This window comes from Phalangium opilio, unplaced genomic scaffold (assembly GCF_054372755.1).
Source record: "Phalangium opilio isolate 3A_F unplaced genomic scaffold, DU_Popi_V2 ptg000209l_1, whole genome shotgun sequence".
NCBI classification, from domain to species: Eukaryota; Metazoa; Arthropoda; class Arachnida; order Opiliones; family Phalangiidae; genus Phalangium; species Phalangium opilio.
In genome coordinates, this window is record NW_028324217.1 from 15,023,414 (window position 1) to 15,095,502 (window position 72,089).

Consider the following 72,089-nt stretch of genomic DNA (forward strand, 5'->3'; position numbering starts at 1 on the left):
CCCTACGTGAAAATCGTTCGTTCTATAATTGTTTCTAAATCGAATCAAGTTTACAAGTTCGTGAGTTCCAAAAACCAAACCAAGGCTTAACGAGAAGGCAAAAGAGATAGATGGTGGAAAACATAGAGTAAGATAAAATAATAAGTCCCGCCTTGGTTTCCACTATCCTCCCACCCATGAGGGGGGGAATGTTGACTATCACGTGCGCACCGGACGCCTTTTTAGGCCTTCTTATAGTAAATTCCTTGCCACAAATCGGCTTTGGTGATATTGAACGTTAACACTCGTGTTGGCAAACTAAGAATATCGTTGAGGTGAAACGAGACAATACTGTTTATACTCAAAATTGTTGTGAATATAGCTATGAGAATATGGGGTTAACAGTTAAGGCGTAGACAATTGGGCCTTTTCAACACATAAAGGTTAACACTCTCCTAAAGTTATACACTTCATTTCCTGTTGTTGTTCCAATTGACTATTTTCCATGTGTCCATGACATATCTTTATTGGTTGTAAAATGTGTTCTGCTCTACTGTATATTTGCTATGCTTGGAATACTGCTTTAATCATTCGTAAATTTAAAAAATAAAAAAAGAGAAATCATTCTACATCAAGGCTAATAAGTTTGTGCTAGTAGTCCTTCTCTTGACTCGGAGAGGTAAAATTTGGTTTTTTCCAACTTGTTGTAATTAAATATTAAAATAAAATGCCAAGTACTAAAAACCAAGAAAGTACAATTAAAACCATGTTTAGAACTGAAATGTTTAAGTTTTAATGGAAACGGGGCATTGATATAAGTATAGGCTAAAACTCACTAAGCCTCGGGATGGGATCATCGCTTCATCGGCGATGTCTGCCGCCGATGCCGTGCCGAAAGCGCTACGTATAAAATGCTCGTAAGCCTTTAATTGGCGCCCAATTTGGTGTGTAGAATTTCATTATCCCTACCTTAATCTTACATCTATCAATTGAATTCGATAAAATTTTACGTAGGAAGTTCAATCCACCTTATTCCCTTTCGCCGGAAGTTAGGCTTACCTCGGGATTCTTGGAGGGGAGTAACGGGAAGAAAATCGTTATTGTCTGCTACAAACGCCAAAAATATGTACTGTAGCAGACGACAGACGAATTTCTTCCCGTTACTCCCCTCCACGTCCAAGAATCCCGAGATAAGCCTGACTTTCGGCGAAAGGGAATAAGGTGGATTAATACATTAGCAACCGGTAATACAACACTGTTTTATGAAAATAAACTCAAACGGGTAACAAATAAGGCAAAAGCAATGGTTACAAAAATACGACTGGCATTTTGGCAACAAACATTATTTCTGCGCATGCTCATCTCTCGAGAATTTTACTACCTTTTTACCCTCGCTCTACCGGTGAAAATGTCTATTAGCAGCTCTCTCAAGTCTCAACGGCATCCGTTTTTATCTATCTCACTTAAGCGCCATTCATGAACTAGTATTTTAGTTTTCCCAACTTTCGGTTACTAAATGCACTAGCAATTTAACAAACACAATTTCACACAATAAAGAAAATATAGTTTTCTTGTATTTGCGATCCCGCCCAGGAACGCGTCTACCAATTTTGAAAGACCTTGGTTTATCAGTTTTTACGGAATTTAGATCAAAAACCACCGGGTGTACAACATGACCTCAAAAATCTCTTTGTAAATATTAAAAAACGCCTCTCTTCTAGAAATTTGATAAATAGCGGATTTTATCGTGAAGCTTAGTAGTAATACTTGCAGTTCTGTAGTAGGATGTATAATTTTAAATCTAGATAAGGTTTTATCTGAAAAGATAATTCCGTCGCTCGAGTTTAGTCACTAAAAGCTAAGAGTTAGTTGAGAATCGTGGAAGGTTAAACGTGAGCTTCGTAAAGTTTTATTTTTTGATATAGTAAAGAAGAAAAACGCTATTAAATCATGAGTGTAAGACAGCAAGGAGAAAAACCTCACCCATGGGATAAAGCTGGTATATTTTCGCGTTATATATTCTGGTATGTATGAATCATAGTTAATTACTAATTTGACTCCAAGGCTTTAAATTTCTTCTCGTTCTATTGAAGATGACCTAAGATTTACTTTCCCTGCGGAACATTCATTTTCTTTCGTTCAAAACATTTTCGAAAAATCATTTATAGTATTTACCCTAACCGAAATTGAGGATTGCATGTTGCAAATTCGAAATAAGACTAGACCAGGGAGAGATTTAATTTTAGAAGTAGGAATGGAGAACGGTTAGTATTTACTGCAGTCCGACTCATAGCCCAGCATGGAGCCCCTCCCTCCAACACGTAAAGAAAAGTTTAAATTATCTTATTGGCTCACTTAAACTACGTTTTGATGACGTTGCTGACGGGGAAGGCGAAAAATACCCGTAACTCCCTTTTACCTCTGTCGCTATAATCCGCCTCTTCTTTCATACCCCTCCGTCCCGTGGAAGGAGGTCCGTGAATTTGATTCGCGCCCAGATTACTCTGTTCTCCATTCCTACTTCTAAATTTAAATCTATCCCTGACTAGACTAAATCACAGCTTAAGTCTCATTTTTGTGTTTAATAGTCCAAAACGATCGTTTAAATTAACGTTAAAGGAGGCTAATTTAAAACTTAGAAAAAGAGACATTTAAAAGACTTCATCTGTGAGGTTATTTTTGTTTGCCTATAGGCCTAAGACTAATTTTAGTATGAATTTAAGTCCTGTGATTAAGGCTAAATTATCCTTTTCCATTTTATTTCTTCAAGAATAGATTAAGTTCTTATAATTGTTATTTCTTCAAGAATAGATTAAGTTCTTATAATTGTTATTTCTTCAAGACTAGATTAAGTTCTAATAATTGTTATTTCTTCAAGACTAGATTAAGTCCTTATAATTGTTATTTCTTCAAGACTAGATTAAGTCCTTATAATTGTTATTTCTTCAAGACTAGATTAAGTCCTTATAATAGTTATTTCTTCAAGACTAGGTCCTTATAATTGTTATTTCTACAAGACTAGATTAACTCTTTCTCATTGTTACTTCTTCAAGTGTATATTAAGTCCTTAAGAATGAACCTTGTTATAGATTGTACGTTATTTCTCAATGCTTTATTCTTTGTCCGTCGTGGTTACTCAATTTAGTACGGTTATATATAAACTTCCGACTCCTTTAGCCTACTCAGCGAGTTATAATTAATATCGTTCTCTGGCGACCGTACCGCGACTCCCCTGCCCACGCTTCTTCCTCTCCTCTTATACCAATGAGAGGCAAGGGCGAGGTCAAAGGTCAGACGCCAGCGCCTTCTATCGGTATGGGGTGCTTAAGGCGCATTCTACCGTCACACCATCTAGCAACGTGCAACTGTACCTCAAATCAGTCAGCAAATTAAAGTTTACTTGAAACTTTGTAGTTTTGTTTCTTAATTACTGCGGTGGAATCTGCTTAAATATAATACATATCTTTGTATTTAAATAATTGGCGGCGGTGTTATTAGTGCAGTGCACACTAGGATTTCTACTTAAATTTAACAATAGTATTTAATTTAGAAAATTACAAGTAACTCTTTCGGTAATAACTTTTAATTCTCTGAGGTATTTTCGAAGAATATTTTCCATTTTTGATTCATACTTCAATCATTATACAAAACAAAAGGTTATTTACATTAAAGTTGCATAAGTACAAGTATGACAGAAGTAGGCAATCATTAAGTTCAACCAAATCCACCAAAGTATAAGTTGGTCAAATAATATGCTTATTTATAGTTAATTATGGTGATTTATGTTATAAAGTATCGTGCTTAGTTTTCAGAACTATATATATTTTCAATTGCGAGTAAATTTAACTATTACTTTTAAACTAATATCGGTCCAATGTTTTGTTTCGTCATTTTTCACATGAAGACAAATTATTACTTTCCCCTCGATAACTAACCGTTTTATTATTTAATATCCGCTTTATTATAAAAATTATCTCTACTCAGCTTTCATTAACCTTTCAGGGAAACGATGTAATTCCTCGTCATATATTAACTTTGAAGAGGTTGTCTATGATTTCTAATTCAATGGCGACATGTTTTAATTACTAGCTTTATATTAATTTTGAAATTAGTATGTGTGTTTCGACTTTATATGTGCCCTTCGTTACTCGTACTTTATAAACTTTGACGGGTGTCGTTCCGAAGAACGAGTTTTTTTTACAAGATTTTATGAATACAATTGATTTTAATTATTGTGATTGTAGTAAAATCGTTTTAAGAATCGCTATTCTTAAAATCATTTGAAACATAGCTATTGTCGACGTTTGACTTCTAGCCAATCCCAGTTTCACGATTGGTTTTAACTTTAGGGCGTTTGATTCCGTATAAAAAATAAGAAAAAGCACAATTGTTTGAACCTTTGATGGAAGCCCTGCCATTGGAAGGCTGAACATTTCTCGTTACCCTAGCCGATCGAAGGTTACGTCTTAACCCTAACGATGATAATGGATTAGAAGCCAGTGTTGCAGATTGGTGTGGAATAGCCGAAAATCCATTGGATGATTGTTTGTTTGAAAACCAACAAGTACAGATTTACGTCTTTGTGCTAAAGCATAACGGTGCTGTTAGATGCCAGTGAGTACAGATTGGTATCAAAGTGGGATAAATGATATCTAATGAATGATTGAATTAGCCGATAGCTAGCCCATAAAGGATTATTGTCCCCTTAAAGGGAGGGTGAAGTAGAAAATCAGGTGATTTTTTATCGATTCTCCTACTAATTATAAGACCAGTCTGAATAGTGAAACATTCAGGAAATACTTCCGAATGATTTTAAAATTCAAATTAGGTCCAGATTTTAAGGATAATTTTGAAGAAGGTCCTCCGGCCAATCGCGTAACGCTCTGCTTTTTTATAAAAAAAATTCTCGTGGCATGTTCCGTGTTGAATGAAATTTGTCACCAGATTTGACAAAATTCGCGCGCGAAGTTTGTTAATAAAAAGGCAAGGCGTTACGCGATTGGTCGGAGGACCTTCTTCAAAATTATCCTTAAAATCTGAACCTAATTTGAATTTTAAAATCATTCGGAAGTATTTCCTGAATGTTTCACTATGCAGACTGGTCTTATAATTAGTAGGAGAATCGATAAAAAAATTACTTGATTTTCTACTTCACCCTCCCTTTAATGATTGACGCTTAAGTAGGATAGAAAATGTAATATAGTACAATTTTCCAAATTTCTGGAAATTGCGAACAAGTTTGCTTAGATTTGACAGATACACAGATCCATCCAGTGTAATACCTTTTATTGACGACATCTCAACTCGGAGGGGTTAAAAGTATGAAAGCCTATATTTGTAACAGCTAGAAAATATCAAGTTATGGACAGCTTTAATGTCATGTCATATTTTATATCTAAAATTGTCTAAACACTATCGAGTCTCTAATTTCTAAATGACAACTTTTTAATTGAATTTAAGAAGCGTTTCTATACTCTAAGCTAATTTAAAGTGTTTTGACATTACCCACATACTAGCTTGATTGAACCAAAAAAGCGAGGGAAAACGGGGGTTCGCCGGATTCTTAGGCGCGAAGCGTGTGGAGTCGTGGACTCAGAATTGAGGTTACGTCAGTTACTATTTACCTTTGCTTGTTTGTAGTATGTACTTTCTAGTTCCTGGGTAAATAAACCAAATAAAAAATAAATTTCGTAAATTTCTGAATCGAGTTCGACTTGTGTAGTTCGTCGGGCTAAAAACAAAAACTTAAATACCTATATTTTGTTTCATATGCTTTATAAAGAAACTTCATTAGCAGAAAAATGCTCAGAAAATATTGATAGACCAAACTAAGAACCCACAGGCTGACAGCTAGATCTTTCGTATGTTCAGCTCACTTAACAAATGACTGTTCTGAATATAATCCAGAAGGATTATCAGATTCACTTCTCGAGTTTAAAAATAAAACAGTTGGCAAACTTAGATAAGTAGTCTTCAAAAAGGTAACCGCCATGTTTTTAAAATAATTAATTCAAAAACACTTCATATGATGGTGGTGCTGAGGAGTCTGGCTTATTTGGCACTCTGGGACTCCGCCCCAAATACCACCTATTTAATAACAAGTTGCAGACGTCAGATTCTTAACTTTGGTAATATAGCAGCCTATTTTATAAATAGGAATTTTATACAGTAAATTCAAATACAAATTTCAAATAACTTCAAATTGGAGAGTTAAATAAATTATATTTTTTTAAAATTTTTTGAAAGACATTTTGTTAAATGAATGAAAGTTTTTTTTTTCATATAAAGCTTATCATACCCTTTAAAGGTGGACATTACCGACATTCAGACTTGGATGGAGTAAAGAACTGAACGAAGAGGATCTGTATGATTGTCCCACCACCGAAGGCTCAGAAGTCCTAGGAATAAAATTAGAAAGGTAAGAATCAGTTTCAAATATAAACTATTGAAGATTTAAAAACTGCAATGGGGACCGAAAGTGACAGTTGACAGCAATACTACTTCGAAACTCGTATTGAGCAAAATAAAAGGCGATTGTGAGAGCGGTTGGTATATTCTTGACATGCATATTGATCTCTCAATTGTCTAAGGCCGGTAAACTGGTGAGATTCAGTGGACCTAAATAACCAAGAATCGTTTGAATATTAAAGTTTCCTTAACTAATTATTCCAAATTTTCTTAACCGGTCTCAAATTACACAATTATATTTGAATATAGTTTTAATATTTACTATATATTACCTGTAGAGAATGGCGAAATGAAGTGAAAATGCAAAGAACAAAGAAAAAAGACAAAGCTAGTTTCAGATCTGCAGTTATGAGAGCTTTCGGGGCAAGTTACTTCCTGCAGTGCTTTGGTGTTTTGATTATTGTAAGTTTCATTTTGGGTAGTATGAGGTGTTTGATTTCGATCTGTGATAAATGGCCATCAGAAGCTAATATAAAAACTAAAGAAAGACGAGTGAAAAGTCAATACCAAAAATGGTTATTAATTTCAAAGACAGACAAAGCTTTTAACGCCGAATAAGATGTATATCTTATTCGGCGTTAAAAGCTTTGTCTGTCTTTGAAATTAATTACCATTTTTGGTATTGACTTTTCACTCATCTTTCTTTAGTTTTTATATTAGCTGAAACACCCTGTATTTAGGCAAGCTGTATTATTCGAAAGACAGGATTTTAGTTTAAATAGACTTCCTTCACTATCGTTTACAATCTAGTAGATGTGTTTTTAATGATCCAACCGCTGCTACCAGTTAACATCTAAAACATTTCTGCTTCTTTTCTTTAGTTAATATGTACTAGAAAACAGAAACCTTCTTACTTCATCGAAGCACTTTAAAATCCACAATCGATAAAGATGTGCTTTCACTGCTCTTTAAAAAGTTGGGAAAATGTTTGTCTCGCTTTAAGCCAATGTGTCTGTTCTTCATAAATTAACCATAAGAGATACGATAACCAGAATGCTTTTAGGATGGCAGATTAATCCCGAATAAAATGATTTCTCAGATATAAAAACCACCAAAGAAAAAATTCAGTGGAGTGCTCCCAAGTTAAAATTGTCCCTAGTATAGAAAGGCACATTTTTATCAATTTTCATTGGCACCTCTTTTTATGAAGTTTGAGTTGCATTGAGACAAAGGAGTCAAGTTAAACCTTATATACAATTGCAATAAAAACTACTATATTGTATTCAAAAAAGTGTTTGGCTGATCTGTTCCATCCTGTATAAGCTATTTTAAAAATGTAAGCTTTACAGTAGTGTAAAAGCTTTCAATTAATGTCAACAAACATTTTCGCCTTTTACGTTTTCAAGAGTATAACTAATACCCGAGGAAGTTGGCCACGTATATTACAAGGTAAAGTTGCGTGCCACGACAAATATTGTACCAAATATTTCTTCTCAATACCATATTATTCTATGACAATAGGAACTGATAGCGAATATTTTCGATACCACTTCAAACGTATCACAATGGAAAGCAATAAAATTATGTATAATCGAGGGGCTAAGCACTCTCTGTACACTTATTACGAATTACGAGTAACCATTTAAACACTTTAAAGGGTAGGAAACCTACAGATTACGCGTAATACCTTTTACTACAGTCCTTTACACCGAGTAAATTAAGTGACTGGCCCGTCGTGGGAAATGTTTAGTGATTAGGAACGAGCAAATAATGGTGGAATTCCTCAACTGTTAAAATTTTCCAACACTTTTTAAATGATATTTAAATAATTTTTAAACTTGATTGATTGCAGAATATACAATCAGTGCTTTTAGTACGACTTTTGTACTGCCAAAGACCCGAAATATTTGCGAGTTCCCTTTACGTTATGAAGTATCAATTTCTTTTCGTGTATCCAAGGGACAAAATAATACTCCCAAAGCCACGCAAAACTCCTTTCCTATAAGTTACGTTATTGTTATGAAACCCAACATGTAGCCAAAAAAAAACATTTGTTTAATATTTGAAATATACCATACCAAATAAGTCTTGTCCATTTTAAGGAATGTGGTGTTCGTGTCATGCAACCAGTCTGCCTTGGTTGGCTAATACGTTACTACAGCATTCCCAATACCATGACTGATACAGAAGGGTACTTGTCGGCTGCCGGCGTGTGTCTTTTTGGTCTAATACAGGTTTTGTTCTACCACCATATTGTATTGGCTTTAGTAATACCAGGAATGCGGGTCAGAATCGCTTCATGCACTTTAATATACAAAAAGGTAAATCATAAATAAAGCGTCTCATTAAATCTAATTAGATTTAATTTGTAGGCATTGAAATTAAGTCAAAAAGCCATGGGTAAAACAACCATTGGCCAAATGGTAAATCTGCTATCCAATGATGTCAACAGATTTGATATGGCCGTTATGTTTTTACCATTTATCGTTATTGGTCCAATACAAACTTTGGTAGTGATTGGTGTTCTGTGGCCTCATTTGGGTGTTTCGTGTCTATTTGGTCTCTTGGTATTACTAATGTTCATTCCATTTCAATCAGTTATGGGAACACTCTTTTCCAAACTAAGGCAAGTGTCAAATAAAAAAATAAAATATGACTGTTACCAGGAATGAATGGAGGGGAGTTGGAATGGCTAAGGTCAAATCATAATAGGCGTGAAATGATCTTGGAAACATCTGGCGTGGCTTATTTTATGTTAGCGACGTCATAGACTGACGAAATACGATTATTTCCCGCTAAATATTTTCATTGGCTGCCAAAAAGTGAAAATTCTTCTGCTAACTCCACACTCTAAGAAATGGAAGTGTTAAAAAAGTGTTAAAATGGTGTAAACACCGTAAGAACACCCAAAAGAGAGTTTTATTACCTTGAGTTTTTAGGGGCCAATTTAAAGTGTAAATTTGGTGTAAAATAACACTATTAAAACACCGTTTTGAAATTAAACATGTAAAATTATAGTATACTGCGGGTTTCTTAGAAAAAGTCTTTCATTTTCATTAATGTTTTAATATTAAAGTCAATCCGAACAGTAAAAAATTATTGAAAACCTTAATTTTTAAACGTTTTTTTAAAGATGATATTCATGAAAGAATATATTTTTATCCTTTAAATAAAATTAACAAGGAAATTGGTAATCCGATGGTATTGTACATTCATAAAGCACTGCTAAACGTGTTAGGTGACACTCTTAAAAGCGTTATGCGACACTCTCACAGTGGCGTCGCTAGGCCTTTTATGGGGGCTATAGCGCCCCCAGATTTCAAAGTTAGCCCCCTCAAAAGAATCTGTAAACTATACCAAAAAATTCCTCGTAGCCCCCTAAAATTCTTTAACAATATAGTATCAAAATTATAATGAAAAGTTTATTAAGTTTCATCTTTGTAGAGATGAATTTCAATATCAAACAGTAGTGGGGACTAAAAGCAAACGAAAACTAAACTTAAAAAAGACGAGTGAAATTCTTTCATCCACAATTGTCTCATAGTCAATAACTCGGTTCCGTACTCTTTATCCATAAAAGTTTGTATATCTTTAATATACGAATAATAAGATTAAGCCCCCCAAATTTCAAGCCCTAGCAACGATATTGCACTCTTGAAAGTGTTACGCGTATTGTGTGACACTAAAAAAACGAGACTAGGTTAGGTACTGGCCTCACAGTAGGGCGACTATTATTATTATTGTTACTATTGGGGAGAGGGGGGGCTCACATCCTTGTACCGATGCCAGAGGCATATTGTGCACCCACATATTCAGGCCTTGAAGAGACCTGTGGCCGCGGTGTAGCGTAGAATTCGTTCCACCGTTATGGACTATAGACGCCAGCTTGAGAGGCCAACTTGTGGGGAACATGCTTTTGTGACATGTCTTATCTTTATTTTGAGAAAAACTAGAGTAGAAAATGGTTTTTTTTTTAATATTTTAGAGTAGATTAGGTCAAACGCGTTTCTGGTGTTCGAAAAGCTCTTCGTGAAAAGAGATTGTTAAATTTAACGAGTTCGTCTGTATCTACTGCTGGGATATTATAGCCTCCAAAACCAATTTAACACCCTATGCATTTATACTAATTTAAAACTTTCTGCCTTTTCAGAAGTTATTAAGTCGGTGTTTCACGCTGGATTTTATGCAGTTTCACATTGCATGAGAGAACTACCCTTGCCTAAAGGGGTATAGCTCTGCATGTTAAAACCGTCCTCTTAAGTTCTCTCAAAGTGAAACCTTGCTATGAATATAGCGCTATTCGCGAATAAATCAAACATTCTTAAAGGTGTTATGCGACACTCTTAAAGGTGTTATGCGACACTCTTAAAGGTGTTATACGACACTCTGAAAGGTATTATACGACACTCTGAAAGGTGTTATGCGTCACTCAGAAACGTGTTATGCTACACTCTTAAAAACGTTATTTAAACTCGGAAAGGTGCTATTCTACACCTTTGAAGGAATTGCACAACACTCATATGAGAGTAAAAAATTAACTTTTAGTTCGATGTAAGAGTTAAAAAGGTGTTAAACTACACCTCTATTGCACCATTTTATTCTTATCTTTAACACCAATTGCTCAAATAAGTGTTATTAAACCCTTTCAGGGGCGTAAATGAACACCTGTAACGGTGTCAAATTTGGACCCATATAAACTACTTTTAAATCTGTTAAAGCACAGCCCATTTTTTTAGAGTGCACCCTCGATCCGCTCGGTCCCTAGTTTGAAACGACTAGACATTTACCGCCTTCAGGTGATGGCTAAGCAGACCATGTTGGAGGAGCTACACTTAAAAAAAAAATAAATAAGGCCTCGCCATATGTTTCCACCATCAAGGGAACACCGGGAGCCTCTTTAGCCATTCCAACCCCCTCCATAAATTCCTGCTGTTACTCATTTTGAGAGAGTCAAGTTTTCTAAATGAAATCCATATTTGATTTAACCAGGTCTAAAACGGCCATTCTAACGGACGAAAGGGTACGATTAATGAACGAAATCGTTGCCGGTATGAGAGTCATAAAAATGTACACTTGGGAATATGCGTTCGCTAAAATGCTAAGTTCAGCCAGAAAGTAAGAATTGAACAAAATCCCACAATTTTCAAACAGCTTTCCGTGCCAAATGTTTTGCTAAAGTTTGCAATTCAAAGTTTATTGCCTATACCAAAAACGGATTTATGGGATAAGAACGTCGGATCATAGCTTTAGCCTCTAGTACCATCCTCGCATACTTTATTGAGAAACTTCGTCTGCTTATATTTTGACTTCACCCACAAATTCGATCTCTAGAAGTAGCTTTATACAGAATTTGTGGGTGGAGTCAAAATATAAGCAGACGAAGTTTCTCAATAAAGTATGCGAGGATGGGGAGTGAATTCGCTAACTCCGACGTTCTTATCCCATAAATCCGTTTTTGCCTATACATAAATGAGGATCCACATGTGGATAATGTTGACCTCGATATTTCCAGTTTGGCGAGATTTATCGAACATCCTACAGTGCTCCGAACTAACAAAAAAATTTATGTTATAGGAAAGAAGTTGAACAAATTCGAAAGACATCCATTCTAAGAGGTTTAAACATTGCTGTTTTTTTCGGGGCTTCAAAAATCACTGTGTTTGTTTGCTTCGTGGCTTTCATCTTGCTAGGAAACACATTGACAGCGGAAGCTGTCTTCGTGAGCATAAGTTTGTACAATAATTTACGACTGGCGATGACATTTTTCTTCCCATTGGCAATCACATGTTGGGCCGAGTGCTCCATATCTCTGTCAAGAATTCAAGTTGGTTGATTAAGTGCTTCTTATAATACAATGTAGGAGAAAGATTTGAAATCAGAAAACATTATCAGAGATAATTGATACTAGATAAGTATCGGCCGTTGTAAACAAATTTCGCAAAATTTATGTAACACCATTTAACTTGAAGGTAATAAATGTTTCGCGATTTAAAGATTTACCAACGGACACTAGAAAATTAAATAATTAATGCGGTAGAAAATATTTGTTCTACAGCAGATATATTCTGATTTCAAATTGTAATAACATTATGAAGGCTGATTTATTTAAATTTCTAAAATTTTCAGGATTTTTTGGAATTGGAAGAAAAAAACGATGGATCAAGAGTAGATCATATTGATAATTATCCGGCTGATAAATGTGGTGTATGGATGAATGAAGTCTCAGCCAAATGGGATGAAGTAATAATGTCTAAGTAGATACATGCAATTAAGAATAATCAAGACCTTTTTGAAAAGGAATCCGAAGAAAGGAACTTAAAAGAAATAACAATGAGTGTCCGTCCAGGGGAGCTTTGGGCTATAGTTGGATCTGTCGGATGTGGAAAGGTAAGACCTATCTACAATACCATATAGAAAATGTCTAAATACACCGTCGCTAAGAAGTATTGTCTTGGGCTTAAAAATTCAATTCAGCTATATCGAAAAAGTTGCATATATTTAAAATGCCGTTTTATTAGTATAACTCCTAAAAACAGGTTTTAGAACTTCCTAAGCCACTCGAAGATTTTAACTCCTTAAATATTAAAGTCTCACAGTTTAATCCTGCGGGATTAAATTTTAGAGATGGGCCGATACCAGTTTTAACCGATACCGATATCATTCGATAATTGAGAAACCGATACGTACCGATACCGATATTTTACCCGATCCTTCGAATAAACCGATATTAAACCGATACCGATATATAAACCGATATCAATAAGAAAATAGATGCAATAACATAGGTTGTAGAGATGGGCCGATACCGATCCCATATCGGTATCGATATGGGATCGGTATCGGCCCATCTCTGATCAATTTAGCAATATTGCTACATTTAATTCCACACCGATTCAAAAGACCATGCTACCATGGGTCGGCCGAACTATGCGATGGTAAAATCCCACATTTTAGTCCAGATTACTAATTAGAGTCGAAAGTAGAGGCTTTTGAAAATAACTTCTGTTTTTGGGTCTACGCCATGACCATATTCCTACCCCTAAGCATAATGTTAAATAACGTTTTTTCCAGTTTGGTCAACTTTCATAATACTATCTGATATAGGGTAATATTGCCAGTAGATTTCAATAGTGCAAACGATATATCTTTAACTTTAATGGTTCACTCGCAAATAAGGGTCCTTTCCAAAATTTTGCCAAGCACGGGTGAATTTTGAAGATCAACTCTACAAAGGGGTTAACTTGGATTTTTTAGTTTTTAGAAGCTATCGATAGCCTTATACCTAGGTTTGAGTTTGAAACCACATTGTTTCGTGATATTTTGGTTCTAAGGCTCAAAAAACGTAAAAAACCAAATTTTAGTAAAATATTTTTTATTTAGCGTTTGAAATCATTATTTAGCTATAAAAATTCTTGTGCATTTTTCTAGGCATATTTTGAAAATTTTTAACTTCCCAAAATAGGTCTAGAAATTTCCGCTTAACTTTGTCGCACTTCATATAGCTTATAAAGGAAGTCATTTTATTCTTTGATGGCATCTATCACTAAGGCCCCATACCACTGATCGTATCTGGCCGCTACGTAGTCCCCATCAGAAGGTTCATCAAATGTAAGTGTATTCACGTTGGCGTCAAGATCCTCAACTATTGCAACACTACCGTTAACGGCTTCATCAAGTACATGCTATTTTACATTAAGGTTTTTATACACACAGATCTGAAATACTTTAGCGATGAAGCTGCTTTGAAGTACAAAAACTGCAAAAAAATTAGCAAATTTAGGTTTCCTCTATTCAGATTTTGGTCTAGCCACAGAATGAAATTTCTTAACTATAAATTCGTATGGTAAAAGCCTTGGCATTGGTATCCCGTGCAAAACACCGAAACTGTTCAAATATTAATGCCTTTATAATTATATGAATTGTCAGCCAAAAAACATCATTTTTAGTATTTAATTTTCCTGCATTTCCAAAGAGGATATTAAATTCCATCAACTATCTCTTGAGGTACGTCTTTCCAAGACTTGTACTGTCGCTGGCACTCGAAGCCACCATAAATTAATTCTCACATCATACAGTGAAATACAAATGTGCAGACTGTCACGTGATTCGTTTAGTACAAATTTTATGGCCGCAATAGTTGAGGATGTTGGTGTCAACGTGAATACACTCAATCCGAAATCGTAATGTTAAACTCTATGGAGCTTAACATTACGAGGTGGAAATATTTTTGCGAGTTAGACCCAAGGTTTCGCGACCAAGGGGGTACACTTTTTTCACAGCCTAACTTTACAGCACTAGCAAAGGCTGAAAAGGTATAGTATCTCATTTCTCGTAGTGTAAGGTTAACTTGGACTTTTTGTATAGGTTTCAAAAATATATTTTTAAACCACGCGCTAGCTCACGCACCAGCACGAGCTGCTTTTAATAAAAGTTTCAATTCAAATCTCGCGCTTAATTTCACCATTTTGATTCTCTAATTAAGTTCACGTGATTTTTTTAAAACTTTTTGGGCCTATTTTTTGTCTTTCTAAGCCTAAGGTTAAATGATCACAAAGAAATAGCTGGAGAATTTTTATAATTTTCACATGGTTTCAACGAATATTTAGCATAGTGTGTTTTTATACAGTGCATTGTATTATTCGTCCATTCCAATTTCCAAATGTAAGTTACGATTTAGTGAAATACTATATAATCAGTCTTAAAAAATTGGACGATTGAGTTTGACTATTTCAGAACTTATTTATTCCCAAATAACGTTTCTCCCAAAAAAGGAACAGATATTACACAAAAACGAGTTTTGCTTCGCAGTCCTTAAAAAACTGCATTTATACACAATCCGCGACACTTTTTGAAACCCACAAAGGGCCTGAAGCTAGAAATTATTATATATATTGCAATTTGAAATTAAGTTTAATCGATATGAGAAATTTGCTTTTAATTGCGTAGTTCAAACATTTGTTATGATTAGAAATTTTACAACAAAAACGGGTATAAATGCAGCGTTTCGGAACAAAGAGCTAAATCAAGGACGATTATGACTAGTTCGAATTGAAGTTTAAAACTTGTACAGGGTGTAACAACACATATATAAGAACACTTATTCTGAATGTATGATAAACGTTAGAAATACGACACTGTCACAAACCATAATGACGGATCTCCTTTTAGGAGTAGTAAAGCGAAATTTTAATTGAAATAAGTGTTCTTATTATCTGTTCGACCCTGAAAAATTAAAATGCTAAAAGCTCATTTTGTATTTTTTGGCCTTAATTATTTGACAGGGATAAGTTTTTACGGGAACAGATTCTATATAATTTCTTATGTGGAAATCTGAGCTCCCTTTATCTCGAAACGCCGCATTTACACCCGTTTTGTTGTAAAAGTTTTAATCATAACAAATAATTGAACTACGCAATTAAAAGCAAATTTCTCATATCGATTAAACTTAATTTCAAATTGCAAAACATACAATAATTTCTAGTTTCTGACCCTTTGTGGGTTTGAAAAAGTGTCGCGGATTGTGTATAAATGCAGTTTTTTAAGGACTGCGAAGCAAAACTCGTTTGTATAATTTGATGATATTTCTGTTGGGGACTATAAGTAGAGGCGAAATACGTTATGTTGCCTTAGAGATAGAAACCATCCAAGAAGAAACTGACTTCATTTATCAGGTTTATGAAGTGCAACAAAAATAAAGCGGAAATTTCTAGGCATTTTTGGGAAAGTTAAAAAAGTGCCTAGACAATTCACGAGCATTATTTATGGGCGTACGTGGATCATATTACTGTAGTTCCCTAGGAAGCTGTAATATGATCCACTTATGTTATAGGTATGGTTTCCCTCGCGCAATAGAAATGTTTTTCTTATAATTTGGTTTTTACGTTTTCTGAGCCTTAGAACCAAAATATAACGAACAAATCTGGTACCAAGTTCAAGCTTAAGTGTAGAGCTATTAATTTCTTATAAAACTAAAAGATCGAAGTTACCCCCTTAGTAGAGTTTTGCTTAAAAGTTAAATTTTGGAAAGGTCCCCTATTTGCGAGAGAACCGTTGAAGTATATCGTGAGCACTATTGAAATCTACTGGATATATTACCCTACATCTGAAAATATTACGTAATTTGAACAATTTGGAAAAATGTGATTCAACCTTATGTCTAGGGGTAGGAATATGGTCATGGCGCATGCTTAAAAACGGGAGTTATTTTCAAAAGCCTATACTTTCGATTCTAATTAATATTTTGGGCTTTCAACACCAATGTTGCAAGTTAACGTGGGTAAAATTTCATTACGATTGTCCGACTAACGGTAACATGGTCGTTCGAATCAGTGTGGAATGACCCAAGTATATAAGTGCATAAAACAGTTGGCAAAGGAACGTAGTGTCGCCCATAAGTACATTAAGCCTGAACTTTTACTTATAAACATAGCTATAATTACGTTATTGGAACAACTCATTTTCCTAAAAGTTAATATGTAAACTATTTCTCCATTGGTGAAAAAATTCTAGTCTTCTTTATTGATGTCAATTTTGGGTGAACTACCAGCTGTAAGTGGAGATATAAAAATCCGTGGAAAGGTTGCCTATTCGTCTCAAGACCCGTGGGTTTATGGAGGTACTATTCAACAAAATGTACTTTTTGGACTACCCATGGATAAAGAAAAATACGCCAGAGTTCTTCATGCATGCGCGCTTAACAGGGTATTTAAACTGTATTAATGTTAGACGTTATTGGAATTTTATGTAAATATTTTTAGGATATTGCTAATTTACCTTTTGGTGATCAAACTTTGGTCGGTGAAAGAGGAGTTTCATTAAGTGGGGGACAAAAAGCAAGAGTTAATTTGGCGAGAGCCATTTATATGGATGCAGACGTGTATTTGATGGACGATCCATTGAGCGCCGTCGATGTCTCCGTTGCGAAACACCTGTTTGACGAGTAAATATTCTGCTTCATAATAACCATATTGCTTTTTTAAAAGAGATAATAAATTAGTAAGGTCATTTCCAACGATACATTTCTTTCATTTCGCTCGTTGCACCAATAAAGACAAAAATCAATTTAAAAAGATGTGTCTTTTGCATGATTAAATACGAATCCAGGGTGCCAGTGCTGTAATTCATACAATATCCAAAATTTGGGGCAAATACTATTTTCGCCTATAATTTAAAAAATGTGAATATTTTGCAAAACATGGTGGAATTGAGGTTTTCATAACTCATCGACTATTTTGCATATCGTATTTATTTATTTACTACTACTTTGGCATTCCATTTCGTGATATAAAATATATTATTTTTTTATTAATTTTATAAGTGATGCTGGCTTTAAATATGATCATAGTTTCAGGTTTATAAATGAACTAGCTGCCACACGCGCCTTAGTTGGTATTATTTATAACTAACAAACAACAAAACCTTAATCGCAAAAGCAAAGTGAAAGGATTGAAAAAACAGTAATAAAACACTAATTAAAGTAACGAAAGGGTTTAAATTATCGTATGAAAACATATAGAATAAATAGAGGGAAAAAGAGTTGATTAATTTCCCAAATAATAAGGCAAGCGAAAAAATCAGAATAGCAAAGCAAAGTAAAACCAACAGAATGGCAATCAAAAAATCACTGCAACGTACTACAGGTTTCACCGGAGAAAAGCATGTTCTATATTTTAATTTAAAAAATGAGCTTGGTTAGTTCGACGTAATAACGTACAAACTTGAAAAAAAAGAAAGAATTAATTATAAAAGTTAGTAAGGAATGTTTTAAAAAATGAAATAATTACACGGACACTTAATATATGTTAAAATTACAAAGAACAATTGTCACACATCTTTTACTAATTTTCGACGCAATAGCGCAGAAACGTCGAAATTAACAGAAGCCACATACTATCGGGACCAAAAGTATCCAATATCTCAATCCAGATAGTAGTCTACCTCAAAGTCAAATTTTATCTAAATCCATTAAGCCGTTTAAGTGGGGTTGAGTATCAAGCATCCAAATTCACAAACTTTCACGTTTATAATAGAAAGACAAGATATATCATGGTTTATCAGACTGTGTTATTTTAGTAAAGGCTTTCTTTAAAAAAAAATAAGACAAAAATATTTTCGAAGCCTGGCGTTTAAGAATAAACTGCGAAATGAAAGGTATATTTAATAATTTCAAATGGTTACTAATTTTTAAAAGAGTTTAAGTAGATTTTCCCGTCTCTAATTTTTCATCGCACCAATCTTAAATAAATGTTTCGTTTCGTTCTAGGTGTATTAATGGAGAAATACAAACTAAAGCTCGAATACTGGTTACTCATCAAGTTCAGTTTTTAAAATCGGCCCAGAAAATCATTGTACTAAAACACGTATGAAATTTCTTTTAAAGGAACCATTTCAAGGCTAATTTGAGTAGAAATTCATGATATATTAGTGTTTCCGTTATTATGACTATATTTCATTTTTTTTCTGTCCTAATGCCTACTTGAAGTGTATCTTACACGAGAAAAATTACTAAAATATAATGGTTATTGAAGTTTAGGTGTCATTCAATGGGGTTTCAAGTAATTGGTCTGTCATGAAACCAGAAGTAAGATGGGACTAGTACTGAGCTAACCAATTTTTCACTTGGCGAAAGTGAATATTCTTGATAGCACACCAACGGTAGCCCTCTGGTAGCGGTTTCTGAATTTTCCGTCCAAAACGTGAGACGCTCGTGGCGTTAGACGGCCGAAATAGGTTCAAGCACCCGCGTCCGTGTTCCGTGGCTTTAAGTTGAGGGGAAGGGGGTAGGAACCAATTTTTTTCTCTCTAGTGTAGGCGCGATGTAAGCGGCATAAAATCCTCAAATTTCTTCACTAGTGCCAGGATCTACTACCAATGCTAGAGCTCTTAACTTCTAGTCTCATCTTACTTATGATGAAACTGATAGTATTGAAACTGATGAACCACAATTTTTCATGACATAAAACTTAAATCAAGCTATGCTGAAAACACGACGGAACCTGGGCTTTTAGGGCTTTATGTACATTATTTTGAGTCGACCACATGCAAAATCCTTGTTCTACTTTATAGTAGAGACGAGTCGGGCCCCCGATTTAACCGGGCTTTTTCGACCCGACCCGAACCCGTTTCGGGTCGGGTCGGGCAAAATTAATTTCAAAATTTTGTGGGTCGGGTCGGGTAGGGTTTTCATGTCCTAAAATTAAAATCGGGCCGGATCGGGTCGGGTTCACTTTCTATTGGGTCGGGTCCGGGTCGGGCTTTTTATAGATCAGCGGTCCAACCCGACAAATTAAGGGTGGAAAAAAATACAACTCATGTCTCACAAGTTTCGGGCGTGAAAGTGGGAGGAGGGCGCGTCGCGCTAGATGCTAAGCTCAAAAATCAAATACGGGAATACTCCGTTCCATAAAAGAGGGTAGAAAAACAGTAACAGTTGACAAAAACATTTTACAGCTTGGCAACCCTGTTAATGCACGGCCTTTCGGTTATCGGTTTCACGGCTAGGGTCCGGCTACTTTTATGATTCTTTCTCTCGTCTCGGTTGATTCGGCAAGCTTGGTTTTGAATCTTTTTGTATTGGAATCTCAAATAATTGAACGAAATGCGTTCAGTGCACAAACGACATACATTGGTTTTGTATAGCTATTAGCTTGAACGTGTAATTTGCAGCACAGGGTCAACGCTTGGACCACGTCGAACTAACCTGAATGGCACGACTCAATCCAGCCTTACTTTTGGGCCAAAAGATTTTGGAGAAAATAAATCCTTTATTGAATGAATTTTTAATGCGTCAGAGGTTTTTGGTCCGTTTCCGATCCGAGCCCGTTCGTGAATTTCGGGTCGGGACGGGTTTTTTAAATCCCATAAAAAATTTGGGTAGATTTTGGTCGTTCTCCTTTTCAAATTTAAGAAGTTCGGGCCGAGCCGGGTTTGATTATAGTTATTTTTTTCGGGTCGGGCTCATTTTCAATAGGGTTGTGTCGGGTCGAATTCATTTTCAAATTTAATAGGGTCGGGTCGGGTCGAATTCATTTTCAAATTTAATAGGGAAGGGTCGGGTCGGGCTCATTTACAAATTTAATAGGGTCGGGTCGGGTCGTGCTCATTTACAAATTTAATAGGGTCGGGCCGGGTCGGATTTTTATTTTTTATTTTATTTTCGGGTCGGGTTAAGTTTATAATTTTAAAGTTGGACTCGGGCCGGGTCGGGTCGAAAAGAAAGTCGACCCGACTCATCTCTACTTTATAGCCGAGTTGATCTGTTGAACAGAGAGTTTCTTAGTTTTGCACTCAGTTCCTCACTTCCAATGATTGATAAAATTTAGGATCTCAGCTTAGTGTCATCTGTCGGTGTATCACAAACTCCGAATTTTATACTTTAAATATTCTCTTAGGGGGAAGTAGAAGCGATTGGTAGCTACAATGAGTTGGTCTCCAAAGGTTTCGACTTATTAGAAATTGTTGACGATAAGTTGTCGAAAAAAACCACCGATATAAACTCCAGTAAACCCAGTAAAATTGACGAGCCGGTCAATGCATCTAACGAAGAAACAAGTTCTTATAGTGGATCCACCACTTCTTTAGATTCATTAGTATCAAAATCCCCTGAAGACGAAACTAATAAGGTACGATAAGAAAGAAATTTACGTAAAATTTTAATGAAAGAAAAATATAAAATAAACCTTATTATTGGATTTTATTTTACGGACTATAGTTTTGCAATACATGTGGTTTTCATTTGTTTATAGGGTGAAGCTCCCAAACAAGTTGAAGAAGAGAAAAGCGAAGGATCTGTGAAAGCGTCGACTTATTTCATTTATCTAAAAGGAGGAGGTGGAGTTTTGATGCTTTTCTTCGTGATAATTGCTAATTTGTTGACTCAACTCATTTATAGTTATAGCGATTTTTGGCTAGCATTATGGTATATTATTCTCTTTACATTTTTCATATGTCTCTTTAATTCAACGGTTCTCTAAAAGGACTAATGCCGAACAGGATAAAAACGGCACTTATTTTAATAATTCGACCACTGAAACATCTTGGGAATCAGTGTGGAACACTGCAATTGGGGATTTCACGAACACAACAACAAATATATATACGTATACTGGTTTCATGGTTGTTCTCTTCGTTCTTTCCATTTCAAGGACTCTAGCATTCTTTTTAATTTGCATGAGTTCGTCAGTTAACTTACACAATACGATGTTTAAGAGCGTTTGCAGAGCTCCCATCGCATTTTTCGATCGCAATCCAGTCGGCAAGTTAATCGTTTTATATTTCTTTAAATGAAAGTAACATGCTAGAGTTTTTAAATAGCAGCTCATTTTATATTTCTTTAAATGAAAGTATCATGCTAGAGTTTTTAAATAGCAGCTCATTTTATATTTCTTTAAATGAAAGTATCATGCTAGAGTTTTTAAATAGCAGCTCATTTTAAATTTCTTTAAATGAAAGTATCATGCTAGAGTTTTTAAAAAGCAGCTTTGTATCCACTAAAAATATTATAGAATAGAATCAAATATTGTAGATTGAAAATTGGTTCAAATTTCAAATATTAATTTTTATATGCCTTTCAAATAAATAGACCAAAATCTAGCGTGTACTTATAATTTAACAATATAAGCTCGAGATTTCTAATTCTTTTCTCGTAAAATAGGAAGGATTTTAAATAGATTTACGAAAGATTTGGGTCTAATCGACGATTTACTTCCTTTCACAATCGTTGATTTTACAGCGGTGAGTATAAGGATGCACGCAAAGGATTCTAGTTTTTGTGAGGGTTTTTTATTTTTCAGAATATCTTGACGCTTATCGGAATTTTAGTGATAGTTATCTATGTCAGCTATTTCGTGGCAATTCCAGCAGTTATTCTGCTGGTTATATTTTTCTATCTACGAAAATATTACATCGCTACGGCAAGGGATCTTAAAAGGCTCGAAGGAACAAGTGAGTTTTACAAGCTTAATAATATTCGTTGGAACTTAGTTGTATAATACCTGATACACATTTCAAGTGTATTATTAACACATCATCAACTACATCAGGGTATCAGCAGTTTCCGAAATATTATACGCCATTCCCCAAAGGGCGGCGTTAATCAAAATTGTTGTTTTAGATATAGCGGCCACTGTAGGCAGTGTTAAACTGAAGTTTTTAACAATTCTTAACTCTACAGTTTGCCTTATCATGTACAAATACATCATCTTACTCAAACCTTAACTCACAATTCCAATACTATTCAGGTTCAAACCTAACCTGACTTAATACCATTGGGGTTAAAATAACCAAATCTAGCCTGACATAAAACAATTGGCGTTCAAATAACAAAACTCGAGCTAACCTAATAATGTCGAAGTTGAAATAACCAAATCTAAACATACCTAATACTATAGATATTCAAATAACCGAACCTAATTTTATTGGGGTTGAAAAACTAAATTTAACGTGACTTAATTAGCCATACCCGACCTAATACTATTGATGTTCAAATAATCAAACCTACACCATCATAAACTTTTTCAAATCCCTGTAGTTCGGCTCTAGAGGGAACTGCTGTAACAGTACGCCGCGCTTACGAAAACTACTGTATAAGAAACTACCATAACGCGTAAACCGTGGTTTTGGGAATCCGCTATTTGTAGAACCTCTATTATAGGATCCACTCATACGGGAACCGATTATATGTTGGCTTCCCAGCTACATCACACGCCTTCAATAATAGGCCTGTAAGGAACTAATGACGTTTAAGAACTGGTTCGTAAACTATCAGATTTATAATACAAAAGTAAGGCGTTTCCCTCTCGGTCGGATGTAACCAATCCTTGAGGATGTGTTTCTGTAACATTTAATGAATTGCGACGTCCTGATCGTTCTTTTTTGAGTCGCATTGTTGTAACAGCGGTAAAACAAAATGTCACGAAAACATTACCAAACTATAAAAATACTCGATACCTTCTATGATAAGCAGTTTTAAATAAATCTTGAAGTGAAAAAACCACAGTTGATAACGTTCACTTTATCCTATTATAGCCAGAAGTCCCGTATTCAGTCACCTTTCAACTTCCCTATATGGATTAACAACCATTAGAGCTTCAGGTGTGGAACAGCAGTTCGAGAATGACTTCTGCTCTTTTCAAGACCATCATACATCACCATTTTTTACAATTCTCGGAATAGGCCGATGGTTTGCCATGAATTTAGACTTACTGACTGTAGTGTTCATTACTTGTCTAACCATATTCTTGATCACTATTGATACAGGTTTGTAAAATTTGCATTTTTGGTCGAGTTAGCGAAGGTATTTTATTAAATGAAAACCTTCTGTCCTGATATGAGCTTCGTAGAAACTTTGTCTTGCCGTAATATATATATTTTCATAGTTTTGAGTTAAATCTTTTTAAAATTAAACACGGTTTAATTGCATGATGTGCAATCGTTGCTATAACTGTTCTTTCACAGATAAGGGTTATTGGTTCATAAAGATTATAGTTTTGTTTTTCGTGAACGGGCGAAAAATTAAGAGCTACCAATGAGTCTGGTAGAGAAATGATAAAGAAATAGTCTGGGGTCTGAAAAAAAGAAGCCAGAGTAGGGAAATTGATAAATGAAGTGAAATGATACATGTAAAATTGGTGGTTGTTAACGGATTCAAGAAGTGTCGATTTCTCCCAATAGAGAAAATTTGAAAATATGATATTTGTAAATCAATTAATACCCGTTCTCGCTCCGCCACATAGTTGCATCAATTCTAACGAAATTTTCTTTAAATTATTAAATACAGGAACATCTGGCGGTAACATCGGACTATCAATTTCCTCAGCTTTGGCATTGACTGGACTTTTTCAGTATTCAGTTAATCAATCGGCGGATTTAGAAAATCAGGTTGGTGAACCTAATGTGCAATCTTTTTTAAATCTCACATGTCAGGTTTGCTAATGTTGCTATTTATTCTTAATGCTAATTCACAACAAATTTGGGTAGAATAACAAAATAGTAGAGAAATTTTGAAAGCCATCCAACACCCAAAACGTTAAGCAGTTAAAATTTCTAAAATACTTGTCTTTGCTTAGCATAATTTGAATTTGAAAACTGTAATGGTACGCGATATATTAAAATATCTTAAGGGCGCTACTACCTTCCTTCCGAGCTTTTCGGGCAAATTTTTCAAATCTAAAATCGTGCAATTTGCATTATCTTTGACACACTGGCTTTAAATCTCGATTGAAAAAGATTTAAAGTTTCGAGTTTAATTTCGCGGGAAATAAATCTACTTCGGTGGTTCAATTGGGCATATAATTCACTATAAAATGTTTATAGACTCTTGGTTTAAAAAGAAAAAAAGTTTATTAAAGAAAAAAACTTTCAAATATTAGGCAGTATTACACAAAGAGTTATATTTCTTCGCTCATACCGTGATGGGTCCTCTAGGCGGGAGGAGAGAGATATTTTTCCCGAAGTCAAGAGTTCATGAGATAGTTTGCACCCGTGACCTGAACTTCATTCAAAACAGCGATTTTTTCTCCTAGGGCTCTAAGATATTTTTTTAAAAGGAGCCCCATTTCCTATTCGTCAGGAAGTTGGTGTGCCTCCAAATATTTACCTTATATTATCATGAAAACAAAGCGTTTCTTTAGGGACTCGAGACATTATAACCGACGAACCATGGGACCTTCCAAGTAGATAGGGCATTTCCGAGGGGCGTTTTATTTTGTAAATAAATTGGTAAAAATAAGACCTTCATAGAAAAGGGCATGTACAAAATTGTAACACTTTTAAACAAAATGCAGAAATACATTCAAATTAATTAGGTTTAGAGGTTTCATTAACTTGCACAGATTAGATTACATACAGAAGTTTTATTATTAAAAGGTGAAGAAATTTTATTAAAAATCTATTAGTTATTTTCAATTTTAATAATTTTAGGGCTGAATTAACATTATTTAAGGTTAAATATTAAGATCAAAAATAATCATTTTATAAGGTTTTAAAAATTCATCAGATATTATAAACCGAGTAGGCAGTTAATGAATAATTTGCAATAATATATTTATCATAATTTTGAAGATGACTGCTGTAGAGCGTGTATTGGAATACAGCCGGCTAGCTCCTGAAGCGGATCTCGAATCCCAACCCCAAAAAAGACCTCCCTCATATTGGCCAAGAGAAGGAGAGGTAACATTCAAAAATCTGTATTTGACATACCCAGACAGTGGAGACATACCAGTCTTGAAAGGAATCAGCTGTCACATAAAAGGTGGAGAAAAAATAGGGGTTGTTGGACGAACTGGAGCCGGGAAGAGTTCAATCATTGCAGCGTTATTCAGAATGACGGAAAGCGAGGGCTTACTGTGCATTGACGGGGTAAACGTTAGAGAAATTGGACTACATGATTTGAGAAGCAAGATCTCGATCATTCCTCAGGTAACTTAAGAAAATTTCATTGCCAAATAAATGTTGAACATAACAACCACATCTGAATATTACTTAAATGTTAGATCTTTAGAGATTATACAAAAGATTTTGTAAGTCACCTAGTATGATAGTAAGATGAAAATCATTAGGTAAAGTTTGGCTGTTTTGACAGGGGATTTTTAAGTCACCTAGTAAGATGAAAATCATTGGGAAAAGTTAGGTTGTTTTGACAGGGGATTTTGTAAGTCACCTAGTATGATGGCAAGATGAAAGTCATAAGGAAAAGTTGGGCTATTTTGACAATGATCTCTTTTTATTACATTAAATTAATATAAGTTTGACAGCCCCAAAAGGAAATTATTTATTTTTCACCGAAGGCATATTCTTTTATTTCGGAGCAATGAAAGGAAGACAATTTAACTAATTATATTTTATTTTAAGGATCCGATTTTGTTTAGCGGTACAATTAGAAGCAATATTGATCCATTTAAAAAGAAATCCGATGAAGAATTGTGGGCTGTTTTAGAAGAGGTTCGAATGCTTTTCGTAATAGCTCTATAATTTTCAAATATATAATTATTGTGTTTTCTTTAGGTTCAGTTAAAACAGCCAGTAATAGAAATGCCTGAGGGTTTGGATAATAAAATTACTGAAGGCGGAAGTAACTTAAGCGTGGGGCAACGTCAGTTAATATGCCTGGCAAGAGCTCTCCTTGTAAAAAATAAAATACTAGTCCTCGATGAAGCTACAGCGAATGTTGATCATCAAACAGATGCACTAATTCAGAGCAAGATAAGGCAAAACTTTGCTAACTGCACTGTTATAACCATTGCGCATCGCCTTAATACTATCATGGATTCTGACAAAATAATGGTAAGTACTATATGATAACTTTCATATTGAATGCTATATTATGTTTTCTGGCTTCACTCCCAATAGAATTTAAAGTTTCTATTAATAAATTTAAGTTTTGCTCGAAGATTTAAAAATGCATAATCTATAAATGCACAATTACGCACAGCAGAAACTAAAAAAACCTTTTTTTAAGAAAATTATTTATTTACTGAGATAGATGAAAAATGCATGCATTTTCCCATACTTCATTATCTTAGTCTAGACTAAATTTAAATAAAGAAAAAGACAATGTTCTACTGACGACCATCAAAGTATTCAGATAAGATCTTCGCTTTATACAAGTCACAAGTGAAATAAGACTTTGCAAAAAGCGTATGGGAGAAGTTATGGCCAAAAACATTTGTATTATTACCATTTGGCCCTTGTCTGTACACGGTATAAAAAAGAGAAAAAAGAGAGAAGGAGATACAAACACTTTTTATAAAATCTGCTGAAAATGGGAAAAAGGGGGGGGGGGTAGTAAAAACCATTTTTGGTACGTTTATTTTCATGATGCATATCCTTTGCGCATGGGCGGACCTACTAGTCTTGTCTCTGTAATCCCGCTACGTCGACTGTGCGCGAGAAATTTGCGCCCCGTTATGGAACGCCGTTTCGGCCAAAATTATGTACTTGCCAGGTTGTTATATAGTACGAGGCAAGTTGTTATATAGTACGAGGCAAGTTGTTATATAGTACGAGGCAAGTTGTTATATAGTACGAGGCAAGTTGTTATATAGTACGAGGCAAGTTGTTATATAGTACGAGGCAAGTTGTTATATAGTACGAGGCAAGTTGTTATATAGTACGAGGCAAGTTGTTATATACTACGAGGCAAGTTGTTATATACTACGAGGCAAGTTGTTATATAGTACGATGCAAGTTGTTAAATAGTACGATGCAATTTGTTAAATAGTACGATGCAATTTGTATATAGTACGAGGCAAGTTGTTATATAGTACGAGGCAAGTTGTTATATAGTACGAGGCAAGTTGTTATATAGTACGAGGCAAGTTGTTATATAGTACGAGGCAAGTTGTTATAGTACGAGGCAAGTTGTTATATAGTACGAGGCAAGTTGTTATATAGTACGAGGCAAGTTGTTATATAGTACGATGCAAGTTGTTATATAGTACGATGCAAGTTGTTATATAGTACGATGCAAGTTGTTATATAGTACGATGCAAGTTGTTATATAGTACTAGGCAAGTTGTTATATAGTACTAGGCAAGTTGTTATATAGTACTAGGCAAGTTGTTATATAGTACTAGGCAAGTTGTTATATAGTACTAGGCAAGTTGTTATATAGTACTAGGCAAGTTGTTATATAGTACTAGGCAAGTTGTTATATAGTACTAGGCAAGTTGTTATATAGGTTAACGGTAATATTTAGTATAGGGCGCTGTCGGTTAGCTGTGGCATAGGGGCTAGCCCACACCCCTCTATGCATTGAAAAGGCGTTAGATAAGTGGCAATAAGTCGCAAGATGACTTGGTCCAATTAGCTAGCTGAACTTTTTTTTTATTATAGTACTAGGCAAGTTGTTATATAGTACTAGGCAAGTTGTTATATAATACTAGGCAAGTTGTTATATAGTACTAGGCAAGTTGTTATATAGTACTAGGCAAGTTGTTATATAGTACTAGGCAAGTTGTTATATAGTACTAGGCAAGTTGTTATATAGTACTAGGCAAGTTGTTATATAGTACTAGGCAAGTTGTTATATAGTACTAGGCAAGTTGTTATATAGTACTAGGCAAGTTGTTATATAGTACTAGGCAAGTTGTTATATAGTACTAGGCAAGTTGTTATATAGTACTAGGCAAGTTGTTATATAGTACTAGGCAAGTTGTTATATAGTACTTGGCAAGTTGTTATATAGTACTAGGCCAGTTGTTATATAGTACTAGGCCAGTTGTTATATAGTACTAGGCCAGTTGTTATATAGTACTAGGCAAGTTGTTATATAGTACTAGGCAAGTTGTTATATAGTACGAGGCAAGTTGTTATATAGTACGAGGCAAGTTGTTATATAGTACGAGGCAAGTTGTTATATAGTACGAGGCAAGTTGTTATATAGTACGAGGCAAGTTGTTATATAGTACGAGGCAAGTTGTTATATAGTACGAGGCAAGTTGTTATATACGTGGACTTAGATATATTTTTTCGAAAAATTGGGAGAGGTGAAGACAGTAATGGCATCACTATATATGTATATGAAAATAGCTACGGTAAGGAAAGAAATGTCATTTCCTTCGTGAGCTTGGAGGGGGCAAAAACGAGCGAAGACGGTTTTAGGCGGACGAGAAGCAGCATTATATATTGGTGAAATTTCAGGGGTATTGTACCCCCCCCCCCCATTGAGTGGTTTTCTGTTGAACTTAGTTTTATATGGAGTGGTAAAGTCTATACCGTTTGTAAAGAGGTCCAACGCCTACAGAGTGCTGTCAGAAGCCCCGGTTTGACGTCACCCATGTTCCCATAATGAAAATACGGAAACAAGCATGGCCTCCCTTTGCTAAAGGCAGACTGGTGACGTTTAACATTCGTTCTTACGCCACAACTAACAGCACTCTATATTCGTCAGTCTAAAATTCGAGCATACCTAGCACGGTAGGTGGACTTACTTTTTATATGACACTTGGTGGACGACGATAGGCACTAAATTACGTTTCGAGGAAAAGCACGAAATAGATGGCTCTGCAATTTTAGATCCACCTAAATTAAAGCACGATGGGTAATTTATACTGCTGCGCATAGCCTTCCTCTTTACCACTCCATGCAAAACCTTTTTTCCTTTAAGGGTTTATTTCGTGGAAAATTTGTGAAAAGTTAAGAAAGTAATGGCAGCTTCATAATAAAAAGCGCTACGATAATGAATGAAATGTCAAAGCTATGTATACTCCTCTTTTAGCCACTTTGAAGGGGGTTCGAGGGTTCGAAGAATATTGATACACGTGACACCAGAGAGAATTGAAACAGGGAGTGGATGCTAGAGCCAGAAATGTCGCTATAAAAACCACGTGATCAGGCCAGGGCGGTTTTCGGTTTAGTGTTACTGGAAGCTAGCTCTAGACCGGAAACTAGCCTGGCCTGTTACGCCTACTTGCTTTAAGAGTAGCTACAATCTCGATAGCACATCCATCCACTCCCTGTCTTAATTCTCTGTGGTTACACACGCCACGGAAGTTTTAAAGAACACAATAAGGCACGACCGCCTACATTTTTTATTAGCCACATCGTAGTATACGATGACGGTCTTAGTTGGACTTGGGATGCAAGAGGTGGGGGTTGGCCTGGGGGTTGGAGGTGCCGTGTTAAATTTTTTTCGAGACTTGGAATGTGGTCAGAGTTAAGCGAAGAAATGGTTATTTCAGAGTTAAACGAAGAAATGGTTAGGTGCATTGGAATGTAGTCGGAGTTAACCGATCTTGTGGGTTACGGGTAATCACATTAGCACTGTTGAGGGAGCGCGTTGGGGGAGGGCGTAATTAAGTACTGTGCACGATGTGGCTACTATTTGGCCCCGCCCTTGGGTCACTTGTCATGATAGAAAATCTTGATAGCCCTGCAAAAAATTCGGAAAACTAAAATACTACCTATCCGACATTGGAAACTGTTCCACATCGGTAAATACTTGAATATAATTAACCTAACCTAACCTTGCCTAATAGAAACTGGAAACCAACAAACTGTTGCTAGTCGGTTTATCGTTTTGTCTCCACTTAAACATGTTTATAATTATACAAAAAAATGTAAGTTACAGGTAATCAAACTCGGCACCTATGGCTCGCAATTGTAAGGCTACACCAAGAGGCGACGTCCAGATATTAAGTTTCTTTTTTTCATTAAATGTGATCATTTATAAAGACTTTTTACTCCTTATATATTACCTTTGACTTGACCAAAAGGTTTACCTTCAATATACCAATAAATATAAATAAATACAATTATTTGTTTCCACATATATCATTACCCTCAAACTCGTTACATATATATAATTTGAAAAACCCAAAAAATATTTTTTGGAGTTTAGGGAATCAAATCACGGACATGCAGATCTCAAAGCGATACCACGGAACCACTTCTCGATATTTATTCATAAAATTCCATTAAAGGTCAAAATAACAACGATTTCTTTACCTGCATGTTGTTTGTATATATTTTTGGATTTGTGGAAGTGGTTTACCTTCAATCCTACAAATATTATAAGCGTGAAAATATGTAAGTTAGTATGATTTAGGGTTGTTAATTTTCCGGAAAAATTAAACGTCGAAATTTCCCGGTAAATTTTCCGAAAATCAGCAAAAATAAAAAATCAAAGTTAGCTATGAATCATTGAACTTCAAATTGTTTTAATTAATAGAAAATTATTAGTCATAGCTTTATGCATTTTGCAACTTATGCCAAAATATCTAGACTACTTCGCGGTTCCTCCCTTCAAAATTCAAATGAACCAAACCAAGCGAACGCTGTTTCATAGTTTCTCGGAATTCAGTCAATTTAGTAGGCCTAGTCCACGTATATAACAACTTGCCTCGTACTATATAACAACTTGCCTCGTACTATATAACAACTTGCCTCGTACTATATAACAACTTGCCTCGTACTATATAACAACTTGCCTCGTACTATATAACAACTTGCCTCGTACTATATAACAACTTGCCTCGTACTATATAACAACTTGCCTCGTACTATATAACAACTTGCCTCGTACTATATAACAACTTGCCTCGTACTATATAACAACTTGCCTCGTACTATATAACAACTTGCCTCGTACTATATAACAACTTGCCTGTACTATATAACAACTTGCCTCGTACTATATAACAACTTGCCTCGTACTATATAACATCTTGCCTTGTCCGTATACTATATAACAGCTTTCCTCGTACTATATAACAACCTGCCTCGTACTATATAACAACCTGGCAAGTTTATCATTTTGGCCTAAACGGCGTTCCATACCCCGTTCTCACCACGCATGGATCACGGCTACCTATACTGATTCTCTCTCCGTCTGCCTCTAGTCTTTAGTATGAGAACCATGGAGTAGTATACGGGACTTACGAGGTTACCGCCCCCTTTTCGGAGAGTTGTTCTGCCAAGGCTACGGAGCGCGTTCGACGACAGGCAATGTCAGTCACTAACTAAAATCACGTATAGGAAGAATTTTTGTATCTACATCCAAGGGGTTGGGAAAAAATATTTAGAGGGGCTTGAGAATTTTTTAATATCTGGAGATTCTTAACGAATTCTTGCATATATGTATAACAAGTGACAATACATGCTGAACTACTTTATAAAATTGAAAATCTTTACAGGTTTTGGATGCTGGAAAAATATTAGAATTTGATGAACCTTTGAGTCTTTTGGAACAAGAAACATCTCAGCTTTCAACTATGATCAAACAAACCGGTCCCGTTATGGCCAAGAATCTATATGAAATCGCCAGAAGCTCGAAAAAGATCAAATAGAAAAAAATTAATGTGCATGATTAATGTTACATAACTGCCATTGATTTTCTCGGAAATAAATATTTATTCGTCATGCGCTTCTAATTCTATCACTCTTTGGTTTTTGCAAATCATCATTACCCGATAATTACAGCAACTTTTTTACGCATTTTCTTAGCTTTTATCATGTGGGTAGCTTCTATGTAACGGCATAAGGGTATTACTTTTACAAGTAACCAAAATAATACCTCTCAATATCAAGAGGACTATCTACCCATTTATTTAACTGAATGTGCAACTATTGTAGGTGTTAAAATTAAAGAATTGTTCAATTTTATAGGAAATTCTATTCACCGCTCGGTAGGTCAGTTGAAGTGTATACACTTTCCTTTAGCCGTACATCGAACAATATTCTTAATTTGCCAGCATGAGTGTTCGCGTTTTTCCATATCAAAGCTGGACTAACTAGCTTTAGAGAGAATATGTTTAAACGAATGGAAGGTAGTATTTTCAGATGAGAATAATAACTACGACAATCAAGTTTCGGTCAGCATATTTTGTTTTATAACTATAACCTGATTATACCATACCAAAACAAAGATGGTTTCATTCGATACGAAGTTAACTCTTCATGAATAATTTAAACATAACAGGCAACACAGCAGAAGACTTAGGAAGTTAGGAGGCTAAATTCTACCTTAAATTATTTTGTATGAATAAGCGTTTCACACTGCAACTTACGTTGTTGATTCCCAATATTACGAAAAACCAACTTTCAACACACTCTCGCTCTTCAACAAATAGTCAAGACATTATTGAATTGTTTAAAATAATAACATTTTAGGTGGCATAATAATAGGGTAATTTCGTCTAACTACCTTTGGCTTATGAGTCAAGACAAAATTGAATTGTTTAAAATAGAAACATTTTTAGGTGGCACAATAATAGAGTAATTTCGTCTAACAGCCTTTGGGTTATGGGTGGTTATCAAGGGTTGATACTATTCTGTTGAATAGGAAACCGCTTTGTTTTATCATTCGGTAGTTTGTTAGCGGGTGGCGACATATATTGGATTTTAATTTGCGGGAAAAAGTCTCCGAATTGAGCGATGACATTTTAGATTTGAAGTAAATATATTTTAACAAATTTACTTTAGAAGAAATATTCTACAGGGCCGGTAGGCCCTTGTAGATATGACTTGACACCCTTTTGTAACGTTAAAGCAAAATTCACATGATTTTACTAAATTTCCTATGGAGATTAACATGGCGTTTTTCGTGATTTACCCCCACCGCGAACAGAAAAACTACAGTGAAGTTACTTTTCGGAATGCTCTTGAATTAACAATTAAGTATTCAAGGTGTGCTATCGGCTAGTTTAATTTAAATCAATTAACACTAAGTATGTTAATTTTAGTTAATTCTGAAAGTACGTCAAAAATTACTTTTGGGTCAGACTATCTAGCAGTAGACGCTGACAAATTACTTTGGTATTTCATCTGAGCTTGAGCACCTTTATATATATTTTCTAATTAACTGTAGCACCCTTAATAAGAAATACGTCGTTATCAGATCGAATTTTCGTCTAGAAAAGTAATTCAGGTAAATAATTGCAGTTAACAGAGGTTTTTATATCATTTAAAGTAAGTTTTTGGAACGTTCTTTACGGCCAAGGCTTAAGTTGTATTTTAGTTTGTCTATGTAATATAGTCTTTATAGTGTCTTTCCCCTTTAAAGATAAAAAAGCTAATTTCCAGCTCTGTATTTCAAAAATACGCAGTCTGCTTCGTTTTCTGCTACCAACAAATATAGGAGGTATACAGGGTTTCATTATTTGTTAATCTCACTAAAATGCTACTAATTGTGAAGATGTGTGATATTATATTTTCTTAAACTTAACCAATGTAGAGGAATTTCCATGTTTACATCTGCACAGATTCTCTCAACGTAACTACGTTGGAAACGGAGGGTTACGTATGAGGTATACAGGGTTTCTTTATTTGTTAATCTCACTAAAATGGTACTAATTGTGAAGGTGTGTAATATATTTCCTTAAACTGAACCAATGTAAAGGAATTTCCATGTTTACATCAGCACAGATTCTCTCAACGTAACCATGTTGGAAACGGAGGGTTAAAACAATTTTTTCCTGGTGAAACAGTCCGTATGTGATATTACGTTTTATAAATTATTTGCTACCAAGAGTGGATTGTTTAATTTAGAAATGTAAGTAACAGTGGTGCTGGTTAATCCAGGAGAACATTGTCTTTACGTTTAGTCAAATAAATTCCATGTGCAGATTTTTTCAACGTAAACAGAGGGTTACGTTCGCTATTTCCACAGTCCTTATTGCCGTTTGTTTATATGTCAGAATTGCTATGAATTGTTTAGGTATTTGATTTAATTACTGGTATTTAAGCGAAACTATGGAATCACATCATTCAATAACATTGTAACCTTTGTAGTGATCCGTTGTAACGGGCTCCCCGGTACAACATATTTAATTGTTAATCTTCACGTTACCGCAAATTTAGCACGGGGCATGATAAAAATTGAACGCAATGTGTTGGAACTAATCAAAACCTCATCTAAACATTAAAATTAAGGTTAATAATTTTTTGAAGCTCAATTTATAAGCTAAATCAATACTGCCAAACCACAATCCTTCATTAATTTCAACATAATTAAGTATAATTAGGGTGAATTTAAACATAAAATATACATATTTTGGATAAAAACTCGAATAAATTTTAAATGGACTACTTAATTAATATTTAAACTGTATAGCTGTTGATAAAGCCTCGTATTTCTATTTCACACTTAATCATGATAAACCTTTAAATTAAACTTAATCAGGATAAACCTTTAAATTAAACTTAATCGAGATAAGCCTTTAAACCAAACTTAATCGAGATAAGCCTTTAATCCAAACGTAATTGAGATAAACCTTTGAACTAAACTTAATCGAGATAAACCTTTGAACTAAACTTAATCGAGATAAACCTTTGAACTAAACTTAATCGAGATAAACCTTTGAACTAAACTTAATCGAGATAAACCTTTGAACTAAACTTAATCGAGATAAACCTTTGAACTAAACTTAATCGAGATAAACCTTTGAACTAAACTTAATCGAGATAAACCTTTAAATTAAACTTAATCGAGATAAGCCTTTAAATTAGACTTAATCGAGATAAACCTTTAAACGTAACTTAATCGAGATAAGCCTTTAAACTAAACTTAATCGAGATAAACCTTTAAACGTAACTTAATCGAGATAAGCCTTTAAACTAAACTTAATCGAGATAAACCTTTAAACGCAAGTAAAATTAAGGTGAATTTAACCCAAAACACGATTTTTTTGGTTAAATTCATGGATACCTTATTTAATTAAAATTAAAACTACACTTATCTTTCACCCAGTCTCAATTTTCCTATTTAATCTTTACAATTAAATGAGCACTTAAGTCCATATTTACCCGCAATTCAAGTCCATATTTACCCGCATTTCAAGTCCATATTTACCCGCATTTCAAGTCCATATTTACCCGCAATTCAAGTCCATATTTACCCGCATTTCAAGTCCATATTTAGACCCATTTCAAGTCCATATTTAGACCCATTTCAAGTCCATATTTAGACCCATTTCAAGTCCATATTTAGACCCATTTCAAGTCCATATTTAGACCCATTTCAAGTCCATATTTAGACCCATTTCAAGTCCATATTTAGACCCATTTCAAGTCCATATTTAGAACCATTTCAAGTCCATATTTAGACCCATTTCAAGTCCATATTTAGACCCATTTCAAGTCCATATTTAGACCCATTTCAAGTCCATATTTAGACCCATTTCAAGTCCATATTTAGACCCATTTCAAGTCCATATTTAGACCCATTTCAAGTCCATATTTAGAACCATTTCAAGTCCATATTTAGACCCATTTCAAGTCCATATTTAGACCCATTTCAAGTCCATATTTAGACCCATTTCAAGTCCATATTTAGACCCATTTCAAGTCTATATTTAGACCTATTTCAAATCTATATTTAGACCTATTTCAAGTCGATATTTAGACCCATTTCATGTCGATATTTGGACCCATTTCAAGTCGATATTTGGACCCATTTCAAGTCGATATTTGGACCCATTTCAAGTCGATATTTAGACCCATTTCAAGTCGATATTTAGATCCATTTCAAGTCGATATTTGGACCCATTTCAAGTCGATATTTGGACCCATTTCAAGTCGATATTTGGACCCATTTCAAGTCGATATTTGGACCCATTTCAAGTCGATATTTGGACCCATTTCAAGTCGATATTTAGACCCATTTCAAGTCCATATTTAGAACCATTTCAAGTCCATATTTACCCCCATTTCAAGTCCATATTTACCCCATTTCAAGTCCATATTTACCCCATTTCAAGTCCATATTTACCCCATTTCATGTCCGTATTTACCCCCATTTCATGTCCCAATTTACCCCCATTTCATGTCCCAGTTTACCCCCATTTCATGTCCCAATTTTCCCCCATTTCATGTCCCAATTTACCCCCATTTCATGTCCCAATTTACCCCCATTTCATGCCCCAATTTACCCTCATTTCATGTCCCAATTTACCCCCATTTCATGCCCCAATTTAAAACCCCTATTAATCTCATATCAAACTCCTGTTCACCCCATTTCAGGACCATGCGCCTGATTTACAGGAATATTTATAGTCTTGTTCAGTGGGACTTCACTACCTTTCCTATTGTGTTGTACACGTTGAAGGCTCTCTTATTATATCAATCCTGACTGAACACGATTTTAAAGTTAATGCCGTTAAAATTATCCAAATGAACTCTTTTGGGCAACAACTAATGTAATGGAGTCAGATTGGTTTTAATAATGAGCATGTTTTACTTTTTAAAACATCACTTAAAAACCTTTCTGAGGTCTGTATGCACAATTTTTACCTCTCCGAGTGACGTATGTCACGGAGAGGTATTACACCGGCCGTGTCTGTGTGTCTGTCTGTGTGTCTGTCTGTCTGTCAGACCCCACGTGACCGCGTTCGCAGTTTGCGTATCGGAGCAAACGTGTTCCCAATTTCCGGACTGCATTGACAGTTCACGGAAATTTGGGTTTGTCTCCTCTGGCTATTCTACTTGAGTTCCAACACCACCAGCTTTGGTTTTCGTCCACTCCACATGGACACTAGTCTGTACTTGCTAGCTTCCAAGCACAAACATCTTCTGTTCTTCGTCAATTTCACTTTGACACCAGCTTCTATGCACCACCATCTTCTGTTCTGCGTCAATTCCACATTGACACCAGCTTCTATGCACCACCATCTTCAGGTCTTTGTCCATTCCACCTTGACACCAGCTTCTATGCACCACCATCTTCTGTTCTTCGTCAATTCCACATTTACACCAGCTTTTATGCACCACCATCTTCAGGTCTTTGTACATTCCAACTTGAAACCAGCTTCTATGCACCACCATCTTCTGTTCTTCGTCAATTCCACATTGACACCAGCTTCTATGCACCACCATCTTCAGGTCTTTGTCCATTCCACATGGACGCCAGTCAGTCCATTCTGGCTTCTTTTCCTTCGTCAACGTTTGGTTTCAAGATATACGCGGCGATCGGCTAGGGTTACGAGAAACGTCTAGCCTCCCAATGGCAGGGCTTCCACCATCGGTTCACGCGAATGCGTTTTTATCTATTATTGGTTTCAAGATATACGCGGCGATCGGCTAGGGTTACGAGAAACGTCTAGCCTCCCAATGGCAGGGCTTCCACCATCGGTTCACGCGAATGCGTTTTTATCTGTTATTATAATGGAAACGAATCGTATATATACCCCAAAATTTGAAGAAAGCGGGCAAGAGGGGTACCCTTCACTTTAAACGTCAATATTAGCAAAGTTTCGAAAGAAAATAGGAACAACTTTATTTTAAACGATTTAACTATTTTTAAAGTTATTTACTGGCGATTAAAATAATTAATATCATTTATATCATTTATATTTAATTAATTATTTATTTAAGATAAACTTATTTCTATGTACTGACACAAGTGAGAGTTAATATAGAACGAGTAATGAAGATTGCATCTGAATCGAAACAGTACACGCATATCAAAGTTAATATAAAGCGAGTAGGGTGAAAAGATCTCTTACAAAACGATAACATTTTCTTTTTGCAGAATATTAAATGGAAATACTTAAATATTTTTCGGCATTACGATTCTTTTAGTAGTTGTGTAGCTATAAAGCTCTGTTACATCTCAATATTCCAAGAACATCTTTTGATATTAACATTTAAAATTTGGTGTTTACTTTTTAATTCATCTTTACTACATTTATATATAGTGTAAACGTAACTTTTAGCTTCATTAAATAATAAGGATGTTAATACTTCATCTCTCCATACGTGTTGAAACGACTGGGTCTATGAGATAAGATAACCTAGATCTTAACCATAATTGACCTTGTTTCATGTCCTCTTATAGGAGGTCTTAACGTTTCAGATTGAGCCGAAAGTTAAATACACATTTAAAGCAAGTAGTCCACTAAGCCTTGTGAAACCGTATCGTTAACGTAACGTCACGTATCCAAATACGAACAGAACGCCATCTGATAACGTTTCTTAAACGATGCTTTCGGACTTAGGTAATGGGCGCCCTCTTTCGGATAATTTACGAACTTAAAACGGTAACGATACGGTTTCGCAAGGCTAAGTGGACTACTTGCTTTAGTGATAGATATTAGGTCCTCATTAGAATTATTGTGGATACGCAGGAAATTATTAAAACGCTTTAAACTAAATGATCATGGCAATATCTCGCCGATTAGAACTATGTATTTCCGGTTTGCCTCATTGGCTTGCGGAACTGTGTTTGGAAAGTAAATTCGTCTCGGCTCGGAGAGGTTTATTTTGGTTTCCCAACTTGTTTAAAAATACATGCTTATTGGAAAATATTTCATGGCATAAGAATTTTATTTTTATTTTACAAACCGAGATTAATATTAGGTTATTACTAATCAACTCGGGCCTTTCCCAAAAATCGTTTATTTTTCAAGGTCCCTCAACAAAAAACGTTGAAAATATTGCTTGTTTTATAGGTCGGGTTAGGTAAGGCATATGTTAGGTTACGTGTCATTGAAACACAAATTTCAAGCATTGTACCTCTTAATAGTAGACGTATTTATCCTATAAATGTTATAAATTTAATAAAAAAAAAGTTCAATAATAACAAACGGTTTATCGTTGACAGCGTTTAAAAATAAAAATATTTGCTTTTAATAATATGTGGTTTTCCATAGGCACTATATTACGTTAGAAAATTATTTTTGGGAACTCATTCTATGTTCAAACTTCGTTTAAGTTCGTTACAGTGTTACGTAATTTGACTTAAAAATTAAAATAAGCGAATCGCTTTATAACGGTGCATTTCTGCGATTTAAAAATATTTCATTCTTCTAAACAATAAATTTTGCTTAATGTTTTACAAAATAGATGGGATTATTGCTCATTTTACATAACCACTCAAGTTAATCAGATGTTAACGGGCGTAGATTGAATTTTAATTTATGCCAAGATGTTTGTCCCATTAGACCAAATCCAAAACCGCCAAATTGCGGTAGTTTTCAGCCGAATTGGAATTCGGTCGTAAGGCAGGCAAACGGTTAATTACCATAGTACAATTAACTTGAAATGGGTCAATAGGGCCTTTAAATGGGGGAAATAGGGTCAATAGGGCATTTAAACGGGGGAAATAGGGTCAATAGGGCCTTTAAACGGGGGAAATAGGGTCAATAGGGCCTTTAAACGGGGGAAATAGGGTCTTTAAATGGGTAAACAGGTCTTTAAATGCGTAAACAGGGACTTGAAATGGTGTATTGACCGGTTTGTTTTACACCATAAACGTGGTGCTAAATATGGAAAAAATAAATATTTAACAACTATTTCACTTCACTTGGTTTAATAATGTGACAGAGGTAGCGTACGTTTTCCATATTTTTAACACCATTAAACTAAGTAATATTAGAAGTTCAACAGATTGTCTAACAAAGATGTTAAAAACCACTGTAAATGGTGCATAAATGCCTAATATTTCCTTAATACTTGCAAATAATATTAGCAAATGGCGTGAATTGATCATAAAAATGGAGTTAAAGTACACCCTAAATGATGTCTTTTTGGCACCGGAAAATAGCATATATGGTGTTTGAATGCACCGTTATATTTTAGAGTGCAAATGTATGACGGTGAAACAAACATGATTATTCAAAATTTAATTACATTAAGACTGAAGTGACAGATATTATAAAAAACCGTCTTGGTTTGGACCAAGGCCGAAAAAACAAACGATATGTTTGAGGTTTATCAATTGACTGAAGTCCAGATATTGAAATTTTTTTCTAGTTATTTTTATCCACTCAATCCTTAATCAATATTTACTTCAATCAACTGATTTTACTGTTAATCGATCTAGTCCCTCTAAATTAATTGAAAAAATTACATATCTACGCTTTTTCAAGAACAATTACATTTTCCGAAAACATTTTATCATGAAATTAATTATTTTGAAGGGATTTCGTGTCGATGCTCACTAACTTGTAAGGACCTTGACCAACAGTGTTTTAATTGTTGCTGGCTTGACAAATTTTCAAGTTTGCACCAAAAGAAGTTTAAATCTGTTTTAAGTTGTTGATAAGACTGTCGTTTACAGTGAATGTCGTCTACTTAAGACAAAGCAACAAAGTTTATCCTGCGTGGTTAAGGGTAAAGATCACATAAACAGAAATACTTCTCAGTACCAATGACTTGTTATATTCATTTCCCGCGGAGATAATATGGTTAAACACATCATTCATTACTAGTTATACCAAGAAGGTCACATTTAACTCCGACACCCCCTCCCTTCCTCTATTTTCCCAATATATTGCATTTTATAATCACCAGTGGTTCCAGTGTATGGGTCATCTGAGCCGTCGCAACACACTATATTATATTACCATATAGATCGATACCTTTTCACATTAGTAAACGGTACATGACACTCCGGACTTGCTCGCCAACATTATTAACCTAACACTATAAAACATTCGTGTACATGAATGGTTATGGTTATGGCTTGACACTCGCTAGCGCCCGAACGACCGATCACTCAGTGTAATCGGTGTACAGTACATTTGTAAGTGAATTTGGAAATTACATACAGAGAAACTAAAACACAGGTGTGATCCCGCCATTGGGGTGTTTTCTCTCTTTCATTTTCTCGCTCGCTTAGAAGCACCGCTATAGGCAGTGCTAGTTGACTAGCCTCCTGCTCGTAGTGAACTTTGGCACCGTCTGGCGATGACCCTTGGTGCGAGGGAGAATACACCCCAATGTTGGCTCGCCCCTGTGTTTTCCGAAATGATCTTTACGCTTGCTAAAATGATTACGCGTAATACGTAACCGGTGTAAAGTAGGGGGTGACGTTTCAAATGAAGACTGAGTTATGACCAAGAAATTCTAAAGTATGGAAATGGAAGTTCCAGTGCAACTTTACCTTCATAGAGGCGACAATAGAAATGTAGCATTTCGATATACGAAATTTAATGTATAAATTCGCGCAACACCCTGGTTTGGCATCAATTAAATATTCACATTTTCCATTCGAGTTATGCCAAAGTTCGCTTGCTCTTTTTAGACATCCAGTAGAACATTTCAAATATTCAATACTGATCCCTCAACACGTACTCCCTTCAAAATAATTAATTTCATGATAAAATGTTTTCGGAAAATGTAATTGTTCTTGAAAAAGCGTAGATATGTAATTTTTTCAATTAATTTAGAGGGACTAGATCGATTAACAGTAAAATCAGTTGATGGAATTAAATATTGATTAAGGATTGAGTGGATAAAAATAACTAGAAAAAAATTTCAATATCTGGAACTTCAGTCAATTGATAAACCTCAAACATATCGTTTGTTTTTTCGGCCTTGGTCCAAACCAAGACGGTTTTTTATAATTTTGGTTTGTAGACCTTTTCGCCGTTTAATGTCACATGAATGATAGAGAATGTAAAAACCTATCACGATCTGTGCAATCTTAAAGCACACTTGATTGGTCAGTTAATTTATGATTTGTGCAACTTGGGTCAAAAGCGTGTAAACTTGGTATGCGATTTTAGGATTTGTGCAACTTAGGACAAAGACGTGCAAACTCGGTGTACCATTTTGGGATCTGTGCAACTTAGATCAAAGACGTGCAAACTTGGTATGCCATTTTGGGATCTGCACAAACTTGGTAAGACTCGTGCAAACATGGCAGGCCATTTTGGGATTTGCCCTTCTTTGGTCGAAAAAGCCAAAACTTGGATAAGATTTGGTCGGCTTTTTCTATCAGTGTAAGACCAGAAGTAAATGAACCGAAGTTGTCAAACGCACATTGTGTTAAGGGCAATTGCCCATTACCCCCACCCCTCCCCTCTTTCGTGCCTTTCGTGACTATTTCCATCGCGCCGTTTTTAAAGGGCACCCTCGAACGGTGGAGAGAGTTTAGACTAGAGTCTACTTGAAAGAATTAAAATGGCGGCCTTCATAGGTGGGGTCTGTTTAACAGTTGGTAACGAAAGCTGTCTGAATGAACTTGTAAGAACTAAAAACACAATGTAAAGAAGCAACTAACAAGTTTGAAAAACCAAAATATTACCTCTCTGTGTCAAGAGGAGGACTACTACTACGAACGTATTAACCTAGATATAGAATTATTTTTCTTTTTGCCTCTCCGAGTGACGTATGTCACGGAGAGGTTCTAATTTCGACGTATCTGTGTGTGTGTCTGTCTGTCTGTCTGTTGTTATTGACTTACACCCCAGGGGACCGCGTTCGCAGTTTGAAAATCGGAGCAAACGTGTTCTCAATTTCCGGAAATTTCCAAAATTGTATTACACTTACATGCCATTATTCCGTTGCCTGTCTAACACCACCAGCCTCTGGTCTTTGCCCATCCCACATGGACACCAGTCTGTACACACTGGCTTCTAATCACCGCCATCTTCTGATCTATTGTCCATCCTACATGGACACCAGTCTGTACATACTGGCTTCTAATCACCACCATCTTCTGGTCTTCGTCCATTCCACTCGGACACCAGTCTGTACATACTGGCTTCTAATCACCACCATCTTTTGGTCTTTGTCCATCTCACATCGACACCAGTCTGTACAGACTGGCTTCTAATCACCACCATATTCTGGTCTTTGTTTTTGTCCATCCCACATGGACACCAGTCTGTACACCTGGCTTCTACTCCATCATCATCCTTAAGGTTAAGACATACGCGGCGATCGGCCCTAAGGTGGGGCTTCCACCAAAGGCTCACGCAATTGCGCTGTTCTTATCCATAGCTGCGATTCGAAACCCTTATATACTACCTATTTGAGTAAGGCGAAGCAGCAGTCGTATGCTTCATCTCAAACGTCAAAATTAGTCAAGTCTCTCAAGAATGATTAATTGTTCTTTTTTAAAACGATGTAACGCTCAATAAGGCGGATAACTAACGAAGAAAATGTTTAAAATTAATTATATTTATTTTAGTATTTAAGATATTCTGATTTCTGAAATCAAAGTTAATACGAAAAGGGTTAAAAAGCAGTCTGTGTGATTGTCTGTGTGTGTCCGTCCGTTGTTACGCTAGTGCGTCGCGTTAGCAGTTTGCCTTGTGTTGATGTGTAAAGAAATCCTACAAAACCTTAATATTTGGTTTTCTCATAATGTAAAATTAATATATGGAAATATTTTTCGTAATTTCGATGCCTTTAGTAGTTTTGTAGCTATAAAGCTCTTTCATTTTGATATCCCAAGAATATATTTTATATTATTATTTGAAATGAATGTTTATATATTACTATAGCTATACTACATCTGTTTATAGCATAATCCTTTCTTTAACGATTTCAAGTAAAACGCTACTATGTCGGTCACATTAACTTTTTTTTGTCAATAGACCTAGTGAACCAAAAAGTAAACGCTTGGTTTTCGTTTCTGTAATGCAGAGACATTAACGGTTCATTGTGAGCCGAAAGTTAAATACACTTTTAAATAATCAGGCTTAGATTTTATAATAGAAGAAAGCATCATGCTGGCAAACCAGGTCAGTGAAAGGTCTGGTCGTAATCGGGTAATAGCTACAAAGAATACCGATGATGTGAAACGAGAGGATAGTGTTTACACGTCAATCTAGTTGTGAATGTAGCTCTGATGTAGGGTATGGAATGCTGCCAGAAGCGCCGGTGTGACGTCACCCATGCTGTTTTCCCATAAAGAAAAAACGGTAACTGTCATGGCCGCCTATTGCTAAAGGCAGACTCGTGACGTTTAACCATGGATATGACGTCACAACTGACAGCACTCTATAGAGTTGAGGCCTAGACAATTGGGCCTTTTCAAACATATAAATTATCTCTCCAAAATCAGCACTCTTCATTTCCTGTTTTTGCCCCATTGACTGATTTCCATGTGTACAAGTCATATCCTTATTAGATGTAAAATGTCGACTGCTTTAATGTATATTCGTTAAGATTTGAATACTGCTTTTATGATTCAAAAATTACGCGGCGATTGTCTTGGGTTAGGAGAACGTCTAGCCTCGTTAGACAAAAAAAGCGAAAAATGTAGGTTTAGTATTTCGATATAGAGTCAGATACTAGTCTTTTTCTCGGCTCGGAGAGGTAATATTTTGGTTTTCCCAAGTTGTTTGAAGTAAAAATTTACGAATTATTAAAGCAGTAATCCAAGAATAGCAAATATACAGTAAAGCAGACGACATTTACATCCAATAAAGATGTATGTCGTAAGAAATTGTCTTGGACACATGGAAATCAGAAATGGGGAGATATAAAAAACCTTTCTGTGTATGAAAAGGCCTAATTGTCTACGTCTCAAGTGTTAAACCTATATACCCATAGCTACATTCAAAACTGGTTTGCAGTATAAACACTATTGTATCGTTTCACCTCAACGATATTCTTAGCTTGCCAACATGAGTGTTAACGTTAAATATCACCAAAGCTGACTTGTCGTTAGACGCACTGAAAGTCAATGGGCTCCATAACAAGAATAAAACTTCAAAGCTATAACCCGACTACGATTAGCCTTTTCTATGATCTAATTGCTACCATGATGATTTCTTCTATTATAAAATTTAAACCTGATTATTTAAACGTGTATTTAACTTTCGGCTCTCTCTGAACCGTTAATGTCCTTCATTAAGACACGAACATCAAAACCCAAAGTTTACTACACCTCAGGTCTCAATTATTTACTCTTTGGTTCACTACGCCTATAGCGGATAATACTTGATTTACCCGAAAGAGTCCAGACCTTAGCTTTCTTCATGACATCACTAGATCAAGGATTATTCTATATACAGATGTAGTATAGCTTAAGTAATATCAGAAGTAATATAAGAAACCTCCCTACGGGAGGGAAGTATACAAGACGCCATAGGCATAACGTTAAAACACGCGAGACATCCTCGAACCGCCAAATACCATATTCAGACACTATTGCTCATGGACAAGGTACTATAGATCCTAGTCCTTTGATATGGTCGTTGGAAAGGGAAAGAGGAAAAAGCGCTTCAAACTAGTGTAGTCTGCTTAGCTGCCTGTCGTAATGAAATAGAAGATTCCTGATTTTGCTAATAAATATTCACATACGGTTATTTCGAAAGGAAAATCTAGTTTGTTGTGAAGCCAAAAAGATGAAAATTATGAATACAAGACAAAATTTCGAGATAGATAATAACACCATTTTAAAATCTATCTATGTATAGTGTTAGTCATATACCTTGGCAAGGTAAGGGTTTAATTCAAATTTTATGCAAAGACCTATGAAAATCCTATAATCGAGTCACTCCTGATTGATTATCATCAAAATCTAAAAATGCTGCATGAATTATTTTATTGGAAAAGTTTAAAATTACAATGAGTCTGTGAAATCGACTTAACTTAAGCAGCCGACGCAATCGCGAGATCAGAGAATGTATTCCTACGCTCTACGCGGCGCGGCCCTATTTTTTAAACTTTGTTTACGGCCGTATAAGTGCGCGGGGACATTCGCGGTACGAGGATGTATCGGGAAAAATTCGCCATTGTATACTTTCCTCCCGAAGGGAGGTTTCTCATATTACTTTTGGTAATATATAAATAGCCATTTCAAATAATAATATTAACAAGTTGGGAAAACCAAAATTTACCTCTCCGAGTCAAGAGGAGGACTACTTACAAACTTATTTACCCAGATATGGAAATGTTTCTTTTTTTATGAACAAATACTGAAGTTGAAATATATGAAATATTAAAGCAGTATACAAAGCATAGCGAATAAACTGGAAATGAGACGACATTTTACATTCAATAAGGATATACTTGCACACATTAAAATCATCCGATGGGGAAAAAACCAGAAGTGAAGAGATAAAACTATGGAGGGATATTACCTTTACGTGTTTGTAAAGGCCCAATTTTCTACTCCTCAACTGCATACCCTCTATGTTCAAAGCCATATTCACAGCACGGTTGCCGTGTAAACACTATCCTCTCGTTTCACCTCAACGATTTTCTTAATTTGTCAACATGACTCTTAACGTTACATAACACCAAAACTTATTTGTGGCTACACGCACTGAAAGTAAATGCGCACCATAAAAAGCATGAAAACACGAAGCTACAATCCGATTACGATCAGACCTTTCACTGATCTAGGCTGCGTTCAGCAGAGCTCACCAAAAAAGACAGCGGGTTTTGGAAAACGTTTACTGGAGAGCTCTGTCGTCATGGCTTTGCTGAACGCTTTTTTCCGGTCATCGGTGTTTTAACAAGCTGGTCCAGCAACCAGAACATTTTGCACACCCAATCAATTTATAGGACATTGGTCCAGTGAGGCAGTGACCCCTATAAGTGTCTCAAAGTTATCTTACTTCTGTCCCTGCTTAAAATAAAACCGACGAAATAAATCACAGCAAGACAAGGTTGAAAACGGGCGGAAATAAGTCAAATACTTTGAGCCTCCTGGAAATTCGCGAGAGCGGAAATAAGCAGAACACTTGAAATGTATCCAGGGACACTATTCCCTAAAAATTTCAATGATTAAATACCCAAATCCAAATGTAAACATTAGGGTTGGTTCCATAAGGAAAGAGAGCTTAAAACCTTATTCTCTAACCCAAATCCAAATCGACATTTGAATCTCCCGTCAAACATTTCACCATCTCAAATTATTCTCTTATTTCTTTAATCCAAATCGACATTTGAATCTCCCGCCAAACATTTCACCATCTCAAATTATTCTCTTATTTCTTTAAACCAATTCGACATTTGAATCTCTCGCCAAACACTTACCCAAATGTAAGTCACTTCCTCTTTCATTGCATGTTTTTATTTCAGCATAAATTACACTAAGGCAGTAAATTAATTACCTACGATAAATTAATTTATTACTTTAAAATTGGAATTTTATTCATTATAAAACTAAGCTTTTCCTGAAGGTTTTGAACCGTTTAATTGAAATTATTTAAACTATTAGTGATGATCAATTGACCAATATCGTAAATTAACCGATGTCAATACCAATTTATTTAAAATCAATGAAACGAAAATATCAAACAATTACCCACTGGAAATGATATCAAGCTATTCTTTAATTTAAATTTCTCAGGTTAAGTTTCAAAAGATGATGAATTTTATTATTTTCTGACACCAAAATTGGCAGCTTCTTTGCATAATTCCCGAAGTTTTTCTATTCCAAAATAGAAATGTTAACGTTTTGTGATATTAAAGGAGAAATATAAATATAATTTTCGTTTCTTTTGAACTAGTTTCTATAAAGGAACTTTAATCAAATGGCCATTTGTATGAGTACACTTACCGATAATGGATTTTACTAATCTAGACTACACTTACCGATAATGGATTTTACTAATCTAGACAATTACTACGTCTTTTAATTAATATTTTATAAATACTACCTGAATATTTTTTAAATATGAAAGATTATATTTTTATTTTAGATTAATGAGTTAAAAAAATTGGTATCCGTGTTTCAGTTAAGCTTTGATATTGACATCAGTTAATTTACGATATCGGCTAACGATCCTAGTCTGTTTATAACATTAAATCGGAACTTCAAGTGTCACTAGACAGTATATAACTTCAAAATCGAGAGTTAGGAACTTTAAAACAATCTCAACAGGATACCCGTGGTTAAACTTATCATTATATGTGATAATGTTATAAGATAAGCTCAGTGAACGTTGGGCAATGGCCTCAGAGTTTTGCTTGCAATGGTCAAGCTAAAATTCCTCTGCTTGACGCAATCTTCTAAGGAGCTATTAGTAAAAGAATATACTACGAACAAAAATGGTCTCACTTAGATCACAAAAATTATACTTAGCTTAAAAAATTAATATTTAAATCAAAGTAGAAAATTCAGTTAAGCAAAGGCTTAGAGCTGCCGACTGAAAATATTAGCTTCCCGCGTACATTACTATAGACTCCCGTCTCCCGATAAAGCTGAGGCGCCCCTAATAGCGCGCGGTTCTTCACAGCTGCAATCTCCACTCAGTATCATCTTAAGCTTAAAATACGAGGTTACCTACGTACATAATATCGAATCGCCGTGATAGCGAGGCGCCTAGGCGAACTTCGCGAGCCCCGAACATCGCTCGAAAGAGTCGAAAAGCGAACAACCTCGTCCGAGGGATCAGCCACTGGCGTATTCCCCCGGTATTACCTCTTTGGAAGTTTTAATGCCGTAAATTCGGGCGATATGCCTTTAATCCGTTCTAATATTGAAATAAAAACTGTAAAAAGTAATCCCGAGTGTATTTTCGCGTTAAACGGCGTTATACGCTTCCTATCTTACACCCTCAGAAAGACTTTATTACAGAGTGGCTTCTCCCTCGTCAAATTTTCCGTATAGAGTAATATTTTGCAAACGCCATCTAGATGTCGTGTGCAAAATAAAAATGAAGCTAGCGCAATGAACCGTGCAAGGTACCAAGGCTTAACAAAAATTGTGTGATAACATATTTATAGAGAAAGATAAGAACAACTTTTATAATTAAAACTTAGAAAGACTAACATGTCTCTTAAAATTCTCGCGTGATCAACTGGTTTCACGCCAATTAAATAGCTATAGTCCCATCAGAATCAGAAAGAGGTATATGTAATAATTCCTCCAGATTCTTTTCGCCAAGCTGAGAACTACACGTTTTACGTCACGTTATCCAAAAACCCGACTATTTTCTTTGGTGACTCCGCTGGATCATCAAAATTCAAAAACCAAATCCCATTCTGTAGGACACTGCTAACAGCGCTGAGCTCTGCTGAACGCGGCCCAGATTTCCACTATAATGCTTTATTCAATTATAAAATCTAAGCCTGATTATTTAAATGTGTATTTAACTTTCAGCTCACTCTGAACCGTTATTGTCTCTGCATTACAGATACGAAAAACAAACCCAAGCGTTTACTTTATGGTTCACTAGGCCTATTAACAAATAAAGTTCATTTGACCGACAGAGTAGCGTTTTTCTTGTAATCATTAAAGAAAGGTTTATCCTATAAACAGATGTAGTATAGCTAAAGCAATATATAAACATCCATTTCAAATAAGAATATAAAAAATATTCTTGGGATATCAAAATGAAACAAAGCTTTCAGGCTACAAAACTACTAAAGACATCGAAATTACGAAAAATATTTCCATATATTAATTTTACATTATGAGAAAACCAAATACTAAGGTTTTCTAGGATTTCTTTCCACAAGGCGAACTGCTAACGCGGTGCACTAATTTAACAACGGACAGACACACAGAGACAAACACATAGACTGCTGTTTTATCCTTTCCGTATTCTAGGAGAGCGGTCGCTCTCTTAGATAAGACTTGATACTGCCTCTAATGCTAAAGGAGGGTTCTTTGATTGGCCGTAACTTTTTTCGTATTGTGTTTGCTGCTTTGAAATTTTGCCAGTGAACTAAAATTTGGACCCTAATTTTGTGAATAAAATTTCAAAGAGATCCAACTAATAGTTAATTCTATAATGAAAAAAGTTGTTAAGGGTGGTTTTAGAATCCATAAAATTAATCAGACATTTGGTGAAAAATACTATATTGTTCCATAGAGATAACATGGGATTTTTTTGAAAAATGACCATAATTGGGATCGTGTATAAAGAAAACTATTCATTCGTTACGTTTGGGAACCATCTTAAATGAAAGATAACAGTCCATAGGTGTGCCTTTTCTTAGTTTCATTAAGATAAATTAAGTTTAAGTAATGATTTTTATCATTATTAACACATACTTTGACTTACGTTGTTTTGGGTATTGGAATTACGGCGTTTTACCACTGTTAGAGACACGCATTTTAGCCCTAATTTATTATATTGGACTTACGGCGTTTTTGTCGTGATTCAAAGAAAAACATGGCGTTTGAGCTCGGGTGCTTGTAGGTACTTGTGGGTGCTTGTAGGTACTTGTGGGTGCTTGTAGGTACTTGTGGGTTCTTGTGGATACTTTGCCTGGGTGCTTGTAGGTGCTTTGCCCGGGTTCTTGTGGGTACTTGTGGGTGCTTGTAGGTACTTGTGGGTGCTTGTAGGGTCTTGTGGGTACTTGTGGGTACTTGTGGGTTCTTGTGGGTGCTTGTAGGTACTTGTGGGTGCTTGTAGGTACTTGTGGGTTCTCGTGGGTACTTGTGGGTTCTCGTGGGTGCTTGTGGGTTCTTGTGGGTGCTTGTGGGTGCTTGTAGGTACTTATGGGTTCTTGTGGGTACTTGTAGGTACTTGTGGGTACTTGAAGGTACTTGTGGGTGCTTGTAGGTACTTGTGGGTACTTGTGCGTGCTTGTAGGTACTTATGGGTACTTGTGGGTACTTGTGGGTACTTGAAGGTACTTGTGGGTACTTGTAGGTACTTGTGGGTACTTGTAGGTACTTGTGGGTACTTGTAGGTACTTGCTCCGGGTGCTTGTAGGTACTTGCTCCGGGTGCTTGTAGGTACTTGCTCCGGGTGCTTGTAGGTACTTGCTCCGGGTGCTTGTAGGTACTTGCTCCGGGTGCTTGTAGGTACTTGTGGGTGTTTTTAGGTACTTGTGGGTGCTTGTAGGTACTTGTGGGTGCTTGTAGGTACTTGTGGGTGCTTGTAGGTACTTGTGGGTGCTTGTAGGTACTTGTGGGTGCTTGTAGGTACTTGTGGGTTCTTGTGGATACTTTGCCTGGGTGCTTGTAGGTGCTTTGCCCGGGTTCTTGTGGGTTCTTGTGGGTACTTGTGGGTGCTTGTAGGTACTTGTGGGTGCTTGTAGGGTCTTGTGGGTACTTGTGGGTACTTGTGGGTTCTTGTGGGTGCTTGTAGGTACTTGTGGGTGCTTGTACGTACTTGTGGGTTCTCATGGGTACTTGTGGGTTCTCGTGGGTGCTTGTGGGTTCTTGTGGGTGCTTGTGGGTGCTTGTAGGTACTTATGGGTACTTGTGGGTACTTGTAGGTACTTGTGGGTACTTGAAGGTACTTGTGGGTGCTTGTAGGTACTTGTGGGTACTTGTGCGTGCTTGTAGGTACTTATGGGTACTTGTGGGTACTTGTAGGTACTTGTGGGTACTTGAAGGTACTTGTGGGTGCTTGTAGGTACTTGCTCCGGGTGCTTGTAGGTACTTGCCCCGGGTACTTGTAGGTGCTTGTCAGTGCTTGTAGGTACTTGTAGGTACTTTGCCTGCTCCATAGGATTAACATTACACTAAATTTTGGAAGCTCGTAACTCTGGTTATATTAGAGATACGGGGATATCCTTTGTAATAGTCCTATTTGCCCCTTCCCTCCTTCGTTAACATTTGCTCCATAGGATACTCCATATACGGGAAAAACCTGGAAAACTTAGGGAAGAATATGGGGAAAAGCCTGGAAATCTCAGGGAAATTTGTTTTCCAAAAGTTGTATGAAGCTTGTTATGGAACATACGTTATAACCTCGTGGTTTTAGTTATATATGTTATAACCTCGTGGTTTTAGTTATATATGTTATAACCTCGTGGTTTTAGTTATATAAAGTTTTACCAAGAAGCGATATCTAGTTTACTAGGGAGAAGGTATAAGATGCCTAAGTATTCGCGCGCCATAGTCCCAGTCCCACTTTCAAAATACAAGGGGGGACGTAAAAGGAGGCCGGGCTATTTCGCCTCTCCTCAGTCGGAAAATACGTAGTTTTCGTCATTCGCGTCGCGTTTACGTGAGTTTTCTGGTCCGTAACGAAATAAGCATTTTTTAAACTGGACATTAGGCCAGCGACTTTCCGGACTTGGAATAAATAAACTGGTCCGTGATTATTGACCAGAGCACGTCGTCTGCTAAACTAAAGAACTGGATAATTAAAATATTAGAATTATAATGTGTTGAGTTTGATTACCCTTGAACTTTCTTAGTAGTCTCGTGGACCACTGACCCCCCCCTCTGAATTAATTTTTGAACTGGACCAGGCAATTTTTAAACTGGTTATTTGCCCTGTGTCCCCGCCTTATTTCCCACGCTGGCGCGAGTTGCTTTGCGTGGTCGAGTGCGTGATGGAGTTGGCTATGCCTGGAGTAGAGAGCTGCAGAGAAGAAAATATCTGTGTCCGATCCGTTTCAATTCCGTAGCCATAAGATATTTTTTTCCTTTTTCCGTTCCGTTTCCGAAACTCCTTCATTAGCTATTCCGTTTCCGTTCCGTTTCCACAAAATCGTTCATTAGCTTTTCCGTTTCCGTTCCGTTTCCATAAAATCGTTCATTAGCTTTTCCGTTTCCATAAAATCGTTCATTAGCTTTTCCGTTTCCGTTCCGTTTCCATATAATCGTTCATTAGCTTTTCCGTTTCCGTTCCGTTTCCACAACTCCTTCATTAGCTCTTCCGTTTCCGTTTTAATCCGGCGGAACGGAACGGACTCCGCGGAAAACGGAAAAAATTCCTTTCGGTGCAGCTCACTAGAGAGCTGTAGAGAACAAAAGATCTGTGTCCAATCCTATTCAATTCCTTAACAGTGTATAAAAAATGTGCGTGAGGAAATTTCTTTTCACGCTATAGGATAGGCAACTCCCTATCTCGAAGGACAGCTTATTCTGTACATACGCTGTTACAAGATCGGTTATCAGCACGCGCAATGCTAGGTCTCTATGTAACCTAGCTTTGTGCGCGCTGACAAGAGATGAAAAACCTCAGGCCTTAGATTCAAATACGTGCAGTAGGCTGTAGGCAATTTCACACGCATCGGAAACTAAGACCTTGAGGTCCTTACACTCGCGCTAAAAAAACTCACGGATACATTAAATCCTGAAGTTTTTCGTCTCGTGACATCACATACAGAGTTAGGTTACATAGAGACCTAGCTTTGCGCTTGCTCAAAACCGATGCTGTAATAGAGAATATACAGAATAAGCTGTCGTTCGAGATAGGGAGTTGCCTATCCTGTAGAGTGAAAACTCCTCACGGGTATTCTTTATCCATGCCTTAACCATAACACATTTTTTTCCTGTTTCCGTTCCGTTTCCACAAAATCGTTCATTAGCTCTTCCGTTTCCGATCCGTTTCCACAAAATCGTTCATTAGCTTTTCCGCTTCCGTTCCGTTTCCATAAAATCGTTCATTAGCTTTTCCGTTTCCGTTCCGTTTCCACAACTCCTTCATTAGCTCTTCCGTTTCCGATCTTTTTCCGTTATATAGATCTTTCTTTCTTCCGATTCCGTTTTAAGCCGGCGGAACGGAACGGACTCCACGGAAAACGGAAAAAATTCCGTTCCGTGCAGATCTCTAGCCTGGAGTCCCAACCTTGAAGGAGAGAGGAATGGAGTAGAAACCCCATACCTATAGCGTTGCCTGTGTACCCCCACCTACGGCAACATAGTCCTCTCAGCATCCTCAGCGGTTAGGTAGGGTCGTACTGGACTAAATTGTAAAGGGCGCTCCCTCTATCTTCAAAATAGAAGCTAGTTCTCATACAAATAAAATGTCGCTCCGCGGCAGCACTTTCGCCTACCGAAGGGTAGGGGCGTGCGCGAGGTACATAGGGAGAGATACGGTGCCGCAGGTCGCCCATCATCATTTCCTATCCATCTCAACTCCCTTATCCCTGTCCCAACCCCCGCGACTTCTAACCACTAGCATAGCCCACTCGATCACGCTCTTTTTTCTCCGGCTACATATTTTGAAGATGGCACTTATTAGGCGTATTAACAATCTCGGATCATCTTTGTGAACTTTAAGGGTAGCCCTGACTATATTTTGTTTAAGGTTTTAAGCTTAATATCAAACAGACGTTAGTTTATGCTACAAAAAAGTTTGAAATTGACAATCTCGGAATGTCTTTATGAAGTTTTAAGGATATCCGAATTTCATATTGAGCTTATGACAATTTTGAGCTAAATGTTAAACGGACATAAATCAGCATTTTTAAAAATTTTGTAAAATTGTGAATTTGGTCCAATTTCTGGAATTTTTAGGGGGGCGCCTCGCGTTTCAATAAATGATTGTAAAAAATTGTATTATGTTAATTACAATAAGAATACAAACTTTTATTGATTTACGTTTTTTTTTGAAGTATCATTATAAACAAATGTCTGATTGAGCTAAAGTTATGGTCCCCTTTATATATGTTTCTACTTAGTGCAGATTTTGAAAATGTAAAACAGTTTCTGTTAAGAAACTGTTTTACATTTTTAATTAAAATGAAGACTGAAGGAACAGATAATAATCAAAAATGTCTTGATTAGAATCAAGACCTAAAAGGTATCGATAAGACTGAGGTTATCACTTTTCTGAAGGATCAGATATTAATTTTTCTTTTTAATTGAAACTTAAATGCATGCTTAAGAAAAAACAACGTTCCATTACCGTTTTCCGTTGAAATAAATTATTTTACTGGTAATCAATTTCAAAAATTTACTTATCTCGGCTTTTCGACCACAATTCCATTCCCCGAACACATTTTATCATTACATTAATTACTTTTGGGAGATAACGTGTCAAAATATCCTATAAAACAATAAAAAACTGTAATAGCGGTCTGTTTAGCCATGACAACAACCTTTTAAAAGTTACTAGGACTATATAACCCTTTCGAGGCTAACAGGACCTGAGAAAACTATACCTTAACCTGCTACTAGTACGACCAGAGAGAATTGATGTAAACTGGAGTTGAAATTTCATCATGTGCAACCTGCGACCCAGAAACTCTCCCATAGTCCCAGTGTGTGTAGAACATAATTTTTTCGCTGTTATCTGCCAAAATCAATCTTTCTAGGTAGTGCCACCTCCACACTTGAATTTTTCATGATATATTAAGGTTTGAACGAACAAAATTCTAGATTACTATTTTCACTACCATGTCCCTCTGCTACTTTGAAGCAATTTTTCCTCTCTTTTTGCTGCTCATTACCGGTGCCATTCCCTTGACTTTCTGTTCGTTATAACAACTATCATGAGTTTATTTATTTCAAACCAAAATATAAAAAATGGATTCTTTTTCCTTTTGTGCTACTTAGAATTTACAAATGTATATAACGTTGTGCCGTGCCATATCAAATAGTCTCTAACCATTGTTAGAAACTAGAGAGAGAAATTGGGCAGTAACACTGATCATGCCCTGAACTATGAGAAAGAACAATACGACGGTTCACTAAATTACACTTGATATTACATCATTTTGCAAAACCGCGAGTAAAAATGTTACTGTCCCTATTGAATTTGGCGCCATTGGTTTTAGAATAATTAAAATGTTCCACTGCGAAGCGTGCCGGCCACGAATGGGGATGTAACGTCTTTAGGAACCTTTTAAAACGCAAAACCATACACGTACTCTCCCAAAAGTAATTTATGTAAAGATAAAATGTTTTCGGGGAATGGAATTGTGGTCGAAAAGCCGAGATAAGTAAATTTTTGAAATTGATTACCAGTAAAATAATTTATTTCAACGGAAAACGGTAATGGAACGTTGTTTTTTCTTAAGCATGCATTTAAGTTTCAATTAAAAAGAAAAATTAATATCTGATCCTTCAGAAAAGTGATAACCTCAGTCTTATCGATAATTTTTAGGTCTTGATTCTAATCAAGACATTTTTGATTAATTAATTCTGAGTTGAGAGACATGATTATCTAAAATAATAAAAATATAATTATTATACTAAATTTTCTTCGTTAGTTATTCACCTTGTTCAGCGTTACATCCTTTTTACCTCTCCGAGTGACGATGACGTCACGGAGAGGTATTACACTGGAAGTGTCTGTCTGTGTGTCTGTCACACCCCACGTGACCGCGTTCGCAGTTTGCGTATCGGAGCAAACGTGTTCCCAATTTCCGGACTGCATTGACAGTTCACGGAAATTTGGGAAATTGGGTTTGTCTCCGCTGGCTACACCACCAGTTTTGGTTTTCGTCCACTCCACATGGACACTAGTTTGTACTTGCTGGCTTCCAAGCACCACCATCTTCTGTTCTTCGTCTTTCGTCTATACCACATAGACACCAATCTGCAACATTGGCTTCTAACACCACATCTACTGGTCTTTCGTCTATAACACATAGACACCAATCTGCAACACTGGCTTCTAACACCACCATCTACTGGTCTATCGTCTATACCACATACACACCAATCTGCAATATTGGCTTCTAACACCACCATCTACTGGACTTTCGTCTATACCACATAGACACCAATCTTCAAAATTGGCTTGAAACACCACCATCTACTGGTCTTTCGTCTATACCACATAGACACCAATCTGTAACATTGGCTTTAACTCCATCATCGTCGTTAGGCTTAAGATGTACGCGGGTAGCGGCTAGGGTTACGAGAAACGTCTAGCCTCCCAATGGCAGGGCTTCCACCATCGGTTCACGCGAATGCGTTTTTAGCCATATCGTAGTATACGATAGGCTCTTAGTTTGACCCGAGCCGTAATAGTAGTAGTAGTAGTAGTAGTAGTAGTAGTTGTGACCGGAGTTTTCGCTTCGTTATCGTCAGATTTTAGCTTAAAAGGAACTTTATATTATCACAACCCATCCATAGGGGTTACTGGGCTCGGTTAGAGATTTAATTTTAATTAAAATTTTTTCAGGTCAGACCCGGGATTCGAACCCGGGCCGCTGGCGTAGTAGACGAACACTCTACCCACTCAACCATAGAGACTTGATAGAAACCTCGAGTTTTTTTATTATTTATTCTTATCTCTAAAATGTCGGGGTGATGTGGGGTGGGGTACCTCTTAATCTGTGGGGTCGGAAACTTTTGAATTTTTATCTGTGGGGTCGGATACTTATGAATTTGTATGTTTGGGGTTTTTATATTTATTTTTTTTATGTATGTGCTAATTAAATAGATAACGATTTTCCCCGTTTCCTACCTGGCTCCTCATGTGTTTCGTTCTCGTTCGGTAGCTATCGTCATCTATGTTATGTTTGACTGGAACGTTTTGGCGGTTAATTCAAATGTGGGTTTAGATAGAGCTAACATAGTGTTAAATGGGCGTTATGCGTCTGATCATTTTAGCATTGCTAAAGGTAATTCGAGGGGATAATCACTAAAATGCGTTATCACTATAACTAAACTTTCTCTTTCAAAAGTTTCTGGGCATAAGTCCTTGTTAGAAATTTATAAGATGCGATAAGTGTGCATCGGCATAAGTCTATGTTGTAAACTCATCGAGGGGATAATCACTAAAAACTATCTGTTCTTCGATTCGCCGGAATATTAGAATTACAGCATAAGTAAATTTATACGGTTATAATTTAATCACTGTTTAGAGTAGGGAATCGAGGGGCTATTCACTCTGATTTTATGCACGGTAAATCATTTAAGCATTGAAAAAGATAGCGTTATTCACTCATTAGGGTAAGGTATAGAGGGGTTATCCACTCGTTAGGGTAGGTATAGAGGGGCTATTCACTCGTACGATATGGCTACTATTACGAGCCCTTGGGCCGTCTTGTTATCTATTATTATAATGGAAACGAATCGTATATATACCCCAAAATCTGAAGAAAGCGGGCAAGAGGGGTACCCTTCACTTTAAACGTCAATATTAGCAAAGTTTCGAAAGATAATAGGAACAACTTTATTTTAAACGAGTTAACTATTTTTAAAGTTATTTACTGGCGATTAAAATAATTAATATCATTTATATTTAATTAATTATTTAAGATAAACTTATTTCTATGTACTGACACACACGAGTAATGAAGATTGCATCTGAATCGAAACAGTACACGCATATCAAAGTTAATGTAAAGCGAGTAGGTTGAAAAGATCTCTTACAAAACGATAACATTTTCTTTTTGCAGAATATTAAATGGAAATACTTAATATTTTTCGGCATTACGATTCTTTTAGTAGTTGTGTAGCTATAAAGCTCTGTTTCATCTCAATATTCCAAGAATATCTTTTGATATTAACATTGGTGTTTACTTTTTAATTCATCTTTACTACATTTATATATAGTGTAAAGGTAACTTTTAGCTTCATTAAAAAATAAGGATGTTAATACTTCATCTCTCCATACGTGTTGAAACGACTGGGTCTATGAGATATGATAACCTAGATCTTAACCGTAATTGACCTTTTTTCATGTCCTCTTATAGGAGGTCTTAACGGTTCAGAGTGAGCCGAAAGTTAAATACACGTGATGGATATTAGGTCCTCATTAGAATTATTGAGGATACGCAGGAAACTATTAAACGCTTTAAACCAAATGATCATGGCAATATCTCGCCGATTAGAACTATGTATTTCCGGTTTGTCTCATTGGCTTGCGGACCTGTGTTTGGAAAGTAAATTCGTCTCGGCTCGGAGAGGTTTATTGTGGTTTCCCAACTTGTTAAATAGAACAATTAAACATTCTTGAGAGACTTGACTAATATTGACGTTTGAATTGAAAGATACGACTGTTGTTTCGTCTTACTCAAATAGGTAGTATATAAGGGTTTCGAATCGCAGCTATGGATAAGAACAGCACATTTGCGTGAACCTTTGGGGGAAGACCCCGCCATTGGAAGGCTAGACGTTTCTCGTAACCCTAGCCGATCGCCGCGTATGTCTTTAATCTTAAGGATGATGATGGAGTAGAAGCCAGGTGTACAGACTGGTGTCCATGTGGGATGGACAAAAACAAAGACCAGAAGATGGTGGTGTTAGAAGCCAGGTGTACAGACTGCTGTCCATGTGGAATGGACAAAGACGAGAAGGTGGTGGAGTTTAGGAGCCAGTAAGTACAGCCATGTGGAATGGGCGAAAGACTAGAAGACGGTCGGGTTTAGAAGCCATTAAGTACAGACTGGTGACCATGTGGGATGGACGAAAGACCAAGAGAAGGTGGTGTTTAGGAGCCGGTATGTACAGAATGGTGTCCATGTGGGGTGGACAAATGAACAGAGTGGGGTGGACAAATGAACAGAGTTGTTAGACAGGCAATGGAGTAATAGAAATTGCAAGTGGAATATAATTTTCCAAATTTCCGGGAACTGTAAATGCGGTCCGGACAGACACGTCGAAATTAGAACCTCTCCGTGACATACGTCACTCGGAGAGGTAAAAACTATCCTTGGAATATCTAAATGAAACAGAGCTTTAAAGCTACAAAACTACTAAATGCATCATGATTACGAAAAATATTTCCACATATTCACTTTATATTATGGATAAAGGGAATATTATAGTTCTGTAGGATTTCTTTACACATCAAAACAAAACAAACGTATTACTCCTACGTAAAATAGTAATAGACAGTCAAGGATTCATACCATTAAAGAAGGAACGCAATATTATCCATATTTTTATTTCATATACAGAGAAATGAAATTATTATGTTTCTGAGAGGAGCTTCCCATTTTGGTTGTTGTTTTGAAAAATATATCGAAATGCACGGGCCTTGATAGATATAGGAGGCAATGAATGAAATATATTACAATGCACCGGCCTTGATAGATATAGGAGGCAATGAATGAAATATATCACAATGCACGGGCCTTGATAGATATAGGAGGCAATGATTTAATCTCTCTCTTTGCACGAGAGGTTTAAATTAATATTTAAATAAATATAATTATTTTCAATTATTTTAATCTTCAATAATTAACATTAATAATAGTTAAATCGTTTAAAATAAAGTTATACCTTTAATCTTCTCAAACTTAAGAAACTTATTTGCATTCTAAACCAAAGTAAATGGCGAAAATTGTAATTGACTCTGTCCTCATAGGGGATCACGTGAATCGTTACATCGGAACACTTTCAAATTTTCCGCCATTAAACTTAGCAGTTATCAAAAAATGTTTCCTCGCCAACCACTTTGCGGAAATTCAACATGACGCCTACATTTCTTAATCCCATTTTCACCACCGACCATGTACTTCTTCACGTATTCCCCCATCCATGTCATGACATTTCCCCCGCCAGCTACAAAGTCAACATGGTGCCAAGGGGTCACTGCTTCCCTCCGGGTTTTCCTCGCAAAAAGAAAAAGTAATCTGGCGCCAAGTTTGAGGACGCCATCTTGATGTCAGACGCCAACTCGGTGACAGACGTCAACTCGGTGTCAGGGGTCAACTGGGCGTCAGGCGTCAACTGGGCGTCGGGCGTCAACTGGGCGTCAGGCGTCAACTGGGTGTCACTGACGCGAAAGACTGTTTTCTGTACAACTGGTATTATTTGGCACCCACCATGTTTTCCAGTTAAAGCCTTTCGAGGAAAGAACGGACCACAATCTGGAGGCTAGTGATTTCTTTCACGATGACTTAGACGATCGCGACAATAATAGTCAAGTCCCAATTAAACACTCTCGTCCGCGAGATCCCATCAAGGGAAGAGTTAAAACAAAACATTAATTTGTTGTATCTTTTGGAACTGCTAGATTTACTTTTCTGCAGCTCCCTTTAGGCCTAAAATTTGTGCCCTATTATTTTAGGGATATGTTTGTAAATAATGTAATATACTCAGAGCGCTCTCACATTTTTTTGTTGTTTCTTAGTTCATTTTGTATGGTTTAGCATAGCGTATAATTGTATATAGAATTAATTCTTATTTCATGGTTTTCTGTGACTAATATCAATTTTGTGTAGTCATTAAGTTTGTTTGGCAATTAATTTTACTTGTTTTCGGTTAACGTTTAATTGTTTTCGTGGTTAAGTTCAATTTTTTTCTCTCGGTTTAAATTTAATTTTTTTCGTGCTTGACCATGGATGTTGAGTCTCAGAGGATTTCATCATTAGTCGGGGGATAGTATGTAACGCTTAATTTGCAAAATCTTAATTTTAAATCGAAAATGGTTAAGCCTTGTATCCATGCTTAACCAATTTGAAAATATCCATTAGTCTGGGGAAGAACCGAGCCTGGTGGACAGGTGAACGATCCCTGGTCATTGCTCCTAAATTAAAATCTAACATATTTTTAACTCACCCTACCTATTTGTCAAAGCTTTCTACTTCAAATTTTTTTCTATTTATAAAAAATATAAGCGTTTACGTGAACTTGACCCAAAAGGTTTTATAAGTATAAAGTGAATAGCGCACTAACTGTATGAAGGATCTAAGATCCTTATCAAACTCAGCCGTGAAAAAGCGTTCGCGAGGTGCGCCCCATATAGTCTGACCACGACAGGATAACAGGCGCCAAGAAAACGGGTAAACTCTATGAACCCAGGTTCTGAGAGAGTAGTGCGTTGGGGAATAATTCAAAAACACTGACCAAGGATTGGTTCAGACTTTTACCAATACCCCAAAAAGCTTGAAGGTGGTTGGAGGAGAAAATGGCATTTCAAGTCCGCTTTTCTCTATAAAAGAAGAGGTCCTGAAAAAAGGATAAGAGAATCGAATCTGGACTGGCTCCGAAAGAACGTGTGCTTTGAAGTCGAACGTAAAACTCTATCATTAAAAACTAAGCGTCCGGTAAAAGTCATCATGACTCGCGACCGCGTCGAAAACTAAACTAACCTAATGCTCGGCGTCAACCGCACCTTGATGAAGCGTCATCATCGGATAAACATCCAAAAACATTGATCGGCTTAAAAACGTTTCATCCGAGGAGCTTTTTGCACCATCAAAGACTGATTATCAACGTATAATATTTAACGTTATATCCATGGAGTCGTCTCCCACCTACAACGATGACGGACCCACCACTAAAACAGTGTCGTACTATTTTACTTCTTTTGTGTTTGGATATTACTCTTAGGAGTTAAATCCGCATGAAACCCTTTCAAATGTTCCACGAGAAAAACTATAAATAATGTTTTAGACGTAACTGGTTCCACTCGATCCTTACTTGGATAACATAGCCCTTCCTTGGACTATGCTTCCGTTACAGACCTTACTTGGTCACTCTCTAATTTATCCGTACTTGGATTTGTTTTGTTTTGTATAATACTTTTTGTTTCGAGTGGAACCCTCAAAGGAAATTATTTTCCTAGGAGCCTACTGAGCTCCCTTAATACTTTTTAATAAATTTTGATTGGCAACGCAATTACGTGTACTTTCGTCAATAAATTTTGATTGGCAACGCAAATACGTGTTCTTTCGTTAATAAATTTTGATTGGCAACGCAATTACGTGTTCTTTCGTTAATTCTATACTTAAATTAAATCCCCTAGACAAGCATTAAATTTCAAATATCGCCCAACCCAATAGTGACATTGATGCGACCTACCCGGACCGTGAACTATTCTTTTATTTACTTTGTAGCTTATTTAAAATTTACTAATTCTATTTAAAGTTAAAATATAAAATCTCGACACACAAAACGCTACAAGTGTCACAAATTCCCTATGGCCCATCTTGTATTGATCAGTCACATTATTTCACAACATAATTTTTCGTTCCTTTCGCCTCCACGTTTTAGCCAGTCACGTTATCAAGACGAAGTCGTAACCAATCAAATTTCTAGGGTTGTAAATTTTCCGAAAAAATAAAACGCGGAAAATTTTCCGGAAAGTTTTCCGGAAAATTTTCCTCTTCGCGGAAAATGTTCCGCTAATCGGAAAAATATAAAACTAGCAATAATGTGAGCTTTGAGTCAATTTATCTAACTTTTAAAGATCTAAAACATTCTCCAGTTATTTTGCCACCTTTATTAAAGTACCGCCAAATATTAGTGGTTGATTTTCCCATAATTTGCGACTTTAAACAGGGTTAACAAACTTAATAACATTAACAACATAACACCTCGTTTCCCTTACAATGACGCAGACGATCACTATCCTTTATGCCTGATAATTTTAGTTTCACTTGGGTCTCTTAACGTTTAGATCTCGACCCTCTAACGCCTTATACTGTCATAAGAGCAAACAGTAACCCTATGCATGCAAGCGATAGCAAATGAGTGAGCTTTTCCTATGGAGAATAGGGGTCACTAGACACTGTGCCCTTGGACAATTTTTTACACCTCCGAATTCACCTAAAACAAAATAATGAATGTTTTGAAAAGAAAGGCAATTGAAAAATTTTAAAATTTTAACTTTTTAGTTGAAAAACCGGTAGCGGAAGAATACGGAAAATTTTCCGGAAAAATATAGCTCGGTCATTTTCCGGAAAATTTTCCGACTTACAACTGTAACGGCCATATCGCAAACGCGAAATGGCGTTACCCCTGGTAGGCCGTTGCTCCTCATAACGTTAAAATTAGCGAGCTTGGGGTGCCAGCGGAACGAGCATACGCTTGTAAAACTATCAGGGGGGTCTAAGAAAGTCCTAGTGCACCGTGCAACTGTCCTCGTCGGAATCCCGACAGAGACTTATCCCCTTGACCAAAAGTCAAGGGGGAAGGAACCCTTAGACCCGACTCGAGACCCTGTGTCTATAAAAGGAGGGGCCGGGGACCAGGAGGATATCTTTATCTTTTTGGCTGCTCACCGAAGAGAGGAAGCTCTGCTTTTTACCTTGTATTTTATTTTGTACTTTTTATTTTAAAACTTTAAACGATGACTGGGTGAGTGAGAATAAATTATTGGTTGCTAAAACAGTGCTGTATTACTCTAGGGTAAGCCTACCAGTTTTGTAGGGCTTACAAACTGGCGCCCAACGTGGGGCTTTGAGAACATGGAGTAATACATGTACTTAGTTTAATTTTTCTCTAAGTTTAATTTGAAAGAGTGTTGAGGTCGCGAGCCGATTTAGTTGATTGAGAGTTAGTTTAGTTTAGTTTAGTGATTTTAGTATAGTGATACCACTATATTGAATTATGCCGGAAACTAGATCCGGGGTTTCCACTAATAATGACGAAGGCGCAGTGTCCGGAGATCCGGCGCTACAAATGAGTCAACTTATTAGTGATGCCCTGCGTCAAGCCTTCCAAGGTTTTGGCTCAGGTAGTGGGGCAGCTAACGTTGGAAATCCAACGCAAACTCCCCAAGTAAGGTTGCGAGTAGACGCTCCAACCTACTTAGTGTTATAATAGGCCTAACGCAATAATAGACCTTAGATAAAAAACCAATGTTAGATAAGGAACGGCTATATAAACTAGGCCCGCAGTGTCGAGGTCACTCTTATCATGTTAGACTAAACTTAAATAAAGTGCTTATGTTTTAAACTACTAGTTGACTGATCTCAATCTACAACATGGTGATAGAGGTGGGATATGACCACACCCTAGCCTGACTACTTGTAAATCGCAACATTCCACAACAAGCACCAATTAAAGCCCTAGCATGACTTCATTTAAGAGTCCCGCCCAGTTCGTACCAGGTGCCAACCCAGCAGCAAGCTGGCGTGAATACAAGGAAGGCTACGAAATCTATGCCATCGCAGCGAAATTAGCCGAGGAGGACATCGCAACACAACGAGCCACATTCTTGCACATCCTAGGACCGGCAGGACGTCGGATTTACAATACTTTGCCTATCATCGAAATAAACGACGCAAGGACAGTAGCGGTAATATTAGCAGCTTTCGATACCTACTATAAACCCTACAAGAACCTTCTCTATCTTCGTTACGTATTCTTTACCACGGTACAACGCGAATCTCAAACATTTGACGACTTCTTCACGGAGTTAAAGACCAAAGCCCAAGACTGCGAGTTGACACCACTCACAGACTCTCTCATTACAACACTCATCGTAGTCGGAATTCGAAATGACACTTTACGAAAGGAGCTCCTCTCCAAGGCAAATCTAACATTGAATGTTGCTGTAGCGGCCTGTCAAGCAGAAGAAACTTCCTCTCTTCACGCAGTAGCCATGAACTCGTCAACACCTCGAACCACATTTCACTCGGAAACGCCGGGCATTGACGCGCTGAAGAGACAAAAATTCATTAAACAACGGAGTCACGACCATGAAAGAGCTTCCAGACCACGCAGTTACCACTACCAAACCCAACACGGGAGTTCCACGCAGACTCACAACTTCCAGCGGCAAAGGTCACCTCGACATGCCCATTCGCATCGAAATTCCAACCACCCACAAACAGAGTGCCCGAACTGTGGTACGTTTCACGACACACGACCATGCCCTGCCCGTAATGCCAGATGCCTGGGATGCCACGCACGAGGACACTGGAAGATCAAGTGTCGCAGCACTAACGCTCTTGCCGAAACAAGATATGACCACACACAGCGCTACGTAGCAGACACTCCGGACTACGACGCAGAAACCTACCCTATATACGATGATTCGCAAGCTCCAAGTCAAGAATACCTCAACTACAGCTTAACACTCCAGGCAATAACGCTAGAAAATCCGGTCACCACCTGTCAATTAACAGAAACCACGTTGCAACAGTCCCTTCACCGAGAAGACGAAATCTACGACCAGATATATATCTTTGATCGACCCATGACCTTCAAGATAGACACGGGTTCCCAGGTGAACATTATAACCAACAAAATGTACGAAGCCCTGCCGATAAAAGTACCACTACGGAGTCCATCGCACGTCATCACTGCTTATTCCGGTCACACCGTCCCGATCGCCGGTATAATAGACGCACCATGTACATCTTATAAATCATGCATTACGCACCCATTCTACGTCACCACGGAGGAAAGAACCCCAATACTGGGAGCGGCCGCAGCATTTCAACTAGGCCTAATCGAGCACCACCGGAACCACCTTGGACCACCACCACAAGTAATAAACGCTTTAGATACATCGCAAGGGCAATCCAGCAGCGATCGAGAGCCAGCCATCACGCCAGAAGACATCATTCAACAATATCACACGGTATTCGGTAACATAGGAAAAATCCCAGGGAAGCACACCATACAACTAAAGCCAAACGCAACACCTTCAGCTGCGACAGCCCACCGAATTCCTTTCGCCCTTCTAAAACCAGTCAAGGCGGAACTGGATCGAATGCTACAACACGGGGTGATAGTTCCTGTCACGGAGGCAAGCGACTGGGTTCACCCAATGGTGGTTGTTCCCAAAACTGAAGCACCTGAAAATGCACAAGATGTACGAATCTGCATAGACCCACGGCGACTAAACAAGGTCATCAAACGTAATCCGTTTCCCATTCCTACAACGCAGGAAATATTCGCCGAGCTAAGTGGCGCCAAAGTATTCACGGTATTAGACGTTCAAAGTGCATTCTGGCAAATTCAACTCGATGAATATAGCTCAAAGCTTTGCACCTTTGCTACACCGGAAGGTCAATTTCGTTTTAAACGGCTACCGATGGGAATCTCGACTGGATCGGAGATCTGTCAAGCAGTAATGCGTCGCATCTACCCAAAAGCTGAATTTCCGGAAGTTCACATATCGACGGATGACTTCCTTATTGCAACTCCGGATATGGCCACCCACACAGACTCTTTGATACGGATCCTAGACCGAGCCTTGATATCAGGGCTGTCCTTCAGTCGCAAGAAGTTACAACTGGCTGTTTCCAGAACACAATATGTTGGCCACATACTAAGTCCCGACGGAGTCACAGTAGATCCCCACAAAGTGCGGGCCATCACATCTCTACCACCGCCACCAAACAAAGCCGCTCTACAAAGCTTCTTAGGAATGGTGAATTACATCATCAAGTTTATACCCAACGCCAACGAAGACACGGCCCCGCTGAGAGCACTACTGAAGAAGGAAGCTGTATTCAAATGGGAACCAACGCACCAAGTTCATTACGATCGCCTGAAGGACCTAGCATCAACAGCTCCAGTACTTGCGTTCTTTAACCCAGAGAAACAGATCACACTCTCAGTCGATGCAAGCCAGCACGGGGTAGGTGCGGTCCTTTTACAGGACGGACACCCAATTGAATACGCGTCCACGTCGTTCACACCCACGCAAACCAGATATGCACAAATAGAGAAGGAAATGCTGGCCATAGTGTATGCCTGTGAACACTTTCATCACTACGTAACAGGAGCCCGAATAACAGTACAAACAGATCACAACCCATTAATCGGACTGGTACAGAAGCCTCTACACATCATATCGCCACGATTGCAAAGATTATTGATGCGCCTATTTCGGTACCAGATCAACTTAACCTACGTACCTGGAAAACAGCTACTGATAGCCGACATGCTCTCAAGGGCACCCCAGAAAGACACAAAGATAAACACCGATAACCTAGAAGGACCTCATACCGCTGTGCACGCTATCACCGCGCTTCCGGAACACATCCAAGCCCGGTACCAACAGGCATCACGTAACGATCCTACGATACAATAGGTTATGGAGTTTGCGCATCGAGGCTGGCCTAAACAACACAAGTCTCTTCCATCCGAACTGAAGTCCTTCTGGCAATACCAGGATGAGCTAAGCGTAGACAACGGTCTAGTCTTTCGTGGTACACGTCTGGTCATACCCAAGGCAATGCAGAAGGAAATAATGGGAAAGCTACACGCAACACATCAAGGGATCAATTCCTGCATAGCGAAAGCGAGACTCAACGTATTCTGGCCCAACATCACGCAAGACCTAACCAACTTCATCCGCACCTGTCCAACCTGCGCAAAACGCGAGCGAGCAAACCCACCAATGATAATGGAACCACATCCATTACCAAAGTTGCCTTGGGAGACGGCAGGAACGGATCTTTTCAAAATTGGCTCTCGAAACTACATCATACTAGTGGACTACTTTTCACAGTTCATCGAGGCTAAGGAGCTAATAAATACCACCACCCAATCCGTAATAGAATTCTTAAAACCACACTTTGCCAGACACGGCCCACCGCAACGCTTAATTTCCGACAACGGACCACCCTTCAACGCAGCTACGTTCCGAAACTTCATGGACGATTGGGGCGTGAAACACGTCACTTCTTCCCCGTACTATCCTCAATCAAACGGACTCACTGAAAGGAGCATCCAAACCCTGAAAAACTCCATAATCAAAGCCAAGGAGTCCGGGAAAGACTTATCAGACGTACTTCTAGAATATCGTACGACTCCAAAAAGCAATCGACCATCTCCCGCAGAGCTCACCATGGGCCGCAAAATAAGAACGCCACTCACAGTGACCAACAAAGTACTGGAACCAAACTATCCACTACGAAACGAAAGGGCAGCTATCGCCAAACAACAAGAAGACATGGTCACACGATTTAACAAAAAACAAGCATCAACTTCAAAACAATTAAAACCGTTCTTACCAGGACAGGCCATCTACTACCAAGCGGGTCAACGGAATTGGATCCCTGCGAGAGTCCTAAACACAGGCCCCGAACCAAGGTCATATCAAATAAAGACAGAAAGGGGTCAAACATTCAGACGTACAAGAGTCCATCTTCGAGAGGATCATAGACAAATCCCTTCATGCTTAAATCAAGCCATTCCGGAACTCCATAGACAAGCAGAGGATACGGATAGCACTCCAAGAGCCATCTCAAAAATAGGGCCCCTAACAGGACGTCAATCGAGGACCAAGTCAATTTCGAGCAACGAAAATCGAGCAACTACATCCCCAAACAGCCAAATACCCGAGGTTCCAAGACCAGCAACGACATTCCAAAAATCCCCTGGATTACCACCTGCGTTCACCAGCCAAATGCGAGAAGCGCCAGGGATAGCAACGACACAACGAAAGGCCACTCTCCAGGAATTGCCTGAGCTACCACCTGCATTCAGACCCAGACGGTCGCCCGAACATCCGGAAGCGGCCATGGCAGTTCAGGAAGCAAACACGAAAAGGAGTGGACCCACAACAAGAAGTGGCAGACCGCTTATACCACCTAAACGATATAGGCCAGAAGATTACAACACCGACTCCAAACAAGTTAAAAAATTCTTATTAACATAATCGCGCTACTATACTATAATATTATAACTACAAAGGCTTAACGTAAAAAAAAATAATAATAATAATAATTTACGTACTACAGTTATTATATTGTAAACTAATTGTTAAGGAAAAGAAAGATGTTATAATAGGCCTAACGCAATAATAGACCTTAGATAAAAAACCAATGTTAGATAAGGAACGGCTATATAAACTAGGCCCGCAGTGTCGAGGTCACTCTTATCATGTTAGACTAAACTTAAATAAAGTGCTTATGTTTTAAACTACTAGTTGACTGATCTCAATCTACAACACTTAGGACCCGCAGATGAGAAATCTCCGATGGATTTCCTCGAGGCTCTTCTGCGATATCAATCAGCGACCGGCTATAGTGATAAGGATATCCTTTTTACGTGATCCCTTTGTCTTTACAAGGGCCGGCCGATCGCTGGTTTAAATTTGAGGGAGGTTCAGCCGCTTTCAAAAACCTTTCGGAATTCCGAGATTGTTTTAGAAAAGAGTATCAGGCTACTGATTACTCTAGGCGCATTCGAATTGAGTTGGATAACCGAACTCAAGGAGAAAATGAACCATTGACTCAGTACATCCATTGTTTATCGGAGTATTCTCACCGATTAGAAACACCGGAGTCTGAGTCGGTACAAATTCAGCGCGTCCTACGGCAGTGTCATCCGACATACCGTAGAATGCTAAGGGGGAAGGCTTTCGCTACCCTTGCTGAATTGGCTGAGGAGGCTAAGATTATTCAATCTGACCTCTTAGCCGAGGTAATGTACAGACCCCCACCGTCAATGGCGGAGTCTTTAGAGCCTGGTCTGGCATATGGGGCAGGTATTTCGATTGAGCAATCGCTTCAATCGGTAAATAATGCCTCCTCAAATGTAAACGCATTTTCGGAAAATCAGGTGGGAGTAGGTTTAGCAGCCTTAGATCCGTACTCTTATTTTAGAGTACAGAGACAAGTGATGAGCGGAGTAAATACTCGCTCAGGTAATAATTCTGGTGCAACTTTTAATGCACATTCCAATGGCGGAAATCCAGACCAAAGGAAAGGTAACCGGGGTATTGGGCGCTGTTACAAGTGCAACCAACCCGGCCATTTCAAAAGGGATTGTACTAATCCGGGAAATGGGCAAACGAGGCAACCAAGATAATCGGAAATCCGATTTATTCTTGGGAGGGGCCTCGTGATAAAATTGAAATCAAATTAACGAGGGCCAAAAACCAGGCAAGAAATTCGAAAACTCGAATTTTCGCGCCATCGGTTAATCGCTGATCCGATTTTGGCGGGAAAACTCTCCCATTGTTGAGATTTCAAGCTATGGGGCAATCGTTCCTTGGCTTGTTAGATAGCGGATCGTCAGTTTCTTTGTTGGGCGATGAATTCATACCCATATTCGAAGAACGAGAAATGGCGATAAAAGCTAATAGGACAATGGTTAGATTCGGTCGCGGCACATGCCGCGTAGCCGGAGATATCCGTCTCCAGGTATATTGGCCCGGAGGAAAAAGAAGGCAGCGCCTTCTTATTGTCCGAGGTCTTACACCCTCAGTTATTTTTGGGAGAGATTTTCTTCGAGGAACGGGGATAGACATTAGGTTAAGTGAAGGTGGGTGGTCAATCGGCCCCTTCCCTCAAAAAGTCATCCCGTTCGATACCGAAGAAATGGAAAAAGGGGCGTCTAATTGCTTTGGCGAAATCGTCAAAAGCGAAAAAGACCCCTTAAATGTGTTAAAAGCTTTAGCGTCGAAATCGACCTGTAGCAAAGATGAAAGAGTTAGGTTGGTGGATATGCTTTCGGAATTCCAAAGTAAATTCACAAAGAAACCTGGCGAAACCAATTGAGCACTCTATAGAGACGGGTGACGCTAGGCCTATAGCGTGCCATCCCCGTCCGGTTAGCAATAAGAAGAGGGAGGAGATCGACAGGGCTTTTGATGAGTTGTTGGAACTGGGAGTTATACGACCATCGAATAGTCCCTGGGCGTCCCCGATAGTTCTTGTTGAGAAAGCTAACCCAAAGCCGGGTGAGATCAAACGGCTTTGTGTAGATGTGCGGAGGTTAAATGACGTGACTACCGCGGACAGGTATCCAATGCCTTCGATACCTGATATTTTAGCGTACTTAGGGAAGGCGCGGTATTTTACGACAATAGATCTCACAAAGGGGTTCCTCCAAGTGGGGATGAAAGATAGCGATATATACAAAAGACAGCTTTCGTGTGCCATAGGGGACTTTACGAATTCGTAAAGATACCCTTTGGACTTAAAAACGCACCGGCAACTTTCATGCGATTAGTTGACCGTGTGTTAGGACCCTGTAAATGGAATTTCGCTCTCGGTTTTTATGATGATATCACCATATATTCCGAGACGTTTGAGGATCATTTGATTCACATTCGAGAAATTCTAGGCCGCCTTAAAGATGCCGGATTAACTATTAATCCGAGCAAGGTGCAACTTTGCACAAATACCGTTAATCTTCTCGGTTATAAGGTTGGTCCAGGGCGCTGTATGCCAAATCCCGATAAGTTTCGAGCGATTGAGGAATTCCCGATCCCTCGAGACGTGAAATCATTACAAAGATTTCTTGGCATGATAGGTTATTACCGCCAGTTTATACCGAACTTTGCGGGAATAGCTCATCCTTTGTATAACCTATTTAAGAAGGATTCCACGTGGCG

At 37.3% G+C, this 72,089-nt stretch overlaps 1 protein-coding gene across 8 annotated transcripts; it reads left to right on the plus strand.

The window, feature by feature from the left end:
* Nucleotides 1-1,805: 1,805 nt before the first annotated feature.
* On the plus strand, nucleotides 1,806-32,250 carry LOC149620800 (ATP-binding cassette sub-family C member 4-like). 8 transcript variants are annotated; one of them, XM_089853907.1, is made up of 24 exons: nucleotides 1,846-2,003; nucleotides 4,329-4,593; nucleotides 6,287-6,397; nucleotides 6,726-6,849; nucleotides 8,490-8,708; nucleotides 8,760-9,013; nucleotides 11,377-11,502; nucleotides 11,962-12,211; nucleotides 12,514-12,627; nucleotides 12,685-12,774; nucleotides 16,897-17,088; nucleotides 17,145-17,326; nucleotides 18,650-18,746; nucleotides 20,778-21,008; nucleotides 21,132-21,304; nucleotides 21,363-21,644; nucleotides 22,044-22,119; nucleotides 22,179-22,329; nucleotides 23,413-23,643; nucleotides 24,164-24,264; nucleotides 25,447-25,803; nucleotides 26,236-26,325; nucleotides 26,389-26,667; nucleotides 32,019-32,250. In XM_089853907.1, exons 4-24 carry the CDS (start codon nucleotides 6,748-6,750, stop codon nucleotides 32,169-32,171), a joined length of 3,750 nt encoding a protein of 1,249 aa, XP_089710033.1. In that variant the 5' UTR covers nucleotides 1,846-2,003; nucleotides 4,329-4,593; nucleotides 6,287-6,397; nucleotides 6,726-6,747; the 3' UTR covers nucleotides 32,172-32,250. The 8 variants fall into 8 exon arrangements, with proteins under 8 accessions (XP_089710032.1, XP_089710033.1, XP_089710035.1 ...); XM_089853906.1 differs by lacking the exon at nucleotides 4,329-4,593 and having other exon boundaries at nucleotides 1,806-2,003; XM_089853909.1 differs by lacking the exons at nucleotides 1,846-2,003; nucleotides 4,329-4,593; nucleotides 6,287-6,397; nucleotides 6,726-6,849 and adding exons at nucleotides 7,087-7,723; nucleotides 7,794-7,836; nucleotides 7,909-8,160 and having other exon boundaries at nucleotides 8,240-8,708.
* Nucleotides 32,251-72,089: the final 39,839 nt, after the last annotated feature.

Excerpts from the sequence above, each read along its gene's own strand:
- LOC149620800 (XM_089853906.1), top strand. The coding sequence starts at position 1,930 with ATGAGTGTAAGACAGCAAGGAGAAAAACCTCACCCATGGGATAAAGCT. Across the intron at positions 21,305-21,362 it reads GATTTTTGGCTAGCATTATG|GACTAATGCCGAACAGGATA; the intron begins GTATATTATTCT and ends GTTCTCTAAAAG. Across the intron at positions 26,668-32,018 it reads TGGATTCTGACAAAATAATG|GTTTTGGATGCTGGAAAAAT; the intron begins GTAAGTACTATA and ends AAATCTTTACAG.